This window comes from Argopecten irradians, chromosome 8 (genome assembly GCF_041381155.1).
Source record: "Argopecten irradians isolate NY chromosome 8, Ai_NY, whole genome shotgun sequence".
NCBI classification, from domain to species: domain Eukaryota; kingdom Metazoa; phylum Mollusca; class Bivalvia; order Pectinida; family Pectinidae; genus Argopecten; species Argopecten irradians.
In genome coordinates this window covers 42,187,087-42,256,265 of record NC_091141.1, presented here as the reverse complement: position 1 = coordinate 42,256,265, position 69,179 = coordinate 42,187,087, and the positions used below count along the sequence as shown (strand labels likewise).

The window sequence follows — 69,179 nt, the reverse complement described above, 5'->3', positions numbered from 1 at the left end:
TAGTCAAAATCTAATTATATTTATCCATATTTTAACGTTAGATAATAAATGTTTGTTTTTTATGTTCATATATTATGTATACAGTTTTTCAAACAATTTGCCCGTAGTGTTGTCTGTAATCTAAGAAGTACTCCTTATGTATTTCTTATGTGTCTGACCAATCAATCCCTTTATATTCAATGAAAATTCAGTTTTGTATTGTATAAATATGTCAAAGGGATTTATAAAAATGCAATTTGTTGATTTTATACAAATTTAATTTCAACAAAAGACTTTGTAAAGCTTATATGCATACAGCATCTAATCTAGCTGGATTTTTGATACAGCTAAATAATACATAATAGCATAAAAGATCTAATCTAGCTGGATTTTTGATACAGCTAAATATTACATTATAGCATAAAGGATCTAATCTAGCTGGATTTTTGATACAGCTAAATAATACATAATAGCATAAAGGATCTAATCTAGCTGGATTATAATATATGATAGCATAATTTTATTACAGTCCCATATCCCTCAACTTTTACTAACCTGTGTCTACACAAGATTGACTTAATACTACATGGGTGCTATAATGTCACTTACTTGTATTGTAAAAGATGTAAAACAATTCTATGAAGTTGTCAATAATATTGGAGTGTCTCATTCAATATCATTTTGTTTTAAGAACCAATTAAATAAATAAAATTCTTTTGGAACATAAACACTTACTTTTAATTTTCTTTTAATTCCAGAGGTTTGAGAACAATTATTGAAAAATCATAGAATCCAATCCACTTTCAAAAATTTTGAAAACTTTTTTTTTTCTATTTAAGGAATGTTTACTCCAATCTTAACTTCTATGAAAGTTAAAAGTGTTCAATTAAGATATTATACTGTTGATCATGTGAATCCCTATTTCACTTAATTGGTTTATTTGTCTTCAAATCAAAGAGAAGACAAAATATTACCATAGAAGCTTTTTAATCTTTTTTTTTTCATTTTTTTTGCAAAAATTGTTTCTAACATTTCTTATTATACCAGATTTTTGTTGAATTTCGTTTTTGTTTACTGGTATTACAATTAAAGTTTAAAGTTAAAGTTAAAAAGGATATCGAATATAGATTTGTTTTTTGTACAGCATATTTTATTAAATTTGTATGAATAATCTTTATTTCAATATTAGACCAAATTATATTTGATAATATTATGAAGCTGGAGACCTGTTTCGATTTGTTTTCTACATGATAAAGCCATTTTCTTTTGTAATTTTAGATATATTTTTTACTTTTGTACTTTTCAGTGTCTTAGCATTTTTAGTACAATGGCAGTGTATATGGTATGAGATAAGAGTGAGATGAAATGTTTTAGAGTTGTATGGGGCCATTGCTTTTATAAATCTATTCTGTACTATTAACATTCAGAACTCTTTGCTCCCTTGCTTGTTCCTACAAATGTAGTATGTATACTTGTTACTTTTTTATGTTTCAGATTCAGTCAATAGAAATCTTCCATTATATTTTTAGATATGATGAAGTTTGGTTTTTTTTACCCAAAAGTCATTATGAATAGCAAATGATATTATTTATATGAATAATTGCCATCATTCTTTTTTCATTGCTATAAGCTGTAGATATAGGCAAAACAAAACACATTTACAAAATCATGGATTTAACTTTTCAATAGAGATATCTTTGTCATTGACATTCATGGTATTTGGTTTTGATTAATAATGGCCAATTTTGATGAGATAAATTATAAAATATCGTGACAGTATTATCATCATTTGTCTTCCATGAAATCTGTTTGGTGGCTGAACTCCCATAAATAATACTTTTGCTATTTGAATGAGTAAAAAATATACACACTTACAACTTATGTATATTCTAAGTTCTCTATCAATATTATTGGTCACAGGGGCTTGACACGAACTTCCTACTCATAGTTCATTTATGTGCATTATATTATATGCTGTAAAACAAGTCCCTGTGCCATTATAGTGAAACACTTTGATGTTGTTATTAACATCTTATAGCATATTTCATTGTCTTCTTTCATGTTGAAATTTTGAATAAATGATTTTGCTGCAATGATGCTTTACATCTTTCCTTTTATGATCTGAAAACTTCATTACCGTATTTGACCCAATAAGCGCCCTTGACTTTTTAAAATTGAAATGTAAACAATTGATAATTTTGTAGAGTCGCAAAAGTTATTAACTTTACTGTTAATACTACATCTACCATCATCTTACGAACAATCAAATTTAATTAAATTTTCATAACGTGGAACGTATTATGTTTCCCGCCGTAGTCCTAATTACCGAGCATTAGTTGACTATCACTGCGCTAGACGGCAAAATAGCGAAATGAATCTTCACTGTTAACATAGTTTACACAGAAACTCTGGCATTTGTTTGACATTGTATCATCTTAGGCCATTGATATAACTTTCTTTATGTTATTAATGTTTTTAAGAAACTACTTTTGTTTTTGTTTCTGCAAGGTAGACTAGCCGTTCATAAAATTATTGTGCAAAATAAGCCATCAGTCATTTTGCAAAAGAAATCAATAAATAAATCCACACTTTTCATATTTTCAGCTTGAATTTGGTTCATTAAGGCCTAAAAAAAGGGGGAGGGGTAATTATTGGTTTGAATACGGTGGTTTAGTTTGATGATATACATTTTTAGGTCACCTGAGACGAAGTGATCTATTCCAATCGCCTTTTGTCAGTCGTCGTGCGTCGTATGTCCGTAAACAATTTACGTTTTTGACTTCTTCTCAAAAACCGCTGAAGCAAATTCAATGAAATTTTGCACAAACCTCATAAGGCATAAGGCCAATCAAAATTGTGAATTATATGGTCCCAAACCCCCTGGGGGCTGTGGGAGGGGCCAAAAGGGGTAAAATTGACTATAATTTCAAAAATCTTGTTCTCTAGTCACAGATGTGATGGAATCAAATACTTTTCATAGATAGAAAGGTCTAAAGGTCCTTTACAAAAATTGTGAATTATATGACCCTGGGGTCTCAGGTTTCCCCTTGGGGAGGGGGTTAAGTTGACTATAGTTTATATAGGGAAAACACATTTTTGAGCATTATTTGGTCATTTGTAAAAGGAAATGAGTCAAATGTTGTCAGCATTATCCCTATGAAATGGCCATTGAATCCTATTAACAAATTTTCCATGACTGACTCCCAGGGGCCTTAGGGGCGGGGCCAAAAAGGGTCAAATAGGCTAAAACTTCAAAAATCTTCTTCTGAATTCACAGATTTGATGGAACCAAATACTCTTCATAGATTGGAAGGTCTTAAGGCCCTTTACTAAAATTGTGAATTTCATGGCTCTGGGATCTCAGATTTTCCCCTGGGGAGGGGGTCAAATTTACTAAAGTCTATATAGGAAAAACACATTTATGAACATTATTTGCATAGTTTTAATAGGAAATGAGTCAAACTGGGTTAGAATTATTAGCCTGAAATAGCATTTTAACACCATATCCATATTGGTCCTGGCCGACCCCAGGAGCCAGAGGGGCGGGGCCAAAAGGCATCAAATTGGCTAAAATTTCTTCTGAATTCACTGGTTTGATGTGATTAAATAATCTCCATAGATTAAAAAGTGAAATTTATAAAATCACTGACACTCACTGACTTCTAGTTTGGTTTTGTTGTTTAACGTTAGCAAAGCAAATTGGAATTTTAAACACCAGGTTTGGTAACATAATACACTAACTATCAAAATGAAAAGCAAAAAATAAAAATTCTAATACGAAAGTTCAACTTTAAAGTTTATTTTAATTCGTAAATAATTTTTATAGATTTGAACCAACTTTGCAATGCTCTTTCTGTAGCAGCACTCAGCTGACCGTCAAGGCCTCTTGGGCCTCTTGTTATTATACATAAGCATCATGTTAAAATGCTAATTACAGAACTATCAGTTTAAGCTATGAATGATTTGATAAAGAACAATCAGTCAGTACAAATCACACTATAAAAACGTGGCTTTATTGTTCTGGAGCACTATTACTCAATTCTTTTGATCTACATCAAAGAATCAAGTTAGAAATTACCTAGTTTGTCTCTACTACGATAGTCCGGGGTGGGTAAAACACCAGTGATAGTAACCCCTGAAGTATCGAGGACGGACGTCATTCATTTACCATTTAACCGTTTTATTTTACCTTATTTTTATGTTACAATATGAAAAAATGTGTAACATATCCCTTATTTGTATGCATATTAACATGGTTTACCATTTCCTGGAAAATTTAATATATATTTAATATGCAGTGCGAAAATATCAAATAAAATCAAGACAATATTTACCAATAATTTATTTCCATCCGCTTTCGACGTATGATACGTGATGCAATTGGTATGACCCATGGTAATTTTTAATTTTTAAGCTCATTGTTTAAAGTATTTGTGCAGTCAAAAATGATAATTTCATTTCATGCTGGAAATGGCTTTATTAGCACGTGTAGAAACCTCTCCGTGCGGCGCGCGACCGAAATAACCTGTAAGCCGTCGATATCGAGGTCCAAAATTCTGACCGCCCGATTATGCATATTTTCTAGCTCTAAACCGTGTGACGTCATAATAGTCCGTGGCTTATAGCTGTACTATAACTGATGTGCTATCACTTACATCGACGGTCACAGGAAAAGCCGACCAACGGATTTTATGATTACTTTTGAGTGCAGTTAATCGTACAATAACTTTGGCTCGAATGTAAATAACTAATAGAGTGAAATTCGATGTCTCATATACTCTAATTTATGCTCTAATAGCAGGTATCTTCGTGTAATTATGAAAGAAAATCCACACAGAAAAGTTTCGGATTTTTTGTCGAGGAGTTCAGCAACGAATAGGCTTTATTTAGATAATATTTTCCTGTAGTCTGTCGTTGATACATTATGAATTACAAAGTTTGTGGCTGTAAAATGAAATTTAACGTAACAATTTAAGAAATCCTTGATTAAAGTAGTGACGTAGTACACACCGATGACTGGTCATTACAAACATTATGTTGTGTGTGACTAACCGAATAAATTGAGATACATTTATTACAATACCATAAAACGTTTCAACTTGTGGTAGAAAGAATTTATTTTTTATATTATAAAAGATCTAAATATTGATATTAAGCAAAACAAACTATTTTTTTCAGACCTTGCGGTCACTTTCAATTTTTAATAGATAAACGAGTAGAGATACACCGATACAGATATATGCCTTTGGTTTGATGGTTATGTAATATCTTGACCAGGATGTTGTTTACCTGTACACAACGCCATTCATCGAACTCACCTGTAATTACCTGGCCGCGGGCAATTTGCTATTCGGTGGACTATATCGGGTATTTGCTATTGTCTTACTGTCAATAATGTTAGGACATCTGTTAATTGGATTGTGATTTGAATTATGCAGAGATTTATATACGTACTCTGATTTCAATAGTTGACCGATTTCCATTTAGTTTTCAAATATTTGTTGCTTGGTAAATTTTAAATGTTAATATATTAAATTGATCTAATTTGAACATATTGAACTTGTTGAATTTTCAGAGGTAAAACTGTACACAAATTATCGAAGCTACCCTAGATTTATAATGGCGACGATACTGTTCCGACAGGGTCGTGAAAGATAGCACAATTAAAACCACGTACTCTGATTTCAATAATCAAGTACAAGTGTTAACAAGTATCGAAGGTACCCAATATACAGTACTCCACGAATAAACACCAGAAGCTACCAACCTGTGTTTATTCGTGGAGTCCTTAAGAGCGACTCTGTTAACTTTCAAAATCATAGTTTATGACGTCATAAACATGACGTAAAACTATTTTCCGCCACTTGCTCAACTAACCATGTGGCTCAACTAGCCCCACTCTCCCCAATATTACAAATAGATTGCCATTGTTGTGTACACGCTGAAGTAGTGTAGTAAGGTCAGAAATTTTAAACTGTATACTACCTAAACCTCATGGTATTTACGATATATAGACTAGTTTTGTGGAGTTGAATTCCCACTGTGTTAACGTTGTTGAACAGCGGTCACGTACAGAACAATTTCGTTTCGTTTATAATAACAAGTCAAAATTTAATTTCATTCCGAAAAATGTATTGCCAAGTGTAAATGAAGGTAGGTTTAGGCCCAAACGTAAAGCAGATGAGCAATCAAACCCCCTTCTAGAATGTTCAGGTAAAGATAATTCAGGCCTACATCAGAGTGAGTAATCAGAAAATGTATAGGCCTAATTGACCTTGACAATCATTCGCATTGGATAAGAAGAAGACTTCTGTCTTCGCCTCGCTAGATCTTGATTCCCAGGTCAGTTTATTTATTTTCAAAATTGTTTACTTATCAATCATGACAATACTTCCATGTGAAATATAATTAGATTAACAGTGCCTATAACAAAGCATGTAAAGATCATTGATCGTAGGCCTTTACTGTACTGCAATTACTGTAGTTGAAAAGTCGACTGCTATATTGTGGTTAATGTAAATTAAGCATTTTAAATAATACGGACCGCATTCAATGAAATGGTGTGAAAGACCAGTCTCTGTGACCTTGTTTGCTTTAGACAAGTACCCCAAAATTTTACTAGTACAACTAGACCTATATATATATAGAGGTTACACAACGAGTGGTTGTTGGATATGGAATTTATTCCACACGAGTGAGTTATTTTTTAAAAGTTACAAAAGATACGAGCTTTAGCGAGTGTCTTTTGTAACTTTTAAAAAATAACTTACGAGTGTGGAATAAATTCCATATCCAACAACCACGAGTCGTGTGACCTGTTTCTACCACAATTATCCGCTTTTAGCAAAATAAAAATACGGCGAGGATAAGTACGCTATCCAACAGCATAGCATGACGTCACTCGATTATTGATGACGTTGACAAATGATGACACGACACTGAGAAAGACGTAGTTCGGTCAAAGTTCATCGTGTCAGCCAATTAGAATGCGTACAGAGTTTATACCACGTGTGGTATAAACAACGTGGTATAAACAAATTGTTAATCAACAGCTGCATCGTTTATTTGATACCCCGAGAGTTGAATAACACTGACTATTGTGGTAGAAAGCTATTTAATCACTACTCCAAATTAAATATATATATAGACCTGGTCTATCGCAGTAATTGAATAATTAAGTTCTTATTTTGGAGATTAGAAACAAAGATAGGGAAAAAAAATTGTTTTACTCATCTTTGGTAAACCAAATAGAATCTAGGCCTAAAAAGACCCTACAAGAGGGTCAGAATTTTTCCCTGGTACAATCGGCTTAATATTTATGTCCATATATTTACATAAATTTCCGTTTTCTCTTTGCTATATAATCTTAACAACTGCGAAATCGTTTACACTTGTGTAAACGCAGTGGTTGCTGCGCAAAAATACATACACGGGAACACTGACTTCCGCAAGTAGTGTGAATGCGCATCCGATTAGGCCTATTGTATCTGTATGACAAATCTTCAATATACTGTATGACAAATCTTCAATATACTGCATGTATGAATGTAATATATCAGCAAATAAAATATTTAACAAATATTGTATAAATGGGATGAAAAAGAAAAGTTAATGTGGAACTATATATTTTGTGCACTCTCTGAATTTGACAACATTTCCCTCAAAATTGAAGCCAGCTGTTCCGGGATTCCATCAATTAAGTATAGAGTATACTTAATTAAGTATACAAGAAATTATATGTACATTGTGGTGTACTGGGCAGTAACTAAGGGTATACATGTAAAGTATATGTACATGGTGGTGTACTGGACAGTAACTATGGATACATGTAAAGTATATGTACATGGTGGTGTACTGGACAGTAACTATGGATACATGTAAAGTATATGTACATGGTGGTGTACTGGACAGTAACTATGGATACATGTAAAGTATATATACATGGTGGTGTACTGGACAGTAACTATGGATACATGTAAAGTATATGTACATGGTGGTGTACTGGACAGTAACTAAGGGATACATGTAAAGTATATGTACATGGTGTGTACTGGACAGTAACTAGGATACATGTAAAGTATATGTACATGGTGGATACTGGACGTAACTATGGATACATGTAAAGTATATGTACATGGTGATGTACTGGACAGAACTAGGATACATGTAAAGTATATGTACATGTGTGTACTGGACAGTAACTATGGATACATGTAAAGTATATGTACATGGTGGTGTACTGGACAGTAACTATGGATACATGTAAAGTATATTACATGGTGGTGTACTGGACAGTAATATATACATGTAAAGTATATATACATGGTGGTGTACTGGACAGTAATTATGGATACATGTAAAGTATATGTACATGGTGGTGTACTGGACAGTAACTATGGATACATGTAAAGTATATGTACATGGTGGTGTACTGGACAGTAACTAAGGATACATGTAAAGTATATGTACATGGTGGTGTACTGGACAGTAACTAAGGATACATGTAAAGTATATGTACATGGTGGTGTACTGGACAGTAACTAAGGATACATGTAAAGTATATGTACATGGTGGTGTACTGGACAGTAACTAAGGATACATGTAAAGTATATGTACATGGTGGTGTACTGGACAGTAACTATGGATACATGTAAAGTATATATACATGGTGGTGTACTGGACAGTAACTAAGGATACATGTAAAGTATATGTACATGGTGGTGTACTGGACAGTAACTATGGATACATGTAAAGTATATGTACATGGTGGTGTACTGGACAGTAACTATGGATACATGTAAAGTATATGTACATGGTGGTGTACTGGACAGTAACTAAGGATACATGTAAAGTGTATGTACATGGTGGTGTACTGGACAGTAACTAAGGATACATGTAAAGTATATGTACATGGTGGTGTACTGGACAGTAACTAAGGATACATGTAAAGTATATGTACATGGTGGTGTACTGGACAGTAACTATGGATACATGTAAAGTATATGTACATGGTGGTGTACTGGACAGTAACTATGGATACATGTAAAGTATATGTACATGGTGGTGTACTGGACAGTAACTATGGATACATGTAAAGTATATGTACATGGTGGTGTACTGGACAGTAACTATGGATACATGTAAAGTATATGTACATGGTGGTGTACTGGACAGTAACTATGGATACATGTAAAGTATATGTACATGGTGGTGTACTGGACAGTAACTAAGGATACATGTAAAGTATATGTACATGGTGGTGTACTGGACAGTAACTAAGGATACATGTAAAGTATATGTACATGGTGGAGTACTGGACAGTAACTAAGGATACATGTAAAGTATATGTACATGGTGGTGTACTGGACAGTAACTATGGATACATGTAAAGTATATGTACATGGTGGTGTACTGGACAGTAACTATGGATACATGTAAAGTATATGTACATGGTGTGTACTGGACAGTAACTATGGATACATGTAAAGTATATGTACATGGTGACTGGACAGTAACTATGGATACATGTAAAGTATATGTACATGGTGGTGTACTGGACAGTAACTATGGATACATGTAAAGTATATGTACATGGTGTGTACTGGACAGTAACTAGGATACATGTAAGTATTTACATGGTGGTACTGACGTAACATGGATACATGTAAAGTAACTGATAACTATGTATTAAAGTGGTACATGTGGAGTACTGGACAGTAACTAATGGATACATGTAAAGTATATGTACATGGTGGTGTACTGGACAGTAACTATGGATACATGTAAAGTATATGTACATGGTGGTGTACTGGACAGTAACTATGGATACATGTAAAGTATATGTACATGGTGGTGTACTGGACAGTAACTATGGATACATGTAAAGTATATGTACATGGTGGAGTACTGGACAGTAACTATGGATACATGTAAAGTATATGTACATGGTGGTGTACTGGACAGTAACTATGGATACATGTAAAGTATATGTACATGGTGGTGTAACTGGAAAGTAAATGTACATGGTGTAACTATGGATACATGTAAAGTATATGTACATGGTGGTGTACTGGACAGTAACTAAGGATACATGTAAAGTATATGTACATGGTGGTGTACTGGACAGTAACTATGGATACATGTAAAGTATATGTACATGGTGGTGTACTGGACAGTAACTAAGGATACATGTAAAGTATATGTACATGGTGGTGTACTGGACAGTAACTAAGGATACATGTAAAGTATATGTACATGGTGGTGTACTGGACAGTGTACATGGTGGTGTACTGGACAGTAACTATGGATACATGTAAAGTATATGTACATGGTGGTGTACTGGACAGTAACTATGGATACATGTAAAGTATATGTACATGGTGGTGTACTGGACAGTAACTAAGGATACATGTAAAGTATATGTACATGGTGGTGTACTGGACAGTAACTAAGGATACATGTAAAGTATATGTACATGGTGGTGTACTGGACAGTAACTAAGGATACATGTAAAGTATATGTACATGGTGGTGTACTGGACAGTAACTAAGGATACATGTAAAGTATATGTACATGGTGGTGTACTGGACAGTAACTAAGGGTATACATGTAAAGTATATGTACATGGTGGTGTACTGGACAGTAACTAAGGATACATGTAAAGTATATGTACATGGTGGTGTACTGGACAGTAACTATGGATACATGTAAAGTATATGTACATGGTGGTGTACTGGACAGTAACTATGGATACATGTAAAGTATATGTACATGGTGGTGTACTGGACAGTAACTATGGATACATGTAAAGTATATGTACATGGTGGTGTACTGGACAGTAACTATGGATACATGTAAAGTATATGTACATGGTGATGTACTGGACAGTAACTAAGGATACATGTAAAGTATATGTACATGGTGGTGTACTGGACAGTAACTATGGATACATGTAAAGTATATGTACATGGTGGAGTACTGGAACAGTAACTAAGGATACATGTAAAGTATATGTACATGGTGGTGTACTGGACAGTAACTAAGGATACATGTATAGTATATGTACATGGTGGTGTACTGGACAGTAACTAAGGATACATGTAAAGTATATGTACATGGTGGTGTACTGGACAGTAACTAAGGATACATGTAAAGTATATGTACATGGTGGTGTACTGGACAGTAACTAAGGATACATGTAAAGTATATGTACATGGTGGTGTACTGGACAGTAACTATGGATACATGTAAAGTATATGTACATGGTGGTGTACTGGACAGTAACTATGGATACATGTAAAGTATATGTACATGGTGGTGTACTGGACAGTAACTAAGGATACATGTAAAGTATATGTACATGGTGTGGTGTACTGGACAGTAACTATGGATACATGTAAAGTATATGTACATGGTGGTGTACTGGACAGTAACTAAGGATACATGTAAAGTATATGTACATGGTGGTGTACTGGACAGTAACTAAGGATACATGTAAAGTATATGTACATGGTGGTGTACTGGACAGTAACTAAGGATACATGTAAAGTGTATGTACATGGTGGTGTACTGGACAGTAACTATGGATACATGTAAAGTGTATGTACATGGTGGTGTACTGGACAGTAACTAAGGATACATGTAAAGTATATGTACATGGTGGTGTACTGGACAGTAACTAAGGATACATGTAAAGTATATGTACTTGGTGGTGTACTACAGTAACTAAGGATACATGTAAAGTATATGTACATGGTGGTGTACTGGACAGTAACTAAGGATACATGTAAAGTATATGTACATGGTGGTGTACTGGACAGTAACTAAGGATACATGTAAAGTATATGTACATGGTGGTGTACTGGACAGTAACTATGGATACATGTAAAGTATATGTACATGGTGGTGTACTGGACAGTAACTAAGGGTATACATGTAAAGTATATGTACATGGTGGTGTACTGGACAGTAACTAAGGATACATGTAAGTATATGTACATGGTGGTGTACTGGACAGTAACTATAATTCTACTAGCCAGAAAGAACAGAATTTGGTGTGAGAATAAAACTCAAATCATGACATTGTCTTCTTCTCAATAACTTAAATGCCCAGGTACTGATATTGGGCCTGTGGCATGCTGGGAACAATGACTACCAAGTTTGTTCAAATGAATGACCTGAACTTTCATTCAAGGTCACTGAAGTCAAATAGGCTAAAAAAAATATAATTTGTCATAAACTAAAAGACCTAGAGACCTAACTGATAATGGGCCTGTAGCATGCTAGGATGGAAGGATATCAAGTTTGTTCAAATGAATTACCTTTATTCAAGACTTAGCTGTTAAAGTGACCTTTTGCCAGTATATAAGAAGTCTGGAGACCTCTTGATTCATTCACAGCTTTTATTCCTCAAATTTGAGATACAAATTAAGGGGAAAAATGAAATGTAAATCTATATATACATGTATACACACACAATTAAGGATACATGATAATAAATGTATTTCATAAACTGTCAATGACCATTTGGGAATCAGATACATCAAGAATGATGCTTCATCTGATACATGTTAATTAAACGTAAATACAATGTACGTAGCTTATAATTACTCTAGGCTATGGGACACATAGACATAGAATGCGCATTATTCCTAGCAATAAGATATCAGTAATACACTTTGATCTGATATATATCAGGAGATGTTTTCTCAAAAGCACATGTAACATATCTCCTTCAGAAATACCTGTGGAATACAAATGTAATATAGGGTAATTGTCCTTAACAGTTTCATAATAGCTGACCCTACACACCATAGTTGACTGGCAACAACATATACTAGATGCAATACGACATCGCTATTTATAGCTCAACGCAATATTCTAAACTTGTACTCTATAGTAAGTTGGCTGTTCAGGCAGGGTGTGCTGTATAGTTAGGTAAATCACAAGTGGGGACTGTCACTGATTATAAAAGGACTTGATGTAAATATTGATAACTGAAATACAATGCATTTTGCTGCTATGTTTGCTTCAAAGAAAGAGGGAAAGAAGGGAAAAGCAGAGAAAAGATCCCTGTTTCACCAAAACATTCTCTATTCCACCAGAACTGAATCTATCTGTGAAACTACATATGGTTCTATAATAGAACTTGTTTCACAACTGATGTAAAAAGATTAAAAAAGAAACAAAAACAGAAAGATGATGACACCAACATGATCTATGTACAGATCTAGATAAAGCACTTACCGTATTCGACCCAATAAGCGCCCAGGGCGTTTAAAAAATGAAAAGGTGCTAATAAGGCGAAGTTATAGCAAACCTTTACAATTTTGTGAAGTTTTTGTCTTTATTTATGCCTGGGCAATTGAAATCGAGGCTTCCAAATGGAGAAAGGGCGCTTATAGGGACACAGGCACTTATTGGGTCGAATACGGTATTTAGAAACTTCTTGTGTACATAACTATGTATGGAACTGAATGAAATACTGAATAGATGTATAATTTTGCAGGAGGGGGGGGGGGACTTTTGCGATTTACTGTGTGGAACTTTGTTAATTTTCGCAAATTATCTTTGTAGCATTTGAAAGATTTAGTCATATGCCAGGCTATAATATAAAAAACCATTATTTTGATAAATTTCGTGATTTAAGATGAATCCACGAATTGAGCAAAATTAAAACCCCCACGAATGTTAACAACTATAATATGAGGAACAGAACCCATAGGTCATGATTGACAATAAGTAATTATATATATATTGGTACCGTAATGATTGACAATAAGTAATTATACATATATTGGTACCGTAATGATTGACAATAAGTAATTATATATATATTGGTACCGTAATGATTGACAATAAGTAATTATACATATATTGGTACCGTAATGAGTGACAATAAGTAATTATATATATATTGGTACCGTAATGATTGACAATAAGTAATTATATATATTGGTACCGTAATGATTGACAATAAGTAATTATATATATTGGTACCGTAATGATTGACAATAAGTAATTATAAATATTGGACCGTAATGATTGACAATAAGTAATTATATATATTGGTACCGTAATGATTGACAATAAGTAATTATATATATATTGGTACCGTAATGATTGACAATAAGTAATTATATATATTGGTACCGTAATGATTGACAATAAGTAATTATATATATATTGGTACCGTAATGATTGACAATAAGTAATTATATATATATATTGGTACCGTAATGATTGACAATAAGTAATTATATATATATTGGTACCGTAATGAGTGACAATAAGTAATTATATATATATATTGGTACTGTAATGATTGACAATAAGTAATTATATATTATATTGGTACCGTAATGATTGACAATAAGTAATTATATATATATTGGTACCGTAATGATTGACAATAAGTAATTATATATATATTGGTACCGTAATGATTGACAATAAGTAATTATATATATATTGGTACCGTAATGATTGACAATAAGTAATTATATATATATTGGTACCGTAATGATTGACAATAAGTAATTATACATATATTGGTACCGTAATGATTGACAATAAGTAATTATACATATATTGGTACCGTAATGATTGACAATAAGTAATTATATATATATTGGTACCGTAATGATTGACAATAAGTAATTATATATATATTGGTACCGTAATGATTGACAATAAGTAATTATATATATATTGGTACCGTAATGATTGACAATAAGTAATTATATATATATTGGTACCGTAATGAGTGACAATAAGTAATTATATATATATTGGTACCGTAATGATTGACAATAAGTAATTATATATATATTGGTACCGTAATGATTGACAATAAGTAATTATATATATATTGGTACCGTAATGATTGACAATAAGTAATTATATATATATTGGTACCGTAATGATTGACAATAAGTAATTATATATATATTGGTACCGTGTAAATAAATAAAACCTGAAATATCATACCATGAACCACAGGTTTACGACGCACAAAAAAAAAAACTAATTTTTTTTAGTATATTTAGTATTTTGTTTTTTTTTTGCACGTCGTAAACCTGTGCATGAACTTACAGAGCAATGCAACTGATAATTATCAACACTGTTAAAGATTCATGCCACAGTGTTTGATTTCATCGTTCTCACTACATCAGTGTAGTTCACTGCAATATTATTTTGTCATTCTATACCAACTCATTGCTGTTCCTAGTCGCTCTAAGAGAGACGTGATGACAGTTATAGTAGTTTATTGGAAAACACATCAAGCTAGGTCAGTTACCTTACCAAGGACACTGACCCCTCTCAACACAGAGTCAAGGTCATTTCAAAGACATGTTTGTTTCATCAGTAGAAATCTCCGGCAAAGTGATAAATTCAGCAGAATTCCACCAATCTTCAGTATGCAGAAAATGAAATTACACAGTGTATTAATGCCAATAGAAAATTGTGTTTGTGACTAGATGACCGTATGTGGTGATTCTAGGGACAAGTTCCTGTGAATAATGTTGGCATGAATGATCTCTAAGGATTTGTGTAAGGATAAAAGTCAATCTCCTATACATAGGAGGTTTTACCCTTACACAAATCTTTATATATACCTTCTATGGTGAGATAATTGATCTCGATTTTATATTGTTTATTATAGAGAATTCTGAAATGTAAGCTAATGCATGGATAACTTCTTACTACACTATCAACATAAAATTATTTACATTGATTTTTTTGTGAATTTAAAGATGCTCCACCACTGACAAAATGACATTTTTTCTCTATTAAAAACATGAACAGACGAATCAGTATTTTCTTCAGTTACAAAAGTTACTTACTTTACACCATTACCCCAATTGAAAAGTTTGAGCTTCTCATTTTATTTCAAGATAAAAATATTAAAAATAATTACATGTAAATGTGTCCCAAAAAAGTACTGTGGCACTATGTCCTATATGGAATGAAGTACTGACCCGCAAAAATCAAAATACATTATTTTTGTTATTTTTTGTTTTAATTAGACATATTACACAGTTAAATACCAATTATTATTCAAATATTGAATATAGTTTATGCTCTGTTGGCAGTGGAACTTCATTTTCAGGTATAGACACAGATTTCATTGATATTTTACAAATGAATGATATGTATAGGGGCATGTATAGTGTGGGCCGTGTCAATACATCATCGTTGATGTGGTTCGAACAATAAAATTCATCATAACTAACTATATATATTATTGTTAACTTAACACGTAAATAAATTAGCTACTTTGATAATTTTGCCAAATTATACAAAAAAAAAAAATGTGTGTTCCTCATGCATGTCACATATTTTTTTCGATGTAATCATACTGTAAAAACTTCAGTCAGCCAAAATCCCAAAACATCTGTAGTTATTTAAATGGAAAGGTTCAGAGAAAAGAAAATAATATTTTATTTTCAATCAAAATTTACAATTCAATGCTTCTTTCAGTGTGATATTCAAAAAAATATGTTTATGAAATTGGAATGGGTGGGGGGGGGGGATATTGTGAGTCGGCAGAATAGCCTTGGGGGACATAATGTATTCACCATTACTTTAATCCTCTTACTTGACCTGTATGTATGTCACGTACATGTATGAAGCTGCATTAATATTTTGCTGAAGAGTTTGCAGTTTTGGACATAGACAATGGTATTGGTTATATTAATAGATCTATTATCATATATACACGTATATCTTCAAGTTTACTCACACACAAACATCCGTATACATATTAAGTAATCTTAGGCAGCGTGTGTGTTTCACAATTTTATAGAAGTATGTTAGGCACAGATAATAGCTTTATGTAAATGAAATGATAATTTAAGCTAAAAATAGACAAAAAATGAATGTATTAGATAAGTAAGGATAAGAAAAATAGGAATAAAATGCTTTGACATTAAGCTTTATTTTGTATCTCCATGGAAACATGTGTGAAGCAGTTAAGTACATAGGATATTTTTCTCTAAGTACTCTGACTTTCTTCCAACTCGTGTCCTTTAGTTACCTCTGCTGTACACAAATAAAATCAAACCCAGCTGTTTGACTACAGCAAGCTTTAATGTACAGTTAAACGTTGTAGTATACTCACAAATGTATACAAAACTCTAAAACTTTGTATCATTCTAAATTAAATTGTTTGTTCTAACGGAACTATATGTTTTAAAACATTTAACCTCACTAATTAGTGTCTTTGTTATGTTGCTATATTTAGTTCTTTAATTGTTTTATTGACACTCAATGCTTTCCATTTAGTACAGAAGGGTATGAGCCAAATTCATAAGAATACTGCACTAAAATGCGTTAAACTTATATGTACTTATCATTTTAAGATATGGAGGCATACAGAAAAATTCTTCCAGTAAAGATGCCACCATAAATATGGGAATCGGGAAAAATCTATATTTAAGGTGGCTTTTTTGGCTAATATTGGATTATCAAACAGGATATTTATTTTGATTATAAGTACAAACATTACTTCATTATCATTTCTGTTCATATGAAGATGCAAATGCTGTATTTCTACTTCCGGTATAATCCAATATGGTCGCCATAAACATAGAAATTGGGGAAGTCTAGATCTGTCATTAAATTTGTATTTTGGGTGGTAGGATTATCCAATAAGATACAATTTGATTATCAATTGAACAAATATCAGGTCATTATCTTTTTCGTTCATATGAAGGTGTGAATTCTGAAAATTCTAATTCTGCTAAAATTTAAGATGGCCGCCATCAATATAAAAATTGAGAAATTTAAAAGTTAAATTGTTTCCTTTGGTTTATAGAATTATTAGAAAGGAAATAATTTGATTATCACTCAACAAATAATAGGTTAGTATGTTTTTCATTCAGATGGTGACAGTTTTGAAAAAAGTCATAATTAAGCATTTGTTCATAATAATGTTTTTGTTCATATTAAAATGTAAATGTTGATTATTTTTATTTGGCTGACATTTTTCAGTCGTTTCAATATAGTTTGGATGTTCATGATCAAAGAGGAATCTGATATAACAAATGATGATATTTGTAACAAGTTATTTGAACTTCAGTCTTGAGCATCAACCTTAAGTATTAGCTTTAAGTATCAGCCTTAAGCATAAGTCTTAAGCTTCAGTCTTGAGCATCAACCTTAAATATTAGCTTTAAGTATCAGCCTTAAGCATAAGTCTTAAGCTTCAGTCTTGAGCATCAACTGTGAGCATCAACCTTAAATATATATTTAAAGAATCAGCCTTAAGCATAAGTCTTAAGCTTCACTCTTGAGCATCAACTGTTAGCATCAACCTTAAATATATATTTAAAGTATCAGCCTTAAGCATAAGTCTTAATCTTCAGTCTTGAGCATCAACCTTAAATATATATTTAAAGTATCAGCCTTAAGCATAAGTCTTAATCTTCAGTCTTGAGCATCAACCTTAAACATCAACCTTAAACATCAACCTTCAGTATAAGCTTAAAGTATCAGCCTTAAGCATAAGTCTTAAGCTTCAGTCTTGAGCATCAACCTTAAACATCAACCTTAAGCATAAGTCTTAAGCTTCAGTCTTGAGCATCAACCTTAAACATCAACCTTAAGTATAAGTCTTAAGCTTCAGTCTTGAGCATCAACCTTAAACATCAACCTTAAGTATAAGTCTTAAGCTTCAGTCTTGAGCATCAACCTTAAACATCAACCTTAAGTATAAGTCTTAAGCTTCAGTCTTGAGCATCAACCTTAAACATCAACCTTAAGCTTCAAGCTTCAGTCTTAAGCATCAACCTTAAGCATCAACCCAATCTTATATATATGCTTTAAGTATCAGCCTTAAGCATAAGTCTTAAGCTTCAGTCTTGAGTATCAACCTTAAACATCAACCTGAAGTATTAGCTTTAAGTATCAGCCTTAAGCATAAGTCTTAAGCTTCAGTCTTGAGCATCAACCTTAAACATCAACCTTAAGTATAAGTCTTAAGCTTCAGTCTTAAGCATAAGTCTTGAGTATCACATTAGTGAAGACTATATATTTAATGAGATGATAAATGGGCGAATGATTCGGAGTACTAGTAAGATATTTATTTGCTGATAAAAAGGGTATATAAAAACACTTGGCGTTGTGAAGTAGATATGCTCATGAATATTAAATACCAATCCTGATTATACCTGGTTTTTTTAATTGTTGAGTGAATAAACACTTTATGTTTGTCACAGTTTTAATAGAACTGGTTTGATGTTTGCAGTACTTGTGTGTGGAAGAGGAAAGGCTAAACTGGTGATACTTAGGAGAAACATTTCAGGTGAGTAGTAAAAATTTCTTAATCACATTGATGATTACTTAGGAGGAACATTTCAGGTGAGTAGACACAAAATGTCCTAATCACATTGATGATTACTTAGGTGGAAACATTTCAGGTGAGTAGACAAAAAATGTCCTAATCACATTGATGATTACTTAGGGGGAACATTTCAGGTGAGTAGACACAAAATGTCTAATCACATTGATGATTACTTAGGGGAACATTTCAGGTGAGTAGACACAAATGTACTAATCACATTGATGATTACTTAGGAGGAACATTTCAGGTGAGTAGACACAAAATGTCCTAATCACATTGATGATTACTTAGGGGGAACATTTCAGGTGAGTTGCTTAGACACAAAATGTCCTAATTCACATTGATGATTACTTAGGGGGAACATTTCAGGTGAGTAGACACAAAATGTCTAATCACATTGATGATTACTTAGGGGGAACATTTCAGGTGAGTAGACACAAAATGTCCTAATCACATTGATGATTACTTAGGAGGAACATTTCAGGTGAGTAGACACAAAATGTACTAATCACATTGATGATTACTTAGGGGGAACATTTCAGGTGAGTAGACACAAAATGTACTAATCACATTGATGATTACTTAGGGGGAACATTTCAGGTGAGTAGACACCAAAATGTACTAATCACATTGATGATTACTTAGGGGGAACATTTCAGGTGAGTAGACACAAAATGTACTAATCACATTGATGATTACTTAGGGGGAACATTTCAGGTGAGTAGACACAAAATGTCCTAATCACATTGATGATTACTTAGGGGGAACATTTCAGGTGAGTAGACACAAAATGTACTAATCACATTGATGATTACTTAGGGGAACATTTCAGGTGAGTAGCACAAAATGTCCTAATCACATTGATGATTACTTAGGGGGAACATTTCAGGTGAGTAGACACAAAATGTACTAATCACATTGATGATTACTTAGGGGGAACATTTCAGGTGAGTAGACACAAAATGTACTAATCACATTGATGATTACTTAGGGGGAACATTTCAGGTGAGTAGACACAAAATGTCCTAATCACATTGATGATTACTTAGGGGGAACATTTCAGGTGAGTAGACACAAAATGTACTAATCACATTGATGATTACTTAGGGGGAACATTTCAGGTGAGTAGTCACAAAATGTACTAATCACATTGATGATTACTTAGGAGGAACATTTCAGGTGAGTAGACACAAAATGTACTAATCACATTGATGATTACTTAGGGGGAACATTTCAGGTGAGTAGTCACAAAATGTCCTAATCACATTGATGATTACTTAGGAGGAACATTTCAGGTGAGTAGACACAAAATGTACTAATCACATTGATGATTACTTAGGAGGAACATTTCAGGTGAGTAGACACAAAATGTACTAATCACATTGATGATTACTTAGGGGGAACATTTCAGGTGAGTAGACACAAAATGTCCTAATCACATTGATGATTACTTAGGGGGAACATTTCAGGTGAGTAGACACAAAATGTCCTAATCACATTGATGATTACTTAGGGGGAACATTTCAGGTGAGTAGTCACAAAATGTCCTAATCACATTGATGATTACCTAGGGGGAACATTTCAGGTGAGTAGACACAAAATGTACTAATCACATTGATGATTACTTAGGGGGGAACATTTCAGGTGAGTAGACACAAAATGTCCTAATCACATTGATGATTACTTAGGGGGAACATTTCAGGTGAGTAGACACAAAATGTCCTAATCACATTGATGATTACTTAGGGGGAACATTTCAGGTGAGTAGACACAAAATGTACTAATCACATTGATGATTACTTAGGGGGAACATTTCAGGTGAGTAGACACAAAATGTCCTAATCACATTGATGATTACTTAGGTGGGAACATTTCAGGTGAGTAGACACAAAATGTACTAATCACATTGATGATTACTTAGGGGGGAACATTTCAGGTGAGTAGTCACAAAATGTACTAATCACATTGATGATTACTTAGGGGGAACATTTCAGGTGAGTAGACACAAAATGTACTAATCACATTGATGATTACTTAGGGGGAACATTTCAGGTGAGTAGACACAAAATGTACTAATCACATTGATGATTACTTAGGGGGAACATTTCAGGTGAGTAGACACAAAATGTACTAATCACATTGATGATTACTTAGGGGGAACATTTCAGGTGAGTAGACACAAAATGTACTAATCACATTGATGATTACTTAGGGGGAACATTTCAGGTGAGTAGACACAAAATGTTCTAATCACATTGATGATTACTTAGGTGGGAACATTTCAGGTGAGTAGACACAAAATGTACTAATCACATTGATGATTACTTAGGGGGGAACATTTCAGGTGAGTAGACACAAAATGTCCTAATCACATTGATGATTACTTAGGGGGGAACATTTCAGGTGAGTAGACACAAAATGTACTAATCACATTGATGATTACTTAGGTGGGAACATTTCAGGTGAGTAGACACAAAATGTACTAATCACATTGATGATTACTTAGGGGGAACATTTCAGGTGAGTAGACACAAAATGTCCTAATCACATTGATGATTACTTAGGAGGAACATTTCAGGTGAGTAGACACAAAATGTCCTAATCACATTGATGATTACTTAGGGGGAACATTTCAGGTGAGTAGTCACAAAATGTCCTAATCACATTGATGATTACTTAGGGGGAACATTTCAGGTGAGTAGACACAAAATGTACTAATCACATTGATGATTACTTAGGAGGAACATTTCAGGTGAGTAGACACAAAATGTCGTAATCACATTGATGATTACTTAGGAGGGAACATTTCAGGTGAGTAGTCAAAATGTCCTAATCACATTGATGATTACTTAGGAGGAACATTTCAGGTGAGTAGACACAAAATGTCCTAATCACATTGATGATTACTTAGGGGGAACATTTCAGGTGAGTAGACACAAAATGTACTAATCACATTGATGATTACTTAGGGGGGAACATTTCAGGTGAGTAGACACAAAATGTCCTAATCACATTGATGATTACTTAGGGGGGAACATTTCAGGTGAGTAGACACAAAATGTACCTAATCACATTGATGATTACTTAGGGGGAACATTTCAGGTGAGTAGACAAAATGTCCTAATCACATTGATGATTACCTAGGGGGAACATTTCAGGTGAGTAGACACAAAATGTACTAATCACATTGATGATTACTTAGGGGGAACATTTCAGGTGAGTAGTCAAAATGTCCTAATCACATTGATGATTACTTAGGGGGAACATTTCAGGTGAGTAGACACAAAATGTCCTAATCACATTGATGATTACTTAGGGGGAACATTTCAGGTGAGTAGTCACACAAATGTCCTAATCACATTGATGATTACTTAGGGGGGAACATTTCAGGTGAGTAGACACAAAATGTCCTAATCACATTGATGATTATACTTAGGAGGAACATTTCAGGTGAGTAGTCAAAATGTCCTAATCACATTGATGATTACTTAGGAGGAACATTTCAGGTGAGTAGTCAAAATGTCCTAATCACATTGATGATTACTTAGGGGGAACATTTCAGGTGAGTAGTCAAAATGTACTAATCACATTGATGATTACTTAGGAGGAACATTTCAGGTGAGTAGACACAAAATGTCCTAATCACATTGATGATTACTTAGGGGGAACATTTCAGGTGAGTAGACACAAAATGTACTAATCACATTGATGATTACTTAGGGGGAACATTTCAGGTGAGTAGACACAAAATGTCCTAATCACATTGATGATTACCTAGGAGGGGAACATTTCAGGTGAGTAGACACAAAATGTCCTAATCACATTGATGATTACTTAGGGGGAACATTTCAGGTGAGTAGACACAAAATGTCCTAATCACATTGATGATTACTTAGGTGGGAACATTTCAGGTGAGTAGACACAAAATGTCCTAATCACATTGATGATTACTTAGGGGGGAACATTTCAGGTGAGTAGACACAAAATGTACTAATCACATTGATGATTACTTAGGTGGGAACATTTCAGGTGAGTAGACACAAAATGTCCTAATCACATTGATGATTACTTAGGAGGAACATTTCAGGTGATTAGTCAAAATGTACTAATCACATTGATGATTACTTAGGGGGAACATTTCAGGTGAGTAGACACAAAATGTACTAATCACATTGATGATTACTTAGGGGGAACATTTCAGGTGAGTAGACACAAAATGTACTAATCACATTGATGATTACCTAGGAGGAACATTTCAGGTGAGTAGACACAAAATGTCCTAATCACATTGATGATTACTTAGGTGGGAACATTTCAGGTGAGTAGACACAAAATGTCCTAATCACATTGATGATTACTTAGGGGGAACATTTCAGGTGAGTAGACACAAAATGTACTAATCACATTGATGATTACTTAGGGGGAACATTTCAGGTGAGTAGACACAAAATGTACTAATCACATTGATGATTACTTAGGGGGAACATTTCAGGTGAGTAGACACAAAATGTCCTAATCACATTGATGATTACTTAGGAGGAACATTTCAGGTGAGTAGACACAAAATGTACTAATCACATTGATGATTACTTAGGGGAACATTTCAGGTGAGTAGACACAAAATGTCCTAATCACATTGATGATTACTTAGGGGGAACATTTCAGGTGAGTAGACACAAAATGTCCTAATCACATTGATGATTACTTAGGAGGGAACATTTCAGGTGAGTAGACACAAAATGTCCTAATCACATTGATGATTACTTAGGAGGGAACATTTCAGGTGAGTAGACACAAAATGTCCTAATCACATTGATGATTACTTAGGTGGGAACATTTCAGGTGAGTAGACACAAAATGTCCTAATCACATTGATGATTACTTAGGGGGAACATTTCAGGTGAGTAGACACAAAATGTACTAATCACATTGATGATTACTTAGGGGGAACATTTCAGGTGAGTAGTCAAAAATGTCCTAATCACATTGATGATTACTTAGGGGGGAACATTTCAGGTGAGTAGACACAAAATGTACTAATCACATTGATGATTACTTAGGTGGGAACATTTCAGGTGAGTAGACACAAAATGTACTAATCACATTGATGATTACTTAGGGGGAACATTTCAGGTGAGTAGACACAAAATGTCCTAATCACATTGATGATTACTTAGGGGGAACATTTCAGGTGAGTAGACACAAATGTACTAATCACATTGATGATTACTTAGGGGGAACATTTCAGGTGAGTAGACACAAAATGTCCTAATCACATTGATGATTACTTAGGAGGGAACATTTCAGGTGAGTAGACACAAAATGTACTAATCACATTGATGATTACTTAGGGGGAACATTTCAGGTGAGTAGACACAAAATGTACTAATCACATTGATGATTACTTAGGGGGAACATTTCAGGTGAGTAGACACAAAATGTCCTAATCACATTGATGATTACTTAGGGGGAACATTTCAGGTGAGTAGTCACAAAAATGTCTAATCACATTGATGATTACTTAGGGGGAACATTTCAGGTGAGTAGACACAAAATGTCCTAATCACATTGATGATTACTTAGGAGGGAACATTTCAGGTGAGTAGACACAAAATGTACTAATCACATTGATGATTACTTAGGGGGAACATTTCAGGTGAGTAGACACAAAATGTCCTAATCACATTGATGATTACTTAGGAGGGAACATTTCAGGTGAGTAGACACAAAATGTCCTAATCACATTGATGATTACTTAGGAGGGAACATTTCAGGTGAGTAGACACAAAATGTACTAATCACATTGATGATTACTTAGGGGGAACATTTCAGGTGAGTAGACACAAAATGTCCTAATCACATTGATGATTACTTAGGAGGAACATTTCAGGTGAGTAGACACAAAATGTCCTAATCACATTGATGATTACTTAGGGGGAACATTTCAGGTGAGTAGTCACAAAATGTACTAATCACATTGATGATTACTTAGGGGGGAACATTTCAGGTGAGTAGACACAAAATGTCCTAATCACATTGATGATTACTTAGGGGGAACATTTCAGGTGAGTAGACACAAAATGTACTAATCACATTGATGATTACTTAGGGGGAACATTTCAGGTGAGTAGACACAAAATGTCCTAATCACATTGATGATTACTTAGGGGGAACATTTCAGGTGAGTAGACACAAAATGTACTTAATCACATTGATGATTACTTAGGAGGAACATTTCAGGTGAGTAGACACAAAATGTCCTAATCACATTGATGATTACTTAGGGGGAACATTTCAGGTGAGTAGACACAAAATGTCCTAATCACATTGATGATTACTTAGGGGGAACATTTCAGGTGAGTAGACACAAAATGTCCTAATCACATTGATGATTACTTAGGGGGAACATTTCAGGTGAGTAGACACAAAATGTACTAATCACATTGATGATTACTTAGGGGGAACATTTCAGGTGAGTAGACACAAAATGTACTAATCACATTGATGATTACTTAGGGGGAACATTTCAGGTGAGTAGACACAAAATGTCCTAATCACATTGATGATTACTTAGGAGGAACATTTCAGGTGAGTAGACACAAAATGTCCTAATCACATTGATGATTACTTAGGAGGGAACATTTCAGGTGAGTAGACACAAAATGTCCTAATCACATTGATGATTACTTAGGAGGGAACATTTCAGGTGAGTAGACACAAAATGTCCTAATCACATTGATGATTACCTAGGGGGAACATTTCAGGTGAGTAGACACAAAATGTCCTAATCACATTGATGATTACTTAGGGGGAACATTTCAGGTGAGTAGACACAAAATGTACTAATCACATTGATGATTACTTAGGGGGGAACATTTCAGGTGAGTAGACACAAAATGTCCTAATCACATTGATGATTACTTAGGTGGGAACATTTCAGGTGAGTAGACACAAAATGTCCTAATCACATTGATGATTACTTAGGGGGAACATTTCAGGTGAGTAGACACAAAATGTACTAATCACATTGATGATTACTTAGGGGGAACATTTCAGGTGAGTAGTCACAAAATGTACTAATCACATTGATGATTACTTAGGGGGAACATTTCAGGTGAGTAGACACAAAATGTACTAATCACATTGATGATTACTTAGGGGGAACATTTCAGGTGAGTAGACACAAAATGTACTAATCACATTGATGATTACTTAGGGGGAACATTTCAGGTGAGTAGTCACAAAATGTACTAATCACATTGATGATTACTTAGGAGGAACATTTCAGGTGAGTAGACACAAAATGTCCTAATCACATTGATGATTACTTAGGAGGAACATTTCAGGTGAGTAGACACAAAATGTACTAATCACATTGATGATTACTTAGGGGGAACATTTCAGGTGAGTAGTCACAAAATGTCCTAATCACATTGATGATTACTTAGGGGGAACATTTCAGGTGAGTAGACACAAAATGTACTAATCACATTGATGATTACTTAGGGGGAACATTTCAGGTGAGTAGTCAAAATGTCGTAATCACATTGATGATTACTTAGGGGGAACATTTCAGGTGAGTAGTCAAAATGTCCTAATCACATTGATGATTACCTAGGGGGAACATTTCAGGTGAGTAGTCACAAAATGTACTAATCACATTGATGATTACTTAGGGGGAACATTTCAGGTGAGTAGACACAAAATGTCCTAATCACATTGATGATTACTTAGGGGGAACATTTCAGGTGAGTAGACACAAAATGTACTAATCACATTGATGATTACTTAGGGGGAACATTTCAGGTGAGTAGACACAAAATGTCCTAATCACATTGATGATTACTTAGGGGGAACATTTCAGGTGAGTAGTCAAAATGTCCTAATCACATTGATGATTACTTAGGGGGAACATTTCAGGTGAGTAGACACAAAATGTACTAATCACATTGATGATTACTTAGGGGGAACATTTCAGGTGAGTAGTCAAAATGTCCTAATCACATTGATGATTACCTAGGGGGAACATTTCAGGTGAGTAGACACAAAATGTACTAATCACATTGATGATTACTTAGGGGGAACATTTCAGGTGATTAGTCAAAATGTACTAATCACATTGATGATTACTTAGGTGGGAACATTTCAGGTGAGTAGACACAAAATGTACTAATCACATTGATGATTACCTAGGGGGAACATTTCAGGTGAGTAGACACAAAATGTACTAATCACATTGATGATTACTTAGGGGGAACATTTCAGGTGAGTAGACACAAAATGTCCTAATCACATTGATGATTACCTAGGGGGAACATTTCAGGTGAGTAGTCACAAAATGTACTAATCACATTGATGATTACTTAGGGGGAACATTTCAGGTGAGTAGACACAAAATGTACTAATCACATTGATGATTACCTAGGGGGAACATTTCAGGTGAGTAGACACAAAATGTACTAATCACATTGATGATTACCTAGGAGGAACATTTCAGGTGAGTAGACACAAAATGTCCTAATCACATTGATGATTACTTAGGGGGAACATTTCAGGTGAGTAGACACAAAATGTACTAATCACATTGATGATTACCTAGGGGGAACATTTCAGGTGAGTAGACACAAAATGTCCTAATCACATTGATGATTACTTAGGGGGAACATTTCAGGTGAGTAGTCAAAATGTACTAATCACATTGATGATTACTTAGGGGGAAGATTTCAGGTGAGTAGACACAAAATGTCCTAATTATGTTGATTAATGGATACACTAATTTTCCAATATGCACTTTAGTGTCCTCATGTAATAATATGTACTTGATCAATTTTAATGAGACTTCAGAACAATATTGCAGACCATGTGTAGATGTGCAGGTAGATTATATTTTTCCAAAATGTGGTTGCCATGATACCCAGGTCACTATACACAGGTTTGTAAAATATCAAATAAACTTGTCAACTTTTGGATCAATTTTGTTCAAATTTGGTTCAATTATCATAACATATGGATGTCAATAGTTTGACCAATCACATGCTTCAATAACAGTTACCATGGAAACAAATTGGAGGAATTATAGTTTGATCTGAAATATTGAATATAATTCTTATGTGTTTTCAGAACTCTAACACACAAGTGATGTATGAGTGATTAGAGATGTCCAGTCCAGAGACTAAACCAGGCAGTAGGGGCATGGAACTGGTGTTTAGAGATGTCAGCGCCCATATAGGGCCAAAACAAGTCCTAAAAGATGTCAGCGGAATGGTCAAGGCTGGACAACTTCTGGCCATCATGGGACCAAGTGGTCAGTTGCGTAGAATGACATTATCTAGCCTTTATTTGTTAGTGCTGTATACATGATCTGTATTTTATTATATTAACCATCTACGGTAGCCAGATATTTTTGTGATTTTGTGACTAGTGTGATTGACCCTTATTATATAAGATAATAACTGTTTTTATATAATTTTGACCCGAATATTATTGATCAGTTATGGACCTTTGTTGGGGTCCATATGGTGTTATAATGCCCTTGTTTGAATTGAATAATGACCGAGGATGAAGCCGCTGAGATCATTATTTCAGATTCTACCAAGGCGTTAAAACATGCAAGATGGACTGAAACAAAGGTCCTTAATTTCTTTTTTTAGATATGTAGTTCCTTTGTCAAATGTCAAAAGAATTACCTGATTGATATGTTAATTACATGAAGAACAATGGCTACAGGACATCACCCTGAAAAACAGGCTTTTTGGGTAATGTTGTCACATAAGGTACATTGACTCTATGTTTCTAAAAATGGAAACACAGAGTCAATATGCTATATATTGAACCTCACATGACCATGTTTTATATATCCAATGAGAAAAGAGGAAAATCAAAGCATTATGGTATCTAATACCGGGTATATATGTATATGAAACGGTCATATCATCTTATTATCTAAAGTTTTATTTTTATTTCTAGGGGCTGGTAAAACAACATTACTAAATACTCTAGCAGGCAGAAATCAGCTGTCGTCAGGGGAGATCACTCTAAATGGAAGTAAGATCAGCAAAGCCCTAAAACGCAAGGTGTGCTATGTTCTCCAACAAGATGTCTTCTTCCCGAATCTTACTTTAAAGGAAACTTTGACTGTGAGTTTGTTTTTCATTAATAATTTTATGGTAACATTTAATTCCGGAGGATTTTCCTAAATCAGAAAAAATAATTTTGAAGTATACGCCACAGGCTTGAATGTGTCGTACCATTTTTCTCTGGAATAAGTTTGGCACAAATGATGCTAAGATAATTTGATTGAAATACAAATGTTTATCATATGAAACTACACAAAGAAAATCTAACGATGTTGAAGTAGTGTTCAGATAACCTCTGTACCAGCCAATCAAATTTCTCGGTTTCAAGATACCAGAATAATGTGGGTAAAGTACAACTTACCGTTGATTTTTGAGTCCCACCATCCGGTGATTGTGACGTCATATTTTGACGTGATTTTGTGACACCTTAATCACCTGACAAATGATGGGACAAATCAATGATACATTATTTGATTGTACTTCTACCATGTTTTTGTGGTATCTTTAAACACTCTTTAAACAGCAAAAGAAAAGCTGCCTCAGCAATAATTATATTTTGACTCAAACACAAGAGAAAACCCACTGTGACCTTTACATTATAACAGACAGTATCTAGTCCAGGTATTGTCTCTGACCTGACGGGTCAGTCATCGATTTGTTACATTCATTTTACATCTGTTTTTAGTTTGCAGCTATGGTTAGACTTCCTGATTCGATGTCAAAGAAAAAAAAATTAGAAAAGGTCAACGAAATTGTAGAAGCTCTTGACCTTAGCAAGTGCCTTGAAACAAGTAAGTCTTCTTTCTTAAAAAAATTTAAAAAATTTAAAGAGTAAATAAATTTAAAAAGTAAATACTAAGTTCAATAGAAAAATTTAAAGTCTTCTATTCAAACTGAAGATTGTTTAATTTGACATATGTACTTGTTTGTTCCCAGATAAGCTTATCTCTACAAATTCCATGTTTGCATATTACAGAGTTATCTGCCCTTGCAAGTAGGTATTGATTGTGACATTGTGTTTCGGAGGTAACGTCACATTTTTTCAGAGAAAATGATGTGAGTTGCACTCACAAAATTATGACATCACAATGGATACCTATCCAAAAGGGAGATAACTCTTTAATATGCAAAGACAGAATTCAAACTACCTCAACTCCTCCACCCCTGAAACTTCAATCCAGCCTTAGAATCAGAAGACTCCAAATTTATCTTCAAATTGAAAAACTGTTTTACCAATGTCCAGTGTCGGAACATCAAACACTGTACATAATTTAGCACACTATAAACTTCTTTTTAAATTCCATCAATGGGATGAACTAAAACTTGCCTTAATTGATCCTGACATGGTCTCGATTCTTGTTTTATTTTTTGGATAAAGACGGAATTTATGATGGCCACCACAGCCGCTATTTTAGGCCGTCCTTACATGACCCTGGCTGTTAATAGGATGTTAAAATAATCAAACAAACAAACCCTCCCTCCCACAGATATGCCAAATTCACCATTTTTTTCCTATTCCAGTGATACTGAGGTGACTGCCGGGCCTCTTGTAAACAAAAATCAATTACTATGTACTTCTATTGTTGTATTTTTAGTAATAGTCAGATGACTATTTAGGCCCATTGGGCCTTTTGTTATCTCACCTCTTTAGAGAGAGTGGCTTCTGGATCAACAATAACTGATATCTACAATGATATCAGATGATATTGGTTGTGATGGGTAAAGACAATCATTAAGGCAATCATTTCCAAGAGACCAAATTGTCCATGTTGTACACGTGTTGTTGCAATGACATTGATATTAAGAATGTATGTGTTGTTTTGGATAAAGGCGATTATTGTTAGGGATAAAACACAAAATTCTGATACATTGTAATTATAAGAGGCCATATAGACCAATATATCCTTACATGTATAAGCCACCATTGAAAGGATCAGAAGCATCTTTTGTTATCCTGTAAATGCTGTTGTTTGTCAGTCTGGTGACTAAGTTGTATTTTATTTCCAACAGTCATCGGTGACATGTGGACAAGAGGACTATCCGGGGGAGAGAAGAAGCGGGCCAATATCGCCTGTGAACTGATCACTGATCCTCTGATGATCTACCTTGATGTAAGTGTTTAAATATCACCTGTGAACTGATCACTGATCCTCTGATGATCTACCTTGATGTAAGTGTTTAAATATCACCTGTGAGCTGATCACTGATCCTCTCATGATCTACCTTGATGTAAGTGTTTAAATATCACCTGTGAACTGATCACTGATCCTCTGATGATCTACCTTGATGTAAGTGTTTAAATATCACCTGTGAGCTGATCACTGATCCTCTGATGATCTACCTTGATGTAAGTGTTTAAATATCACCTGTGAACTGATCACTGATCCTCTGATGATCTACCTTGATGTAAGTGTTTAAAATATCACCTGTGAGCTGATCACTGATCCTCTCATGATCTACCTTGATGTAAGTGTTTAAATATCACCTGTGAGCTGATCACTGATCCTCTCATGATCTACCTTGATGTAAGTGTTTAAATATCACCTGTGAACTGATCACTGATCCTCTGATGATCTACCTTGATGTAAGTGTTTAAATATCGCCTGTGAACTGATCACTGATCCTCTGATGATCTACCTTGATGTAAGTGTTTAAATATCACCTGTGAACTGATCACTGATCCTCTGATGATCTACCTTGATGTAAGTGTTTAAATATCACCTGTGAACTGATCACTGATCCTCTGATGATCTACCTTGATGTAAGTGTTTAAATATCACCTGTGAACTGATCACTGATCCTCTCATGATCTACCTTGATGTAAGTGTTTAAATATCACCTGTGAACTGATCACTGATCCTCTCATGATCTACCTTGATGTAAGTGTTTAAATATCACCTGTGAGCTGATCACTGATCCTCTGATGATCTACCTTGATGTAAGTGTTTAAATATCACCTGTGAGCTGATCACTGATCCTCTGATGATCTACCTTGATGTAAGTGTTTAAATATCACCTGTGAACTGATCACTGATCCTCTACCTTGATGTAAGTGTTTAAATATCACCTGTGAACTGATCACGGATCCTCTGATGATCTACCTTGATGTAAGTGTTTAAATATCACCTGTGAACTGATCACTGATCCACTGATGATCTACCTTGATGTAAGTGTTTAAATATCACCTGTGAACTGATCACTGATCCTCTCATGATCTACCTTGATGTAAGTGTTTAAATATCACCTGTGAACTGATCACTGATCCTCTGATGATCTACCTTGATGTAAGTGTTTAAATATCACCTGTGAGCTGATCACTGATCCTCTCATGATCTACCTTGATGTAAGTGTTTAAATATCACCTGTGAACTGATCACTGATCCTCTGATGATCTACCTTGATGTAAGTGTTTAAATATCACCTGTGAACTGATCACTGATCCTCTCATGATCTACCTTGATGTAAGTGTTTAAATATCACCTGTGAACTGATCATACTGATCCTCTATGATCTACTTGATGTAGTGTTTAAATATCACCTGTGAACTGATCACTGATCCTCTGATGATCTACCTTGATGTAAGTGTTTAAATATCACCTGTGAACTGATCACTGATCCTCTGATGATCTACCTTGATGTAAGTGTTTAAATATCACCTGTGAACTGATCACTGATCCTCTGATGATCTACCTTGATGTAAGTGTTTAAATATCACCTGTGAACTGATCACTGATCCTCTCATGATCTACCTTGATGTAAGTGTTTAAATATCACCTGTGAACTGATCACTGATCCTCTGATGATCTACCTTGATGTAAGTGTTTAAATATCACCTGTGAACTGATCACTGATCCTCTGATGATCTACCTTGATGTAAGTGTTTAAATATCACCTGTGAACTGATCACTGATCCTCTGATGATCTACCTTGATGTAAGTGTTTAAATATCACCTGTGAACTGATCACTGATCCTCTCATGATCTACCTTGATGTAAGTGTTTAAATATCACCTGTGAACTGATCACTGATCCTCTGATGATCTACCTTGATGTAAGTGTTTAAATATCACCTGTGAACTGATCACTGATCCTCTCATGATCTACCTTGATGTAAGTGTTTAAATATCACCTGTGAACTGATCACTGATCCTCTGATGATCTACCTTGATGTAAGTGTTTAAATATCACCTGTGAACTGATCACTGATCCACTCATGATCTACCTTGATGTAAGTGTTTAAATATCACCTGTGAACTGATCACTGATCCTCTGATGATCTACCTTGATGTAAGTGTTTAAATATCACCTGTGAACTGATCACTGATCCTCTCATGATCTACCTTGATGTAAGTGTTTAAATATCACCTGTGAACTGATCACTGATCCTCTGATGATCTACCTTGATGTAAGTGTTTAAATATCACCTGTGAACTGATCACTGATCCTCTGATGATCTACCTTGATGTAAGTGTTTAAATATCACCTGTGAACTGATCACTGATCCTCTGATGATCTACCTTGATGTAAGTGTTTAAATATCACCTGTGAACTGATCACTGATCCTCTCATGATCTACCTTGATGTAAGTGTTTAAATATCACCTGTGAACTGATCACTGATCCTCTGATGATCTACCTTGATGTAAGTGTTTAAATATCACCTGTGAACTGATCACTGATCCTCTCATGATCTACCTTGATGTAAGTGTTTAAATATCACCTGTGAACTGATCACTGATCCTCTGATGATCTACCTTGATGTAAGTGTTTAAATATCACCTGTGAACTGATCACTGATCCTCTGATGATCTACCTTGATGTAAGTGTTTAAATATCACCTGTGAACTGATCACTGATCCTCTGATGATCTACCTTGATGTAAGTGTTTAAATATCACCTGTGAACTGATCACTGATCCTCTGATGATCTACCTTGATGTAAGTGTTTAAATATCACCTGTGAACTGATCACTGATCCTCTGATGATCTACCTTGATGTAAGTGTTTAAATATCACCTGTGAACTGATCACTGATCCTCTCATGATCTACCTTGATGTAAGTGTTTAAATATCACCTGTGAACTGATCACTGATCCTCTGATGATCTACCTTGATGTAAGTGTTTAAATATCACCTGTGAACTGATCACTGATCCTCTGATGATCTACCTTGATGTAAGTGTTTAAATATCACCTTGATGTAAGTGTTTAAATATCACCTGTGAACTGATCACTGATCCTCTGATGATCTACCTTGATGTAAGTGTTTAAATATCACCTTGATGTAAGTGTTTAAATATCACCTGTGAACTGATCACTGATCCTCTGATGATCTACCTTGATGTAAGTGTTTAAATATCACCTTGATGTAAGTGTTTAAATATCACCTGTGAACTGATCACTGATCCTCTGATGATCTACCTTGATGTAAGTGTTTAAATATCACCTTGATGTAAGTGTTTAAATATCACCTGTGAACTGATCACTGATCCTCTGATGATCTACCTTGATGTAAGTGTTTATAATATCACCTTGTGTAAGTGTTTAAATATCACCTGTGAACTGATCACTGATCCTCTGATGATCTACCTTGATGTAAGTGTTTAAATATCACCTTGATGTAAGTGTTTAAATATCACCTGTGAACTGATCACTGATCCTCTGATGATCTACCTTGATGTAAGTGTTTAAATATCACCTTGATGTAAGTGTTTAAATATCACCTGTGAACTGATCACTGATCCTCTGATGATCTACCTATGTAAGTGTTTAAATATCACCTTGATGTAAGTGTTTAAATATCACCTGTGAACTGATCACTGATCCTCTGATGATCTACCTTGATGTAAGTGTTTAAATATCACCTTGTGTAAGTGTTTAAATATCACCTGTGATGATCACTGATCCTCTGATGATCTACCTTGATGTAAGTGTTTAAATATCACCTTGATGTAAGTGTTTAAATATCACCTGTGAACTGATCACTGATCCTCTGATGATCTACCTTGATGTAAGTGTTTAAATATCAATTGATGTAAGTGTTTAAATATCACTGTGAACTGATCACTGATCCTCTGATGATCTACCTTGATGTAAGTGTTTAAATATCACCTGTGAACTGATCACTGATCCTCTCATGATCTACCTTGATGTAAGTGTTTATATTTATGTTGAGTTCTGAGGTATAGGAAACTTTTTTGATAAATGATATGTATAACCTCTTATTTTCATGGGGATGATATTTTTGTGATTTCATGGGACATTGCTACGATTGCGAAAATTTGAAAATAATGAGATATGGTTGAAAAATATTATGATATTAAATTGTATATCACTAAAAATTTAAAATCGCTAACATAATTTTCCCGTTTTTAGATCAATTAAATCGCAAAAATTTTGGTCTTTAAAAATATAACCAGCAATAAAACGGTTGAAAACGACGCCAATTGTCACCAAGACAGAATAATTATACCCCCTCCCGCCTTCTCCTAAACCTGGTGTATACTTGAAACAAAAACAAATGGTTGAGTAGCTAGAATTTTAAAACAGTGAATAACTGTGGAAAAGGTGTGTGAGTAGTGATGCCACTTGTCTTTACAGGAACCGACATCAGGCCTGGACTACAGCACAGCTTTCAGTCTTGTACAGACTCTCAAAATGTACGCCAGACAGCACAACAAAACAGTGGTAGCTACTATACACCAGCCGTCCAGCTTTATCTTCTACCAGTTTGATAGTCTGTTGCTCATGTCTGAAGGGGAGGTAACTCACACATTTCAATATTTAATTCAGTGTTTTGGTATTTGTTTGTTGTTCATTATTTAGTTTATGTTACAGTTTTATCACCAGTTTGATATTCTATTGCTCACAACAATTTTTTTTCTTGCATGACTTGGTGATGAAGAATTTCAAACTATTACTTGTCAGCATCTAATCATGTTTTATTAGAAAAGTCCTTTTCTATTTCTTTTGTTACTTTTATTTCTTTTTTGTTATGATTATCTATCTAACTATCAGGGTATATAGGGATTGTTGTGACAAAACTTTGACTAACAACACTCAATTTGTATAAACACATTACATTCCTCCTCACAACAGCAGTTTACTGTAAAATAACTGGTTTTTGAGGTGACATAATTCTGTGTTAACATGCCCAATTTACCTTTCAAGGCCATTTTATTTATGAGTGCTATGATTCTACTGTAGCCATGTTTGAGAAACAGAGATTTATTGTGATGTCTATTCACTTGTGAAATACATTTTATTTAAAGGGCCACTATCTTTCCGAAACAGCTTTTAATTTTTAAAATGGGAATGTAAAACAAAATAAATAATTTAATAGAGTCACTAAAGTTATTAATTTACCGTTAATACTACACTTGTCATCACCTTACTAACAATTTAACTGTTTCCCGCCGTCGTCCTAATTACCGCGCGCCAGTTGATTATCACTGCGCCAGACGGCAAAACAGCGCTATGAATTTTCACTGTTAACATAGTTTACGCATGGAATCTTGGGTCGGTGTTTTTTCGTATAATATTATTGTTTTTAAGAAACTTTTAACTTCTGTTTCACAAAGGTAATGGGCCTTTAATCACATGGAAAAAAAATGAAATAAAAAACAGTCTACACATTATTATCTTTTTTAACATTTTGTATAAACAGATTTTGTTGATTTATTGTGATGTCTTTTCACTTATGAAGCATACAATAACCATCTTGCACATTATGATTTTTTTTAACATTTTGTATAAATGGATTTTGTTGATTTTTCAGTGTGTATGATGGTGCATGCATGGTTTCTAGCAATCCTAACACTGCTTTCTTACCACACCTTCTGGTTTGTGACCTACGTACTACTTTGTACTAATGATAATCAGCTTTGCTTTTACTAATCATCTAAGTCATGTCTGTATAACATGGAATTTTTTTTTTAAATATTTTATCCTGAAATGAATAGACATTATGGAAGTTGTTTATCATGGGGCATATGAATTTGACATTCCGATCTGTCAGAGTTACTCCCCTTTGTTTCATTCTGGCAGAAAGTATAATTGTGGAATAAATCGGGGTACTGATCACAAAACAGAAAATTTCACTGGAATTCTAGTGGTATTTCTAGTGTAGTGGGTGGTATTTCTAGTGTAGTGGTATTTCTAGTGTAGTGGTATTTCTAGTGTAGTAGTATTTCTAGTGTAGTGGTATTTCTAGTGGTATTTCTAGTGTAGTGGTATTTCTAGTGTAGTGGTATTTCTAGTGTAGTGGTATTTCTAGTGTAGTGGTATTTCTAGTGTAGTGGTATTTCTAGTGTAGTGGTATTTCTAGTGTAGTGGTATTTCTAGTGGTATTTCTAGTGTAGTGGTATTTCTAGTGTAGTGGTATTTCTAGTGTAGTAGTATTTCTAGTGTAGTGGTATTTCTAGTGTAGTGGTATTTCTAGTGGTATATTCTAGTGTAGTGGTATTTCTAGTGTAGTGGTATTTCTAGTGTAGTGGTATTTCTAGTGTAGTGGTATTTCTAGTGTAGTAGTATTTCTAGTGTAGTGGTATTTCTAGTGTAGTGGTATTTCTAGTGTAGTGGTATTTCTAGTGTAGTGGTATTTCTAGTGTAGTAGTATTTCTAGTGTAGTGGTATTTCTAGTGTAGTGGTATTTCTAGTGGTATTTCTAGTGTAGTGGTATTTCTAGTGTAGTAGTATTTCTAGTGTAGTAGTATTTCTAGTGTAGTGGTATTTCTAGTGTAGTGGTATTTCTAGTGTAGTGGTATTTCTAGTTTACTGGTATTTCTAGTTTAGTGGTATTTCTAGTGTAGTGGTATTTCTAGTGTAGTGGTATTTCTAGTTTACTGGTATTTCTAGTGTAGTGGTATTTCTAGTGGTATTTCTAGTGTAGTGGTATTTCTAGTGTAGAGGTATTTCTAGTGTAGTGGTATTTCTAGTTTACTGGTATTTCTAGTTTACTGGTATTTCTAGTGTAGTGGTATTTCTAGTGGTATTTCTAGTGTAGTGGTATTTCTAGTGTAGTGGTATTTCTAGTGTAGTGGTATTTCTAGTATTTCTAGTGTAGTGGTATTTCTAGTGTAGTGGTATTTCTAGTTTAGTAGTATTTCTAGTGTAGTGGTATTTCTAGTGTAGTGGTATTTCTAGTTTAGTGGTATTTCTAGTGTAGTGGTATTTCTAGTGGAACAGTGGTAAGATTCGCAGAATTTTCATTGGAATTCCATTGGAAACTTAAAAGTCACTAAAATTTCAGTGACAGTGGAATTTTTCATTTGAATTTCCAGTGCATCTACAGTGGAATTCCACTGTAAAAATAAATTCCAGTGAAATTTGGAGGGTAACCCTGATAGATCATAATGTATATTTGATGTTAGGAAAGTTAACTTTGAAAAAAATAAATTGATGATTATCAAATGTATATATTCCCTTTCAGTATGTATTTAGAATAAAGTTCTCTGCTTGTTTCTCATATGAGCAGGTATTATTCGCAGCTTAATTTGTTAGAGTAAAACAATTTTGTATGGGATTGTCAAAAATAAAAAAAATACTCCAAAAACAATAAACATTCCATGTTATTCAGTACATGTAGGGTAGTGTATAAATTTGGAACATTCTCTGTTATTCCATATGCCGGGTAGTGTATAAATTTGGAACATTCTCTGTTATTCCGTATGCCGGGTAGTGTATAAATTTGGAACATTCTCTGTTATTCCATATGCCGGGTAGTGTATAAATTTGGAACATTCTCTGTTATTCCATATGCCGGGTAGTGTATAAATTTGGAACATTCCATGTTATTCCGTATGCCGGGTAGTGTATAAATTTGGAACATTCTCTGTTATTCCGTATGCCGGGTAGTGTATAAATTTGGAACATTCTCTGTTATTCCGTATGCCGGGTAGTGTATAAATTTGGAACATTCCATGTTATTCCATATGCCGGGTAGTGTATAAATTTGGAACATTCCATGTTATTCCTTATGCCGGGTAGTGTATAAATTTGGAACATTCTCTGTTATTCCGTATGCCGGGTAGTGTATAAATTTGGAACATTCTCTGTTATTCCGTATGCCGGGTAGTGTATAAATTTGGAACATTCTCTGTTATTCCTTATGCCGGGTAGTGTATAAATTTGGAACATTCTCTGTTATTCCATATGCCGGGTAGTGTATAAATTTGGAACATTCTCTGTTATTCCATATGCCGGGTAGTGTATAAATTTGGAACATTCTCTGTTATTCCGTATGCCGGGTAGTGTATAAATTTGGAACATTCTCTGTTATTCCGTATGCGGGTAGTGTATAAATTTGGAACATTCCATGTTATTCCGTATGCCGGGTAGTGTATAAATTTGGAACATTCTCTGTTATTCCATATGCCGGGTAGTGTATAAATTTGGAACATTCCATGTTATTCCTTATGCCGGGTAGTGTATAAATTTGGAACATTCTCATGTTATTCCTTATGCCGGGTAGTGTATAAATTTGGAACATTCTATGTTATTCCTTATGCCGGGTAGTGTATAAATTTGGAACATTCCATGTTATTCCTTATGCCGGGTAGTGTATAAATTTGGAACATTCTCTGTTATTCCATATGCCGGGTAGTGTATAAATTTGGAACATTCTCTGTTATTCCGTATGCCGGGTAGTGTATAAATTTGGAACATTCCATGTTATTCCTTATGCCGGGTAGTGTATAAATTTGGAACATTCTCTGTTATTCCGTATGCCGGGTAGTGTATAAATTTGGAACATTCCATGTTATTCCGTATGCCGGGTAGTGTATAAATTTGGAACATTCCATGTTATTCCATATGCCGGGTAGTGTATAAATTTGGAACATTCTCTGTTATTCCGTATGCCGGGTAGTGTATAAATTTGGAACATTCTCTGTTATTCCGTATGCCGGGTAGTGTATAAATTTGGAACATTCCATGTTATTCCTTATGCCGGGTAGTGTATAAATTTGGAACATTCTCTGTTATTCCGTATGCCGGTGGGTAGTGTATAAAATTTGGAACATTCCATGTTATTCCCCTTTGTATGCCCGGGTAGTTTATAAATTTGGAACATTCCATGTTATTCCGTATGCCGGGTAGTGTATAAATTTGGAACATTCTTTGTTATTCCTTATGCCGGGTAGTGTATAAATTTGGAACATTCTCTGTTATTCCATATGCCGGGTAGTGTATAAATTTGGAACATTCTCTGTTATTCCTTATGCCGGGTAGTGTATAAATTTGGAACATTCTCTGTTATTCCATATGCCGGGTAGTGTATAAATTTGGAACATTCCATGTTATTCCGTATGCCGGGTAGTGTATAAATTTGGAACATTCTTTGTTATTCCATATGCCGGGTAGTGTATAAATTTGGAACATTCCATGTTATTCCTTATGCCGGGTAGTGTATAAATTTGGAACATTCTCTGTTATTCCGTATGCCGGGTAGTGTATAAATTTGGAACATTCCATCTTTTCCGTGTATGCCGGGTAGTGTATAAATTTGGAACATTCTCTGTTATTCCATATGCCGGGTAGTGTATAAATTTGGAACATTCCATGTTATTCCTTATGCCGGGTAGTGTATAAATTTGGAACATTCTCTGTTATTCCGTATGCCGGGTAGTGTATAAATTTGGAACATTCCATGTTATTCCTTATGCCGGGTAGTGTATAAATTTGGAACATTCTCTGTTATTCCATATGCCGGGTAGTGTATAAATTTGGAACATTCCATGTTATTCCGTATGCCGGGTAGTGTATAAATTTGTAAAAATGCTTTTAGTTTGTGTTAACCTGTTCACCCTTATGAATTCTTAATGAACTCGTCCAGCTTTGATTAATCAATGGAATTCAAGATTCTGTATTTTAGCTGCCATATGTGATGAATTCAGTTTCTGATGTGAATAAAAGGAAATTAACATTAGATATAGAAAGAATTAATTACTATTCTAATCAATGATCATGATTTATTTTCATTATATTTTCAGTCCGCATACTTCGGAGATATAGATAAGGTGGTGGAATTCTTCAGTTCGGTTGGCATGGAAATGTCCCAGCATTACAACCCAGCGGATTTTGTCTGTAAGCATACTTATATATATGTATACATACAGGCGTAGATATAGAGGGAGGCCAGCTGACCTAATGATCTCAAAATCCCTTAGTATATATTTAATTCAGAGATCATGTGTATAAATATAACTGATCATTCGTCCATGCCAAACCTGGTTTGTGTGGAGTGTGCTCTGAGAGGCTGTTCATAGACTTATAGAAATTCTCATGTCAGTATAAATGGAACTATGAGGAAATGCATTTTATCCCGTAATTATGCATATTTCACTGTAATTGAAGGATCATATAAATATGATAAATTCCATAGCAGTTGGTTATCATGTGTAAACACAGGTCTGCGGCACCTCCTGGTCAGTTCCAATGTTTCTTGATTCCGGTTGGCTTTTAACTTCAGACTAGTTTTCATAGCTCATTTTCTTTTAAATAGCATTTTATTTAACAGATAGTGGCTTATTCAAGGTATTAAACAATAGAATATTGGCTCTCTATTTCGGTACAATATTTTATGGTTTTATGACACATTGTATAGTGGTAAGTTTCCTTGAATGTAGATGAGAAACAAATGATCATCACAGTATAAATATAAAGTTATGGGATAAACAATTTCCCCAACACCTGACTGTTATTTATCAAATTGTCAAAACTCCTGTAAGTTGCAAAAGCTCTTGTCATCTCAAAATTCGAAATTTTAAATTAAATAACTCGAGTTTTACAAACATGATAAACAAATTAAGTCACTTGTTGGGAAACCTCTATCTGTATATAATCAAAATAATTTTGTGTAAATTTCAGTGGAAAAACTAAAGGAAGATGAGAAGACTAGGAAAAGGATTGTTGTAGCAGCTTATGATCAAAGGTTAGTGGATTTAAAGTTGTATTTCTTGTAATTTTCACCATCACAAACTGTCGTAAAACATACAATGTTTGAATATGGATGGTTACATATTATGGTTCAGATCCTTAAAAGCACCAATATACTATAGACATAGTGGTAAATGTCGCATGAAATATCACACGTTTTGAAAGAACCGCCACAGTCTACGCCATGTTTCAAACTTTCGGGTAATATCGGAGAACCGAGTTCCATCACATGACCGACATCGGCGATACCTGTATAGATCGGAACCTCCCGAGCAGTGTCACGTGGTCAATATCGGCAATACCCGTACAGATCGGAATATATCGGACCAGTTCGGATACTTCCGAGCTATTTTAAATGTGTACACGTTAAAAATCAATATTTTAATTTAATTGTTTAATAACTTTGCGAATACGAACTTTACAAAAGTTGGTAAATATCGAAAGATTATAACCTAGAGAGGCGGAGAAAAATATCTAGAACACTTTGAATACTTTTTCTATGCCAAAAATACAACCAGCCACAGACCATACAACTTTAACTAAGTAATATTTATTTGTGTGTGACCTGAGCTAGGTGGGTTGGGTGTTGAGTCTACATAAAACTGGAGTGACTTGTGACCTGAGCTAGGTGGGTTGGATGTTGAGTCTACATAAAACTGGAGTGACTTGTGACCTGAGCTAGGTGGGTTGGATGTTGAGTCTACATAAAACTGGAGTGACTTGTGACCTGAGCTAGGTGGGTTGGATGTTGAGTCTACATAAAACTGGAGTGACTTGTGACCTGAGGTAGGTGGGTTGGATGTTGAGTCTACATAAAACTGGAGTGACCTGTGACCTGAGCTAGGTGGGTTGGATGTTGAGTCTACATAAAACTGGAGTGACTTGTGACCTGAGGTAGGTGGGTTGGGTGTTGAGTCTACATAAAACTGGAGTGACTTGTGACCTGAGCTAGGTGGGTTGGATGTTGAGTCTACATAAAAATGGAGTGACCTGTGACCTGAGCTAGGTGGGTTGGATGTTGAGTCTACATAAAACTGGAGTGACCTGTGACCTGAGCTAGGTGGGTTGGATGTTGAGTCTACATAAAACTTGAGTGACCTGTGACCTGAGCTAGGTGGGTTGGATGTTGAGTCTACATAAAACTGGAGTGACCTGTGACCTGAGCTAGGTGGGTTGGATGTTGAGTCTACATAAAACTGGAGTGACCTGTGACCTGAGCTAGGTGGGTTGGATGTTGAGTCTACATAAAACTGGAGTGACTTGTGACCTGAGCTAGGTGGGTTGGATGTTGAGTCTACATAAAACTGGAGTGACCTGTGACCTGAGCTAGGTGGGTTGGATGTTGAGTCTACATAAAACTGGAGTGACCTGTGACCTGAGCTAGGTGGGTTGGATGTTGAGTCTACATAAAACTGGAGTGACCTGTGACCTGAGCTAGGTGGGTTGGATGTTGAGTTCTACATAAAACTGGAGTGACCTGTGACCTGAGCTAGGTGGGTTGGATGTTGAGTCTACATAAAACTGGAGTGACCTGTGACCTGAGCTAGGTGGGTTGGATGTTGAGTCTACATAAAACTGGAGTGACCTGTGACCTGAGCTAGGTGGGTTGGATGTTGAGTCTACATAAAACTGGAGTGACCTGTGACCTGAGCTAGGTGGGTTGGATGTTGAGTCTACATAAAACTTGAGTGACCTGTGACCTGAGCTAGGTGGGTTGGATGTTGAGTCTACTGTACATAAAACTGGAGTGACCTGTGACCTGAGCTAGGTGGGTGGGATGTTGAGTCTACATAAAACTGGAGTGACCTGTGACCTGAGCTAAGTGGGTTGGATGTTGAGTCTACATAAAACTGGAGTGACCTGTGACCTGAGCTAGGTGGGTTGGATGTTGAGTCTACATAAAACTGGAGTGACCTGTGACCTGAGCTAGGTGGGTTGGATGTTGAGTCTACATAAAACTGGAGTGACTTGTGACCTGAGCTAGGTGGGTTGGGTGTTGAGTCTACATAAAACTGGAGTGACCTGTGACCTGAGCTAGGTGGGTTGGATGTTGAGTCTACATAAAACTTGAGTGACCTGTGACCTGAGCTAGGTGGGTTGGATGTTGAGTCTACTGTACATAAAACTGGAGTGACCTGTGACCTGAGCTAGGTGGGTGGGATGTTGAGTCTACATAAAACTGGAGTGACCTGTGACCTGAGCTAAGTGGGTTGGATGTTGAGTCTACATAAAACTGGAGTGACCTGTGACCTGAGCTAGGTGGGTTGGATGTTGAGTCTACATAAAACTGGAGTGACCTGTGACCTGAGCTAGGTGGGTTGGATGTTGAGTCTACATAAAACTGGAGTGACTTGTGACCTGAGCTAGGTGGGTTGGGTGTTGAGTCTACATAAAACTGGAGTGACTTGTGACCTGAGCTAGGTGGGTTGGATGTTGAGTCTACATAAAACTGGAGTGACCTGTGACCTGAGCTAGGTGGGTTGGATGTTGAGGCTACATAAAACTGGAGTGACTTGTGACCTGAGCTAGGTGGGTTGGATGTTGAGTCTACATAAAACTGGAGTGACCTGTGACCTGAGCTAGGTGGGTTGGATGTTGAGTCTACATAAAACTGGAGTGACTTGTGACCTGAGCTAGGTGGGTTGGGTGTTGAGTCTACATAAAACTGGAGTGACCTGTGACCTGAGCTAGGTGGGTTGGATGTTGAGTCTACATAAAACTGGAGTGACCTGTGACCTGAGCTAAGTGGGTGGGATGTTGAGTCTACATAAAACTGGAGTGACTTGTGACCTGAGGTAGGTGGGTTGGATGTTGAGTCTACATAAAACTGGAGTGACCTGTGACCTGAGGTAGGTGGGTTGGGTGTTGAGTCTACATAAAACTGGAGTGACCTGTGACCTGAGCTAGGTGGGTTGGATGTTGAGTCTACATAAAAATGGAGTGACCTGTGACCTGAGGTAGGTGGGTTGGATGTTGAGTCTACATAAAACTTGAGTGACCTGTGACCTGAGCTAGGTGGGTTGGATGTTGAGTCTACATAAAACTGGAGTGACCTGTGACCTGAGCTAGGTGGGTTGGATGTTGAGTCTACATAAAACTGGAGTGACCTGTGACCTGAGCTAGGTGGGTGGGATGTTGAGTCTACATAAAACTGGAGTGACCTGTGACCTGAGCTAGGTGGGTGGGATGTTGAGTCTACATAAAACTGGAGTGACCTGTGACCTGAGCTAGGTGGGTTGGATGTTGAGTCTACATAAAACTGGAGTGACCTGTGACCTGAGCTAGGTGGGTTGGATGTTGAGTCTACATAAAACTGGAGTGACCTGTGACCTGAGCTAGGTGGGTTGGATGTTGAGTCTACATAAAACTGGAGTGACCTGTGACCTGAGCTAGGTGGGTTGGATGTTGAGTCTACATAAAACTGGAGTGACCTGTGACCTGAGCTAGGTGGGTTGGATGTTGAGTCTACATAAAACTGGAGTGACCTGTGACCTGAGCTAGGTGGGTTGGATGTTGAGTCTACATAAAACTGGAGTGAAGTATGTAACATGTCTATAATGAAGAGCGACCTGGCAGAACGTCCACATAGTTTTTGGTGCTCCTGAGTTTCAACCCTAATCTTTTCTACTACAGTTTAACAACATTCATTAAAGAATTTATACCACTCAGCAAGAGAATCTGTGTGTAAAATAATATTCTCAGTTAAAAAGACAAACTGAAATTCAATCAAGCTAAATTCTGCTATCTGGCTGTGACAAAATAAAACAGGTATGATTTTTTTATTTTTCAGGCAGAAGAGTGATTGGCCGACTATATTAAAAAGAGAACAGAATGGTGTAAAGATGAACCATATTGTGCCTAAGTCAGACTCCGATTCCAATTCCAAAGAAAGCAAAAACTTGTATGACAAACTCAGCATCATCAAAAGGTTTAGGTCCAAACCAAAACAGGCTGCAAATGATGAAGAAGGTAATTATTACCTCGCCCGCACAAACGGCCATTTCAATGACCACACTATCTGGTTCATACCTCGACATTTTTATTGACCCTGTTATATCTTAAGTATGCACCATGGTTACCAGATAGCAGGTGAGTGATTCGGGCCCATTGGGCCATTGTTACCAGATAGCAGGTGAGTGATTCGGGCCCATTGGGCCATTGCTTCTCTACAGTTTTAATTATATAGTCACCTGAGGTGAAGTTTCAAGTGATCTATTCTTATCACAGGCGTATGCAGTTTGTTAGATGTTTCGGTAATATTCTCTGATATCAAAACTGGCAATTAGATCATATGCTAAATACATATTTATACCAAATAACATGTTACAAACTATACACCACCGTATTTCAGAAATGTTCATCTTTCATTTAACATACCACTTGATAATTTATGTAAAAAGTGTGCACTATACGCGCAAAAATACGGTATTCATTGCCAACACTTACATACAGTTGGAGAAATCCTAGAAAACATTGTCAAATTCTGTCAATTTTCCAAACTACTAGCTACTGTGTCCAAAATGCCATTAGCATACAAACCTTCTAAGCATAAGCCAAATCAAAATTGTGAATTATACGGCCCCCACCCCTTCCCTCCCCAGGGAGCTGTGGGAGGGGCCAAAACGGATAAAATGGACTAAAATTTTAAAAATCTTTTTCTCAAAGTGATTTCTGCAGGTGTGTTTTCATGTAATCATACATAATGTATAAAAATAAGAAATTTTGTAGTGCATTAAATCTTTGTTATAACTTGAAAACATGTTAATAAAGCATCCTACATGATTGTTTGTGCATTTGAGTGATTTCCACAGCTTCATTCTTCAAATCTTGTCAAATATGTCAAAATTTTCGCCCAGTTGTGGTACATAAGCATTCGTTAATTGATTTGAGCTGAAGTGTAATTCAATGTTCTCTCAGATCCAGGGAGCATTCATGTGAGCCTGATGGAACTAGACGATATAGACAACAATGTCATAGAAACAAGTATGGAGGACAAACAAAAATGGCCGACTGGATTCCTCACACAATACACAAATCTAACCATTCGTACTTTCCAACAGTCTAAAACACAAATCTTCAACAAGTTCAAGGTCATTGAGTCTGTTACTATGACGGTCCTTGTTTGTCTGATATGGTTCCAGCTGCCGAGGACGGAGGCGACATTACAGGACAGAATGGGTGTGGTAGGTTAATCTAACGTACTTGTAAATACGGTGTTTAGCCCAATCAATGCCCTGCCCATATAGACACCAACTCTTCCTTTTGTAGTTCTCCTAACAGAAGGGCAAGTGAGCTTATACTGTGGCATGGCATCTGTTCTTCATCTGTCATCTGGCCGTCTATCCGACATCAACTTTTCCTCTAGCTAAACAACTTCTTCTGCAAAAGTAGGAAACCAAAAATCCTGAAATTGGGCCTATAGCATACTAGGATGGACGTCAATCAAATTTATTCAAATGAATGACATTGACCTTCATTCAAGGTCACAGGGGTCAAATAGACTAAAATCTGTAAAAGACTTTTTGTCAATAACCAAGGGGCCTAGGGTCGACCTAGCTGATATTGGGCCTGTGACATGCTTGAATGAAGGTCTAGTGATACCAGTGCAAATTTGTTTGATTGAGTGACATTGACCTTCATTCAAGGTCACAGGTAGGCTAAAATGACTTCTTGTCAATACAATTCAAAAGTTTTATTTTATTATTCCAAAATACATAAATTTGCCAATGATGACCATTCAAGCTCACATCGGTCTAAAATGGCAAAATCTTAAAAAGACATCTTGTCAAGGAACTAAGGGATAGAGAGCTGCTATTGGTTCTGTAGCAAGCTACAATTAAATGTCACCGAGTTTGTTTGAATTTATCTCGGTCATAAGTAAAACTTGTTATTGATTCTCTTGTGAATTTAGTTTGCCCATTGGTTCCTTGTTAACCCTTTAATACATACACACTCACATACTGATGTATGTTTCTCAATACTTTTACAGCAACATCAGCAAATTTTTCTTGTTTAAAATAATATTCAGTATATATTGTTTGATCATGTTACGATTATACTCTATTTGTAGAAACTTTATGTGCTAATGTACATGTATTGATATTTATAGTAAAAATAAAGTAATATTTTAAAATAATGGTATAAAAGAGCGAGTCCAACATGGTAGCTCCTTCCAGTAAGCTGATGTTTTAATCAGATAGTTGTTGACATGTTTTGACTCAAGGGAGCCGTTCTCAGAACTCAGCTCCCTTAGAGTCGAAACATGTCAACAACTATCTGATTGTGCTGATCGTTGGACTCGCTCTTTAATATATTTACCTGGATTATAAATGAGGCCTCTGTATTCTTTTCCACGGCCAGCTCCATCAAGAATTTATACATTTTCCATAACCCAGGACGTTGCGCCTCCACCCCCTGTAGTGATTTTGCAATAATGTTATTATTTTTTCAGATATTTTTCATGTCTATGAATTATGGCTTTACTCCCCTGTTTGATACTGTTACCTCCTGTAAGTATATCATAACATTTAGTTTAATTTCAATATCTTTTTAGAATTTTAATAATTCTTTGACTTCATGACCTAATTTTTTGTCAGTCTGATCTAAAATGTTATTGACAGGCATTACTTGTCATAGTTTGAGACCAGACATTCTGTTGATGACGATGGTAACCAACCTCGTATGAGTCGAATACCCTGTATTCCTTGAACTATTGATCTGGTCCCTTGCTGTTCGAGTTATAGGGGTTTTACTGTACTTTAAATTATTTACTTTTACTTGTCTATTTTCAGTCCCATCTGAGCGAATGGTCATTAATAAGGAGCGAGCATCTGGTTGGTATCGAGTCTCGGCTTACTATTTAGCTAAGATGACAAGTGAACTTCCGCTCATCCTAGCTCAGCCACTTGTGTTTGGGACAATCGTCTACTGGTCAGTGGGCCTTAACGGAGTCTCTGCTTATTTAGCTACTATAGGGACACTCTTCATCCATTCTATAACTGGACAGGTTTGTGTTCTTCTAAAGTTCAATAATATAATATTTAAATAAGAACAATATATCTATAAGACTGTTTTTTGTGAAAGTGATATTTTCACTAATTCATTGCACATGGACAGCTAGATATGAAATGCTGGATTTACTTTGGAATTGAAATTTTTTTTTTCACTTAAAGTGAATAGTTGGGCAAAGAAAACCAGTCTAAATGCGTTCATTGGCCTTCCAAAAGTTCTCACATATTAATACGACGGTCAAGTTCTGCTTAGTTTCCCAGTTCTGACCATTAAAGTAAAGAAAAGTTGAAAGCATCGAAAGCGAGGCTGTGTGGAAATGTCACCACGGACATAGTGAGCCGGGAGGACGTTTTAGAATTCCCATACTTTAAATTAATTTCTTCGTACGCAGACAGATTTTGACGAGAGATTTTATTTTTCCATTTCATAAGAAATTATACTGGATACATCCACCATTTTTACCGACTTAAGCCATTCTTGCCCAACTGTTCACTTTAATATGGTTACCAGGTATCACAAAATATGACCTGTGAATTTAGTGTTTACCTGGTATCTAAGTTGCTATAGCATTAACATTCACAAATTGTTTTCTGTTGACAGAGTATAGGACTGTTCCTTGGTATAGCTATAATTTTAATACGTTATGGACATCAGGAGGGCTATGACTATAGCTACTGTGTGTATAATGACTACAATGTTACTAGGTAAGACATCAGGAGGGCTATGACTATAGCTACTGTGTGTATAATGACTACAATGTTACTAGGTAAGACATCAGGAGGGCTATGACTATAGCTACTGTGTGTATAATGACTACAATGTTACTAGGTAAGACATGGAGGGCTATGACTAAGCTACTGTGTGTATAATGACTACAATGTTACTAGGTAAGACATCAGGAGGGCTATGACTATAGCCACTGTGTGTATAATGACTACAATGTTACTAGGTAAGACATCAGGAGAGCTATGACTATAGCTACTGTGTGTATAATGACTACAATGTTACTAGGTAAGACATCAGGAGAGCTATGACTATAGCTACTGTGTGTATAATGACTACAATGTTACTAGGTAAGACATCAGGAGGGCTATGACTATAGCTACTGTGTGTATAATGACTACAATGTTACTAGGTAAGACATCAGGAGGGCTATGACTATAGCTACTGTGTGTATAATGACTACAATGTTACTAGGTAAGACATCAGGAGGGCTATGACTATAGCTACTGTGTGTATAATGACTACAATGTTACTAGGTAAGACATCAGGAGAGCTATGACTATAGCTACTGTGTGTATAATGACTACAATGTTACTAGGTAAGACATCAGGAGGGCTATGACTATAGCTACTGTGTGTATAATGACTACAATGTTACTAGGTAAGACATCAGGAGAGCTATGACTATAGCTACTGTGTGTATAATGACTACAATGTTACTAGGTAAGACATCAGGAGGGCTATGACTATAGCTACTGTGTGTATAATGACTACAATGTTACTAGGTAAGACATCAGGAGGGCTATGACTATAGCTACTGTGTGTATAATGACTACAATGTTACTAGGTAAGACATCAGGAGGGCTATGACTATAGCTACTGTGTGTATAATGACTACAATGTTACTAGGTAAGACATCAGGAGGGCTATGACTATAGCTACTGTGTGTATAATGACTACAATGTTACTAGGTAAGACATCAGGAGAGAGCTATGACTATAGCTACTGTGTGTATAATGACTACAATGTTACTAGGTAAGACATCAGGAGGGCTATGACTATAGCTACTGTGTGTATAATGACTACAATGTTACTAGGTAAGACATCAGGAGGGCTATGACTATAGCTACTGTGTGTATAATGACTACAATGTTACTAGGTAAGACATCAGGAGAGCTATGACTATAGCTACTGTGTGTATAATGACTACAATGTTACTAGGTAAGACATCAGGAGAGCTATGACTATAGCTACTGTGTGTATAATGACTACAATGTTACTAGGTAAGACATCAGGAGGGCTATGACTATAGCCACTGTGTGTATAATGACTACAATGTTACTAGGTAAGACATCAGGAGGGCTATGACTATAGCTACTGTGTGTATAATGACTACAATGTTACTAGGTAAGACATCAGGAGAGCTATGACTATAGCTACTGTGTGTATAATGACTACAATGTTACTAGGTAAGACATCAGGAGGGCTATGACTATAGCTACTGTGTGTATAATGACTACAATGTTACTAGGTAAGACATCAGGAGAGCTATGACTATAGCTACTGTGTGTATAATGACTACAATGTTACTAGGTAAGACATCAGGAGAGCTATGACTATAGCTACTGTGTGTATAATGACTACAATGTTACTAGGTAAGACATCAGGAGAGCTATGACTATAGCTACTGTGTGTATAATGACTACAATGTTACTAGGTAAGACATCAGGAGGGCTATGACTATAGCTACTGTGTGTATAATGACTACAATGTTACTAGGTAAGACATCAGGAGAGCTATGACTATAGCCACTGTGTGTATAATGACTACAATGTTACTAGGTAAGACATCAGGAGAGCTATGACTATGACTATAGCTACTGTGTGTATAATGACTACAATGTTACTAGGTAAGACATCAGGAGAGCTATGACTATAGCTACTGTGTGTATAATGACTACAATGTTACTAGGTAAGACATCAGGAGAGCTATGACTATAGCTACTGTGTGTATAATGACTACAATGTTACTAGGTAAGACATCAGGAGGGCTATGACTATAGCTACTGTGTGTATAATGACTACAATGTTACTAGGTAAGACATCAGGAGAGCTATGACTATAGCTACTGTGTGTATAATGACTACAATGTTACTAGGTAAGACATCAGGAGGGCTATGACTATAGCTACTGTGTGTATAATGACTACAATGTTACTAGGTAAGACATCAGGAGAGCTATGACTATAGCTACTGTGTGTATAATGACTACAATGTTACTAGGTAAGACATCAGGAGGGCTATGACTATAGCTACTGTGTGTATAATGACTACAATGTTACTAGGTAAGACATCAGGAGAGCTATGACTATAGCTACTGTGTGTATAATGACTACAATGTTACTAGGTAAGACATCAGGAGAGCTATGACTATAGCTACTGTGTGTATAATGACTACAATGTTACTAGGTAAGACATCAGGAGAGCTATGACTATAGCTACTGTGTGTATAATGACTACAATGTTACTAGGTAAGACATCAGGAGAGCTATGACTATAGCTACTGTGTGTATAATGACTACAATGTTACTAGGTAAGACATCAGGAGGGCTATGACTATAGCTACTGTGTGTATAATGACTACAATGTTACTAGGTAAGACATCAGGAGGCTATGACTATAGCTACTGTGTGTATAATGACTACAATGTTACTAGGTAAGACATCAGGAGAGCTATGACTATAGCTACTGTGTGTATAATGACTACAATGTTACTAGGTAAGACATCAGGAGGGCTATGACTATAGCTACTGTGTGTATAATGACTACAATGTTACTAGGTAAGACATCAGGAGGGCTATGACTATAGCTACTGTGTGTATAATGACTACAATGTTACTAGGTAAGACATCAGGAGGGCTATGACTATAGCTACTGTGTGTATAATGACTACAATGTTACTAGGTAAGACATCAGGAGAGCTATGACTATAGCTACTGTGTGTATAATGACTACAATGTTACTAGGTAAGACATCAGGAGGGCTATGACTATAGCTACTGTGTGTATAATGACTACAATGTTACTAGGTAAGACATCAGGAGAGCTATGACTATAGCTACTGTGTGTATAATGACTACAATGTTACTAGGTAAGACATCAGGAGAGCTATGACTATAGCTACTGTGTGTATAATGACTACAATGTTACTAGGTAAGACATCAGGAGGGCTATGACTATAGCTACTGTGTGTATAATGACTACAATGTTACTAGGTAAGACATCAGGAGGGCTATGCTATGACTATAGCTACTGTGTGTATAATGACTACAATGTTACTAGGTAAGACATCAGGAGAGCTATGACTATAGCTACTGTGTGTATAATGACTACAATGTTACTAGGTAAGACATCAGGAGGGCTATGACTATAGCTACTGTGTGTATAATGACTACAATGTTACTAGGTAAGACATCAGGAGGGCTATGACTATAGCTACTGTGTGTATAATGACTACAATGTTACTAGGTAAGACATCAGGAGGGCTATGACTATAGCTACTGTGTGTATAATGACTACAATGTTACTAGGTAAGACATCAGGAGAGCTATGACTATAGCTACTGTGTGTATAATGACTACAATGTTACTAGGTAAGACATCAGGAGAGCTATGACTATAGCTACTGTGTGTATAATGACTACAATGTTACTAGGTAAGACATCAGGAGGGCTATGACTATAGCTACTGTGTGTATAATGACTACAATGTTACTAGGTAAGACATCAGGAGAGCTATGACTATAGCTACTGTGTGTATAATGACTACAATGTTACTAGGTAAGACATCAGGAGAGCTATGACTATAGCCACTGTGTGTATAATGACTACAATGTTACTAGGTAAGACATCAGGAGAGCTATGACTATAGCTACTGTGTGTATAATGACTACAATGTTACTAGGTAAGACATCAGGAGAGCTATGACTATAGCTACTGTGTGTATAATGACTACAATGTTACTAGGTAAGACATCAGGAGAGCTATGACTATAGCTACTGTGTGTATAATGACTACAATGTTACTAGGTAAGACATCAGGAGGGCTATGACTATAGCTACTGTGTGTATAATGACTACAATGTTACTAGGTAAGACATCAGGAGGGCTATGACTATAGCTACTGTGTGTATAATGACTACAATGTTACTAGGTAAGACATCAGGAGGGCTATGACTATAGCCACTGTGTGTATAATGACTACAATGTTACTAGGTAAGACATCAGGAGGGCTATGACTATAGCTACTGTGTGTATAATGACTACAATGTTACTAGGTAAGACATCAGGAGAGTGCTATGACTATAGCTACTGTGTGTATAATGACTACAATGTTACTAGGTAAGACATCAGGAGAGCTATGACTATAGCTACTGTGTGTATAATGACTACAATGTTACTAGGTAAGACATCAGGAGAGCTATGACTATAGCTACTGTGTGTATAATGACTACAATGTTACTAGGTAAGACATCAGGAGGGCTATGACTATAGCTACTGTGTGTATAATGACTACAATGTTACTAGGTAAGACATCAGGAGGGCTATGACTATAGCTACTGTGTGTATAATGACTACAATGTTACTAGGTAAGACATCAGGAGAGCTATGACTATAGCTACTGTGTGTATAATGACTACAATGTTACTAGGTAAGACATCAGGAGGGCTATGACTATAGCCACTGTGTGTATAATGACTACAATGTTACTAGGTAAGACATCAGGAGAGCTATGACTATAGCTACTGTGTGTATAATGACTACAATGTTACTAGGTAAGACATCAGGAGAGCTATGACTATAGCTACTGTGTGTATAATGACTACAATGTTACTAGGTAAGACATCAGGAGGGCTATGACTATAGCTACTGTGTGTATAATGACTACAATGTTACTAGGTAAGTAAGAGGCTATCTAGGAGTGTGTATATGACACAATGTACTAGGAAGACATCAGAGAGCTATGACTATAGCTACTGTGTGTATAATGACTACAATGTTACTAGGTAAGACATCAGGAGAGCTATGACTATAGCTACTGTGTGTATAATGACTACAATGTTACTAGGTAAGACATCAGGAGAGCTATGACTATAGCTACTGTGTGTATAATGACTACAATGTTACTAGGTAAGACATCAGGAGGGCTATGACTATAGCTACTGTGTGTATAATGACTACAATGTTACTAGGTAAGACATCAGGAGAGCTATGACTATAGCTACTGTGTGTATAATGACTACAATGTTACTAGGTAAGACATCAGGAGAGCTATGACTATAGCTACTGTGTGTATAATGACTACAATGTTACTAGGTAAGACATCAGGAGAGCTATGACTATAGCTACTGTGTGTATAATGACTACAATGTTATAGGTAAGACATCAGGAGAGCTATGACTATAGCCACTGTGTGTATAATGACTACAATGTTACTAGGTAAGACATCAGGAGAGCTATGACTATAGCTACTGTGTGTATAATGACTACAATGTTACTAGGTAAGACATCAGGAGAGGCTATGACTATAGCTACTGTGTGTATAATGACTACAATGTTACTAGGTAAGACATCAGGAGGGCTATGACTATAGCTACTGTGTGTATAATGACTACAATGTTACTAGGTAAGACATCAGGAGAGCTATGACTATAGCTACTGTGTGTATAATGACTACAATGTTACTAGGTAAGACATCAGGAGAGCTATGACTATAGCTACTGTGTGTATAATGACTACAATGTTACTAGGTAAGACATCAGGAGGGCTATGACTATAGCTACTGTGTGTATAATGACTACAATGTTACTAGGTAAGACATCAGGAGAGCTATGACTATAGCTACTGTGTGTATAATGACTACAATGTTACTAGGTAAGACATCAGGTCAGTGTCCAGGACAGCCATGTCATGTCCAGACAGGACAGTCATGTCAGCTATAGTCAGTGTCTCCAGACCAGGACAGTTATGTCAGTGTCCAGACTAGGACAGCCATGTCAGTGTCCAGACCATGACAGCTATGTCAGTGTCCAGACCAGGACAGCCATGTCAGTGTCCAGACCAGGACAGTTATGTCAGTGTCCAGACCAGGACAGCCATGTCAGTGTCCAGACCAGGACAGCCATGTCAGTGTCCAGACCAGGACAGTTATGTCAGTGTCCAGACCAGGACAGCCATGTCAGTGTCCAGACCAGGACAGCCATGTCAGTGTCCAGACCAGGACAGTTATGTCAGTGTCCAGACCAGGACAGCCATGTCAGTGTCCAGACCAGGACAGCCATGTCAGTGTCCACCCCCCCGGTTGGCGAGTCACCAGGACAGTCATGTCAGTGTCCACACAGGACAGCCATGTCAGTGTCCAGACCAGGACCAGTCATGTCAGTGTCCAGACCAGGACAGTCATGTCAGTGTCCAGACCAGGACAGCCATGTCAGTGTCCAGACCAGGACAGTCCATGTCAGTGTCCAGACCAGGACAGCTATGTCGGAGTGTCCCAGACCAGGACAGCATGTCAGTGTCCCAGACCATGTCACCAGACCTAGTCAAAGCCATGTCAGTGTCCAGACCAGGACAGTCATGTCAGTGTCCAGACCAGGACAGTCTATGTCAGTGTCCAGACCAGGACAGCCATGTCAGTGTCCAGACCAGGACAGCCATGTGTATGTCAGTGTCCAGACCAGGACAGCCATGTCAGTGTCCAGACCAGGACAGCCATGTCAGTGTCCAGACCAGGACAGTTATGTCAGTGTCCAGACTATGACAGTTATGTCAGTGTCCAGACCATGACAGTTATGTCAGTGTCCAGACCAGGACAGCATGTCAGACCAGTTATGTCAGTGTCCAGGACCAAGACAGTATGTCAGTGATCCAAGACCTCAGGACAGTTATGTCAGTGTCGTTCACCAGACCAGGACAGCCATGTCAGTGTCCATAGACCAGGACACAACAGTTTTATGTCAGTGTCCCAGGACAGTTTATGTCAGGTGTCCACATCCAGGACAGCCATGTCATGTCCCAGACCAGGACAGCCATGTCAGTGTCCAGACCAGGACAGCCATGTCAGTGTCCAGACCATGACAGTTATGTCAGTGTCCAGACCAGGACAGCCATGTCAGTGTCCAGACCAGGACAGCCATGTCAGTGTCCAGACCAGGACAGCTATGTCAGTGTCCAGACCAGGACAGTTATGTCAGTGTCCAGACCATGACAGCCATGTCAGTGTCCAGACCAGGACAGTCATGTCAGTGTCCACAGACCAGGACAGCCATGTCAGTGTCCAGACACCAGGACAGTTATGTCATGTGTCCAGACCAGGACAGTCATGTCAGTGTCCAGACCAGGACAGCCATGTCAGTGTCCAGACCAGGACAGCCCATGTCAGTGTCCAGACCAGGACAGTTATGTCAGTGTCCAGACCAGGACAGTTAAGCCAATGATCAGTGTCCAGACCAGGACAGCAATGTCAGTGTCCAGACCAGGACAGCCATGTCAGTGTCCAGACCATGACAGTTATGTCAGTGTCCAGACCAGGACAGCCATGTCAGTGTCCATACCAGGACAGCCATGTCAGTGTCCAGACCAGGACAGTTATGTCAGTGTCCAGGACCGATGACAGTGTCCAACCCAGGACAGTCATGTCAGTGTCCAGACCAGGACCAGACTGTCAGTGTCCAGACCAGTACAGTCATGTCAGTGTCCAGACCAGGACAGTCATGTCAGTGTCCAGACCAGGACAGTCATGTCAGTGTCCAGACCAGGGACAGTCATGTCAGTGTCCACCATGTACAGTATGTCAGTGTCCAGACCATGACAGCTATGTCAGTGTCCACACCAGGACAGTCCATGTCTGTGTCCACACCAGACAGATCATGTCAGTGTCCAGGGACCAGGACAGTCATGTCAGTGTCCAGACCAGGACAGCCATGTCAGTGTCCAGACCAGACAGACAGCCATGTCAGTGTCCAGACCAGGGACAGTTATGTCTCAAGTGTCCAGACCAGGACAGTTTATGTCAGTGTCCCAGACCAGGACAGCTATGTCAGTGTCCAGACCAGGACAGTCATGTCAGTGTCCAGACCAGGACAGTCATGTCAGTGTCCAGACCAGGACAGTCCCATGTCAGTGTCCACACCAGGACAGCGTATGTCAGTGTCCAGGACCAGGACAGTCATGTCCGGTGTCATGTGTGGTCCAGACCAGGACAGTCATGTCAGTGTCCATACCAGGACAGCCATGTCCAGTGTCCAGACCCGGACACAGTCAAGTCAGTGTTCATAACCAGGACATCCATGTATGTCAGTGTCCAGGACCAGGAACCAGCCATGTCAGTGTCCAGACCAGGACAGCCATGTCAGTGTTCATACCAGGACAGCTATGTCATGTCCCAGACCATGACAGTGTCAGTGTCCAGACCAGGACAAGCCATGTCAGTGTTCATACCAAGGACAGCCATGTCAGTGTCCCAAAACCAGGACAGCCATGTCAGTGTCCAGACCAGGACAGTTATGTCAGTGTTCCAGACCAGGACAGTTATGTCAGTGTTCATACCAGGACAGCCATGTCAGTGTCCAGACCATGACAGCTATGTCAGTGTCCAGACCAGGACAGCCATGTCAGTGTCCAGACCATGACAGTTATGTCAGTGTCAAAACCAGGACAGCTATATATGTCAGTGTCCAGACCATGACAGTTTTGTCAGTGTCCAGACCAGGACAGTTATGTCAGTGTCAAAACCAGGACAGCTATATGTCAGTGTCCAGACCATGACAGTTTTGTCAGTGTCCAGACCAGGACAGCCATGTCAGTGTCAAAACCAGGACAGCTATATATGTCAGTGTCCAGACCATGACAGTTATGTCAGTGTCCAGACCAGGACAGTTATGTCAGTGTCCAGACCCAGGACAGCCATGTAAGTGTCCAGACCAGGACAGTATACCAGTCTGGGTGTCCAGACCAGGACAGCCATGTCAGTGTCAAAACCAGGACAGCTAAGTATATGTCAGTGTCCAGACCAGGACAGTTATGTTTAGTTTCCAGACCAGGACAGCCATGTAAGTGTCCAGACCAGGACAGCCATGTCTGTGTCCAGACCAGGACAGCTATGTCAGTGTCCAGACCAGGACAGCCATGTCAGTGTCCAGACCATGACAGTTATGTCTGTGTCCAGACCATGACAGTTATGTCAGTGTCCAGACCAGGACAGTTATGTCAGTGTCCAGACCATGACAGTTATGTCAGTGTCCAGACCAGGACAGCCATGTCAGTGTCCAGACCAGGACAGCCATGTCAGTGTCCAGACCATGACAGCTATGTCAGTGTCAAAACCAGGACAGAACATGAGTAAACTGTCTTCTGTAGAAAAGCAATCTATCCCCGCACACAACAGCCTGTCCAGCGTCTTGACGTCTTGGTCGAAGTCCAACTTTATAATGACGTGATGTAATGGTAACTTCCCAATATATTCAGGTTCAATTTCGCACCGCTTCAATAGTGCCAGCTTGCACTTCATTGAAAATAGTACCCGTGTGTGTAGCCAATCAGAATCCAGTATTCTGTCACGTGATGTACTAAAGCCAAATATTTCACATTTTACTAAACCAATATAATAGTGTTACATTTGTATAATAATTTTAATAAGATAAGTCCATTACTCGATGTCATTGTGTTGTTTCAGGTGGATTTTACACCAGACATCTACCGTTTTGGTTGACCTGGCTGAAATACATATCATTTCTCCACTACACATTTCATTGTCTAATGTCGTTGGAGTTCACAGATGCTCCTCCAGTTCTGTAAGTGGTTTATCTACTGTGTCTTCTAGTCTTAATGAATATATACATAAATCAACCCAGCAAATACTTTTAAATTATTTCAAAAGTCTTTTTTTTATTTATTTTTTTATTTTTACATTTAGATTTTGGTACTTGAAGTTCGTTACCACTGTTTCTCAGAGAGTACTGGAGGAATATGTCACAATTCTCATATGTAGGTTCCCCAAGGAGAGGGGGGGGCCATCTTTGAATTTTGATAGTTCAAAGTTTACTATCAATGAAAAGCAGAGACAATTGTCAGACATAGATCAATCCAAGATCCCTAAGAGTTTTGTATCGGATTGTAGACTATTTGGCCCCAGATTTTTATCATTGAAATAATAAAACCTTTAAATCACTTCTTCTCATAGAGTTATAATGGAATTGTATACATAATTTGGCCCAACAAAACTCTCCTGGGGGAAGGGGAAGGGAACAGAAACTTGTATAAAATTTTGGCTCTGATCCCCAGGGGGGTAGGAGAGGTGGGGCCCAATAGGGGAAATAGAAGGTAAATTCTTTTAAATCGCTATATAAGTTCTGCTTGGAATGTAAACCAAATTTGGCCAGAAAAAATCCTTTGTAAAAGGGGAACAGAACTTGTATAAATTTTGGCTCTGACCCCCTGGGGCTGGAGGGGCAGGGCCCAATTGGGGACAAATAGAGGTAAAGATTCTATCAATTGCTACTTGTGCATTTTTGAGTTAAAACATTTTCGGCCTCTGGTCCCCATAGGGCAGGATTTTTGAAAAGCAGAGAAAAGATCTTTCAATTGTCAGACATAGAGATCAATCTTTGGTAGGTGCCAAGATCCCTCTGGGATCTCTTCTTTGTTTTGAAATACCCAGATTTTTACATTGATAATTATAAAAGATCAAAACCACAAAATAATCACAATTCTAACTTGTGAAATGTGGTTTTTTTCCAGCTGTGCCTCCAGTACCAATATATCAGAGTCTCAATTCGCCAGCTGTCTTCATCAAAATGTCACCTTTATACCATCTCAGGAGGTGCTGCAGTTCTTCGGAGTCGACTGGCCGTTCTGGAAATATCTCCTCCCATTATTTATATTCATCATTGCCTTTCGAATAGCTGGCTACTTTGTGTTACGATTTGTACAACGAGCTGATTAATTCTAATAATCCTATGTGAATTTGATATCGTGAACGTTAGTCAAATGTGTATTTGTCCAGTGACGTGTATAGTTTTATTCAGGGTTATATGATTGTGCTATGAGATTTAAATTTACTAGTGATAATATATTTTATAAATGAAGAATCAATGAATTGTTCTATTTCATTATGAATGTCATCCCCCATTTTTGATCAAGGAAAAGTCTACAAAGTGAAATTAGAGAAACCTAGTTATATCTTTATTTTATAAGCATTTTTACGCTCATTTGGTCTTAAGGACGAGGGCATTGATGAGCTTATGCGATACTACTATGTCTGGCGTCCATCAGTCCATCAACAATCAACTTCCTGTTCATAATCGCTGGTCTGATTATAACCAAATTTGCCTGGTACTAAGGGACCAAAACAGTTAATTTCCATATATATACGACTTCTTCTCTAAAACTTGAGATAACACTCATATTGCATTGTTAGCATCCTTATAAGATAGGAATTCAACTATGAATTACTTCACTGAAAGTAAGCATTAGATAATACACTCATCATCCCTTTGGTGTTAGGATTCCAAATTGAACAAATGGTAGTACCAACTCCCAAGGGCCTAAGGTAGATTGTACAAATTGTGGGTTGAAAATCTTTGGAAGCCTTAGGGAGGTGCAAAATTGATCAAATTTGGCTATATTGTATTAATGTGAAAGAATGTGTTTACTTAATAAACCATGTGCATGATACAGGCCCCCTGGGTCTCTTGTTAGCTCAACTGCCCGAAGGACAAGTGAGCTTATTGCCATGGTTACTTTTCTTTTTTTTCTTTCGTTCAGTCAAATACAGAATTAAAATATGGTTGTGCTTTATAGAAAATGTTTGTTTTGCTGTAGTGTAATGTCATTGTGATCTTTATCCACATACTGTAATCTTAATTTGTTATCTCAAAACGACTGTGATGGTTAATTAGGAGACCAACAATCTACCACAAAACCTCCCCTTCCAGACCCCTCCCTTTTCTCGACCTATCTCCTTCCCGGCCCCTCCCCTTCCTGACCCATCCTCTTCCTCACCTCTCCTCTTCTAGATCTTCCCTTCCCAGCCCCTAGCTCCCCTTCCTGACCTCTCCTCTTCCTGACCTCTCCCCTTCCTGACCCATTCCTTCCCGGCCCCTCCCCTTCCTGACCTCTCCCCTTCCTGACCCCTCCTCTTCCCAACCCATCCTCTAACTGGCCTTTCCTCTTCTCGACATCTTCCCTTCCCTGCCCCTCCCCTTCCTCACTCCCGGTCCTTTCCCTTTTTGACCTCTCCCCTTCTCGAACCCTCCCCATCCTGACCTCTGGCCTTTCCCCTTCCTGACCTCTCCCTGGCCACGATGATGGACACCAGCTAATTAGCCCTCAAACCATCCAAGTGTCTGATGTCATGTCCATATTGGGTACTGACCATTGGTCATTTGGTATTCTCTCCAAACAACTGGCAAAATGGATACTTATGATTCAGGGAAGCATCATGTTCCACTGTGATAATTATTGTTTGTTTACAAATGTCTTTCAATAGAAGACAACGTGACTATGTAAATCAATATATTAATCAGATTACTCTGGATTTTCAGATGACTTTCAGAAGGTCTCTATTATCATTACTATATTCCTTGTGATTTCATCTCTTTAACATGATGATTTTATTCTAAGGTAAAAACACCAGTGGTGAACTGTAATCCTTATGTATAATCATCGTGCTTCATCCATTATCCACAGTGCGCCACCCCTTTCCATCAACTTTTCATTCAAATCCACAAAATAGGCAAAATATACATGTAGCCAAGTCTTTAAAATCCTTCTTCTCCTGTAGGAATAAAAGGATTTAGTTCTAATTTAGTCTGGATGATTGTGTTCTTCGCCTGGAACAGGTCAAGCAATACAGGCCCATCAGACCTTTTGTTGTTTTGGAAAGGTAGTTGACCTATCAAGGCTAGGATATGCACATGTGATGATTAGATGTTATCAAATCTGTATACAAAGGTCAAGGTCCTAGTCGAAGGTCAAGGGCCTAGTCTATATATACAAAGGTCAAGGCCTTTTTGATAACTTTTGTGTTTGATTTTGATGATGTTTCCTTCATTACACTTGATGTAGTACCCTTTGTACAATAGACCTGGTTGTGTGAATTTTCTAGGTAGAATTCCTTTGTATAAGCCATAAGAAATAATGAATTTTCAAGGCCTTGTTGCCATAAGTTTCATGTATATAGTCTAGTAGAAAATTCTCAGGTAGAGGCATGTAAATTGATATAGCAGGAGTATAGGCTTGCATTCCATTCGTTGATTCGTACCAGTTGTTCCGGTACGGATCTGCTGTATCGGTAATGGAACGCGCTGCCTCAGCTGTTATTGGATCCAAGATGGCAGACTATAGATTTGGCATTTTTCATTGAAATGTTTTTTTGTTGTTGAAAAGACAGAGAGTATTTCTATCTTATGAAATTACATGGATTACTTATTTCCATGTATGCCTAAACTATTTAGGTATTACTTTTATAATTCAAGGATGAAAATGTTCAGCCGATTCGCTGATTTCGGCCTTTTTGACTTTCAGAAAATAGGTTCCTGCTACATGTAATTTCATATAATTTTCACCCAAAAAACAAATTTCACCCTTTTCCAAAATTTTTCATTTTTATCTCGGTTATATCCATTTTATCGTTAACACCGAAAATACTTGGCTTTTATGTTTGAAGCGTATCTTTCATATGGGTGCCACCTTCATGGAAAAAAACTTGTTCCATTTGGCGGTGTCATATTAATTTAGTACAACTGGTACAAATCCGCAAATGGAAAGCACAGTAAGATGACTCCAGCTTGGTGGCTATCCTCTTTTGTCATGGTTTTACAGGAGGAATTTGTTTGTCAATAGATTGTAAAAAATAAACACCAATCCTAAACTACAAAAGGTTGTCCATTATCACAGAGCTGTCAAACAAATCCATTGCTTATATGTTGATTTCTGTGTGCTGTATGAAGTTTCACTTGATTTGCAATTAATTAAAATGGTAAGATTTTGTTTTCTTTTAAACAACATAGATTTGATTTTGGTGGGCAATTCACGATTAAAATTTAGAAAGCGGGCTTCCTTAAAAATGGCAATGAAATATTTTAAAAAGAAAACAACAGGCATTCTGTTTAGTGACAGGTAAAACTTGTCACCATTTTGACGGGGGTGTGGGTTACAAAAATCATTTTGAGTTTTTTGTTAACATGGTTATTGTGTATTTCAATTTAATCAAGATTTTATTTCAATGCAATTAAAAAACGGTGAACAAATATCAATCAGTAATTATATCATCTTCACATGTTTAAGATTATGTATGAACAAAATGTATTTCTGTATTTCGAAAATTTGACACAAAGTAAGGGCAAATTTTATATTGATATGAATTTTATTTGAGTATTTGTTTTCTTTAATTGTTATTTTTTTTTTTTTTTTTTATTATTTTTTTTTTTTGTAGGTCTAAACTGCCTCAGTAGGTTTATACTAAGTATGAGATCACTGCTTCATTAATACATATAAACATCATAGATCTTCATATGAAAATTTGTATAGAAAGGTATTGTCTCCCATACATGGATATATTATACTGGAATTATATATTATAAATCTTACACAGCTGTGCTGAATAGTTGATGATGTCATCAATACCATATTTTCCTAAATATAAGTTGCGACTTTTTCCCTGAAAATTGTGAGTGCGACCTATACACCAGTGCCACTTATCTGTGGACAAAAACCAAAATCTGATAATGATTTTGCATTATTACGTCATGATTCTTATGTGAAAATCCTAAGTTTTACTTGATGGTTTAGTTAAGTTATATATACATCGAAAAAATCATAAGGTACAAAAATGTTTTTCATGATCTCATGAATTTTGTTGCATAACTATATTGTATGTCACAATGCTTCTAAACAGCTGATATAATACATCAATTTTCTTGTCAATATGGAAAACCTATAATCAGATTTACCGTATTCGACCCAATAAGCGCCCAGGGCATTTAAATATTGAAAACAAGAGATCCCAGAGGGATCTTGGCGCCCACCAAAGAATGATCTATATCTGACAAAGGAAAGATGGATCTTTTCTCTACTTTTTAAACTTTTTCAAACATACTACATATAAAATTTGAGAAATAGCGGTAACAAACTTCAACTATCAAAATCCAAGATGACTCCTTGGCGGCCATCTTGTTGATCAATCGGTCCCAAATCACAATATGCACAACTAGGGCCCTAGGGGAACCTACATATGAATTTTGAGACAGATCCCTTCAGTACTTTCTGAGAAATAGCGATAACAAACTTTGAATAACAAAATCCAAGATGGCTGCCTGGCGGCCATCTTGTTCACCGATTGGTCCAAAAATGCAATTTGCACATCAAGGGCCCTAGGGGAACCTACATATTAAATTTGAGAAAGATCCCTTCAGCACTTTTTGAGAAATGGGGATATCAAACCTTAATTATCAAAATCCATTCCTATCAGCCTCAAAATCTGTATGGCACAACTAGGGACCAAGGGTAACCTCCATGTGAAGTTTGAACAAAATCCCTTCAGTAGTTCTCAAGAAATATCGATAACAAACTTCAACTGCCAAAATCAAAGATGGCTGCCTGGCGGCCATCTTGTTTTTCCAATCAGCCGCAAAATCTGTATGGCATAACTAGGGACCAAGGGTACCCTCCATGTGAAGTTTGAACAAAATCCCTTCAGTAGTTCTCAAGAAATATCGATAACAAACTTCAACTGCCAAAATCAAAGATGGCTGCCTGGCGGCCATCTTGTTTTTCCGATCAGCCTCAAAATCTGTATGGCACAACTAGGGACCAAGGGTAACCTCCATGTGAAGTTTGAACAAAATCCCTTCAGTAGTTCTCAAGAAATATCGATAACAAACTTCAACTGCCAAAATCAAAGATGGCTGCCTGGCGGCCATCTTGTTTTTCCGATCAGCCTCAAAATCTGTATGGCACAATTATGAACAAAATCCCTTCAGTAGTTCTCAAGAAATATCGATAACAAACTTCAACTGCCAAAATCAAAGATGGCTGCCTGGCGGCCATCTTGTTTTTCCGATCAGCCTCAAAATCTGTATGGCACAAATATGGACCAAGGGGACCCTCCATGTGAAGTTTGAAAAAAATCCCTGCACCAGTTTTTAAGAAATAGTGATAACAAGCATTGTTTATGGACGGACGACGGATGACGGACCACGGACGCAGGGCGATTTGAATAGCCCACCATCTGATGATGGTGGGCTAAAAATCAAAAGGTGGTCATAAGACGAAGTTATTGCAAATCTATACAGTTTTGTGTAGTTTTCGTCTTTATTTATGCCTGGGCAATTGAAATCAAGGCTTCAAAAAGGGGGAGGGCGCTTATAGGGACATGGGCGCTTATTGGGTCGAATACATTATGTTTGTTAAGTTGATAGGCATACCTTTACCTTCATGGTAGATTCCGGCTGGTCAGCACACTGTGAGCCTCATGCTTACAAGTGAAAACTCCAATAGAGATATCACTATTACGAACTAATTCATATCAGATTCTTTTAGTCTGTCCATTTAGATATTTGGTCTAAACTAATCAGTCAATATCATTTTAGAATATTTTTATCAATCTTCAAGTTTTATGAGAAAATCTACATTGAAATGATATTTTTATTGTTATTATTGTTTTAATAATAAAATGCATGATAACATACATCAGTAATTTGTTTTCTTGTTACATAAGTAGCATCTTGAGATACTCAAGCCAGCACCATGCAGGCCAGGTGCTTGTTACATGTGTATCATCTAGAACCTCAAAGCCAGCACCATACAGGTCAGGTGCTTGTTACATGTGTAACACCCAAAGACACTCAAGCCAGCACCATGCAGGTCAGGTGCTTGTTACATGTGAAACATCCAAAGACACTCAAGCCAGCACCATGCAGGTCAGGTGCTTGTTACATCAAAGACACTCGCCAGCACCAACACCCCAAGACACTCAAGCCAGCACCATGCAGGTCAGGTGCTTGGTACTTGTGTAGCACCCAAAGACACTCAAGCCAGCACCACACAGGTCAGGTGCTTGTTACTTGTTTGGCACCCAAAGACACTCAAGCCAGCACCATGCAGGTCAGGTGCTTGGTACTTGTGTAGCACCCAAAGACACTCAAGCCAGCACCACACAGGTCAGGTGCTTGTTACTTGTTAAGCACCCAAAGACACTCAAGCCAGCACCATGCAGGTCAGGTGCTTGTTACTGTGTAACACAAGACACTCAAGCCAGCACACACAGGTCAGGTGCTTGTTACATTGTTACCCAAAGACACTCAAGCCAGCACCACACAGGTCAGGTGCTTGTACTTTGTTTAAGTACCCAAAGACACTCAAGCCAGCACCACACAGGTCAGGTGCTTGTTACATGTGTAACATACAAAGACACTCAAGCCAGCACCACACAGGTCAGGTGCTTGTTACATGTGTAACATACAAAGACACTCAAGCCAGCACCACACAGGTCAGGTGCTTGTTACATGTGTAACATACAAAGACACTCAAGCCAGCACCACACAGGTCAGGTGCTTGTTACATGTGTAACATACAAAGACACTCAAGCCAGCACCATGCAGGTCAGGTGCTTGTTACATGTGTAACATTCAAAGACACTCAAGCCAGCACCACACAGGTCAGGTGCTTGTTACATGTGTAACATACAAAGACACTCAAGCCAGCACCACACAGGTCAGGTGCTTGTTACATGTGTAACATTCAAAGACACTCAAGCCAGCACCACACAGGTCAGGTGCTTGTTACATGTGTAACATACAAAGACACTCAAGCCAGCACCACACAGGTCAGGTGCTTGTTACATGTGTAACATACAAAGACACTCAAGCCAGCACCACACAGGTCAGGTGCTTGTTACATGTGTAACATACAAAGACACTCAAGCCAGCACCACACAGGTCAGGTGCTTGTTACATGTGTAACATACAAAGACACTCAAGCCAGCACCACACAGGTCAGGTGCTTGTTACATGTGTAACATACAAAGACACTCAAGCCAGCACCACACAGGTCAGGTGCTTGTTACATGTGTAACATACAAAGACACTCAGGTCAGCACCACACAGGTCAGGTGCTTGTTACATGTGTAACATTCAAAGACACTCAGGCCAGCACCATGCAGGTCAGGTGCTTGTTACATGTGTAACATACAAAGACACTCAAGCCAGCACCACACAGGTCAGGTGCTTGTTACATGTGTAACATACAAAGACACTCAAGCCAGCACCACACAGGTCAGGTGCTTGTTACATGTGTAACATTCAAAGACACTCAGGTCAGCACCATGCAGGTCAGGTGCTTGTTACATGTGTAACATACAAAGACACTCAAGCCAGCACCACACAGGTCAGGTGCTTGTTACATGTGTAACATACAAAGACACTCAAGCCAGCACCATGCAGGTCAGGTGCTTGTTACATGTGTAACATACAAAGACACTCAAGCCAGCACCATGCAGGTCAGGTGCTTGTTACATGTGTAACATACAAAGACACTCAAGCCAGCACCACACAGGTCAGGTGCTTGTTACATGTGTAACATACAAAGACACTCAAGCCAGCACCACACAGGTTAGGTGCTTGTTACATGTGTAACATACAAAGACTCAGGCCAGCACCATGCAGGTCAGGTGCTTGTTACATGTGTAACATTCAAAGACACTCAGGTCAGCACCATGCAGGTCAGGTGCTTGTTACATGTGTAACATACAAAGACACTCAAGCCAGCACCACACAGGTCAGGTGCTTGTTACATGTGTAGCATACAAAGACACTCAAGCCAGCACCATGCAGGTCAGGTGCTTGTTACATGTGTAACATTCAAAGACACTCAGGTCAGCACCATGCAGGTCAGGTGCTTGTTACATGTGTAACATACAAAGACACTCAAGCCAGCACCACACAGGTCAGGTGCTTGTTACATGTGTAACATACAAAGACACTCAAGCCAGCACCACACAGGTCAGGTGCTTGTTACATGTGTAACATACAAAGACACTCAAGCCAGCACCACACAGGTCAGG

At 37.0% G+C, this 69,179-nt stretch overlaps 1 protein-coding gene across 1 annotated transcript; it reads left to right on the top strand.

The window, feature by feature from the left end:
• The first annotated feature begins 19,177 nt into the window (after positions 1 to 19,177).
• On the top strand, positions 19,178 to 65,929 carry LOC138330409 (uncharacterized). Its single transcript, XM_069278008.1, has 16 exons — positions 19,178 to 19,285; positions 28,445 to 28,628; positions 29,291 to 29,460; positions 30,086 to 30,191; positions 31,411 to 31,511; positions 35,997 to 36,158; positions 41,387 to 41,480; positions 42,264 to 42,327; positions 46,123 to 46,301; positions 47,250 to 47,515; positions 48,784 to 48,841; positions 49,124 to 49,338; positions 49,944 to 49,983; positions 55,633 to 55,683; positions 59,793 to 59,910; positions 60,857 to 65,929. The coding sequence occupies exons 2-16, from the start codon at positions 28,481 to 28,483 to the stop codon at positions 61,059 to 61,061; spliced, it is 1,977 nt and encodes a 658-aa protein (XP_069134109.1). The 5' UTR covers positions 19,178 to 19,285; positions 28,445 to 28,480; the 3' UTR covers positions 61,062 to 65,929.
• The last annotated feature ends 3,250 nt before the right edge of the window (positions 65,930 to 69,179 follow it).

What these genes read in the sequence shown, in the direction of transcription:
- LOC138330409 (XM_069278008.1), top strand. Translation starts at nt 28,481, where the DNA reads ATGTCCAGTCCAGAGACTAAACCAGGCAGTAGGGGCATGGAACTGGTG. An exon ending in CAACCCAGCGGATTTTGTCT is followed by an intron (nt 41,481 to 42,263) that starts GTAAGCATACTT and finishes TGTAAATTTCAG; the next exon opens with TGGAAAAACTAAAGGAAGAT. An exon ending in TACAGGACAGAATGGGTGTG is followed by an intron (nt 47,516 to 48,783) that starts GTAGGTTAATCT and finishes TTATTTTTTCAG; the next exon opens with ATATTTTTCATGTCTATGAA.